The sequence below is a fragment of the Nicotiana tabacum genome, chromosome 11 (assembly GCF_000715075.1).
Source record: "Nicotiana tabacum cultivar K326 chromosome 11, ASM71507v2, whole genome shotgun sequence".
Taxonomy (NCBI): Eukaryota; Viridiplantae; Streptophyta; class Magnoliopsida; order Solanales; family Solanaceae; genus Nicotiana; species Nicotiana tabacum.
The window spans coordinates 35,422,782-35,494,605 of NC_134090.1; the positions used below are offsets into that span (position 1 = coordinate 35,422,782).

Genomic DNA, 71,824 nt, shown 5'->3' on the forward strand with positions numbered 1-71,824 from the left:
TATTTTCCAAGTGCAAGGGCTCAAAGTCAAGAGTTCTATCCCAGAACCTTTTACCCTCTAATGCCATCACCCATTCTGCCAGTTCTTCTCTATTTACCTCATATAAGTTCATCAGACATGCAGCAAGAGGGTCCTCAATAGTCAGCATCTGATCATCAGTCTCTACGATTACATCCACGGCATCAATAAGAGAGCAACTGGAGAATTCACTTGGCCGCCTCATAGATTTCTGCACATTGAATGTTATCTCTTCGTCGTTCAATCTCATCTTGAGTTTCCCAGTCTCACAATCAATGAGAGCTCTCCCAGTGGCCAAGAATGGTCTTCCCAAATTATGGGAATCTCTTCATCTAACTTGCAGTCTAATATCACAAAATCTGCAGGGAACACAAATTTCCCTACCTGAATAAACACATCATCCAGGATACCTGAGGGTTGCTTTACAGTCCTGTCAGCTAGTTGCAACAACATAGAGGCGAGTCTAGCTCTTCCAATACCTAGCCTCTTATAAATCGCCCGGGGCATAAGATTAATGATGGCCCCTCGATCACACAGTGCCTTAGCAAAAGCAAAATTACCAATAATGCATGGAATTGTAAAGCTCCCTGGGTCAGACAGCTTTTTCGCAATTGGTCTAGTCACCACTGCACTACAGGTCTGAGTAAGAGTAATTGTGGCAAAGTCTTGGAAATCAAATTTTCGGGACATTAAGTCCTTCATCATTTTTGCATACCCAAGCATCTCTTTCAAAACATCAATCAATGGAATATTTACCTGGATTTGTTTCAGCATCTCCAAGAACTTCTTGTATTGCTCCTTCTTTTGGTACTTAGCCAGCCTCTGAGGGAAGGGTGCAGGAGGTCTCTTCTTCCCAATCATTTGGGATTGATCTTTATCAGCTACCACCTCAACTACTAGTTCCTGGGCTGTCTCAGCTTCCTTCTCAGTCTCAATCTGAATGTTATTTTCTTCCTGGGCGGGCTGGACTATCACCTCTGTCAGTTTCGTTGACTCATCCAGCTCGATGGGCACTGGTATGAGTGTCTCCGCTTGTCTAGTTTCTCAAGCCCTCTCTTGCTCTACATCAAAATCTCTACCATTATGTAGACTCACCGCCATCAGCTACTTCGGGACTTGATCTTTTGGATTTATCTAGGTGTCTTCAGGTAGTGTCCCATAAGGACGATTGTTCAGAGACATCGAAATTTGGCCCATCTGCATTTCAATATTCTTGATCGCTGAATCATGTGCATCTACTCTCTTACTAATCTTTGCATTAGACCCAATAACCTGCTGCATCATTGCTTCAAGTCTAGCAAGCCCATCTTCTTGCCTTCCACCATGTTGCTGCTGATAAGGAGGGTGATATCCCTGCTGCTGATTCTGATTATTATATCCCTGTGGCCTTGGTTAAGGTGCCATATTGTTAGGGAGTCTCATACCTCCCATGTTCGCATCGTTGAGCTGTGGCTGGGCTGGCCTGTACTACTGATTCTGCTGGCCCCAATTCTGACCACCCAGTCTCTGGCCTCCATAATTCGACACATAGTTCATGTCTTCAGGGTAGTGATGATGATCATGTTCTACATTCCACTAGTTACCAATTGGCTGACTAATGCACGATGTTCACAAGCCCCCATTGGTAGTATCTACAATGTGTACCTGCTGCTTCTGCCCTAACTCTTCCACCTTTTGGTGAGTATGCTCATCTGTGTCAGTAAGGTGGCCATATTTTCAGGCATAGAGTTGGATGGATCTAAGGGTACTAAGTACACCACTGGAGTGATAGGTGCATTCCTGGTTATCTATCCTGAATTCTGTGCCATCTTGTCAAGCAGACCCTGACCTTCTCTCCATGTTTCGCTCAAAAATTCTCTGCCAACTGAAGCATCAACAATGTTCTTCACGCTATCTGACAATCCCATGTAAAACCGCTGCCCCAACATCAGATCTGGAATACCATGGTGCAGACATATAACCAGCATCCCCTTGAATCGTTCCCATGTTTCATGCAGTGTCTCCATTGGTCTCTGTTTAAAACTCAAAATTTCATCAATTTGTTGAGCGATTTTGTTGGGTGTGTAGAACTTGTTCACGAATTGCTTGACTAACTCCTCCCAAGTTGTTATGGAATTTATGGTGAGTGAGTTTAGTCAGGTCTGGGCAGCTCCTATCACTGAGAAAGGAAACAATAACACCTTGATTGCTTCGGGAGTTACGTTGGTCTGCCTTTGGGTTTTGCAGATTGACAGGAAATTCTTCAAGTGCTATTGAGGATCTTCGACTTGTGACCCCGAAAATAGTCCCTTGTTCTGCAACAAGTGCAACATGTTATTCGTGATTTGGAATGATTCAGCCTGTATTTGCGGGACTAAAATTGAGGTGGCCAGATTTTCAGTTGTGGGTTGTGCCTAGTCATAGAGAGTTGCCTCTGGCACAAGAGGTGTCACTGGCGCTATTGGTACAGCTAGGTTCGTTTCGTGATCTCCCATTTCTGTCTCAAAGTGTTTAATTGTTTGTTCTTGTTTATTTTTCCGGTTGGCCCGGTTCAAGGCCTTGAAAACTTTCTCGGGATCTGATAATACTTCAAATACTTCACCAGTTCTTGATGAGTTTATAGGCATGCACCTGTGTAACCAAGTCAACAAACGTTAAAATTTCAATGTAAAGATTGGGTATAGAGAAAATTGACTACACTAAGAATTTTTTTGTACTTCTTTCAATTGTAATTGATAACAACGTTAAATTCCCCGGCAACGGCGCCAAAATTTGATCATGCCCAACTATGCCTTATAAAATGGACACGCGGACGTTGCAAATATAATCTGATTATTTAGCCCAGAGTCGAACCCATAAGGAATTAACATATCTATCACTTTCGTTAAACGTACTAAACTCTACGGAATCAACTTCCCAAACGTTGTCAATAACAATTGATAGTATCTCTACTAACTAAGAATGAATGTAATTAAACAGCTTAAAACTAACTATGATTTAGTTGTAACAATTAAAAGAAGGTTCTAAGGCTATGATTTCCCCTATTGATGGAATCCCTTCGCTTATGCTTCACATAGAATCACCAAATCATCTCTATCAATCATGAGCACTCCTCTTACCGTAAATCTCTCCCGAGTAATCATGATAATTTACTAGACGCACTCTCCCAAGATACGCTAGCTGTCTTTGTTTATTATAGCTCACTTTAGATTGCACTCATGGCTTCGTTATTCCTAATCCCGCCTTTAAACCCGTAATTATTGATCCCTCATATATTTTGGGAGTGGTGTTGTTCAACAATTACCTAAATATGCACTCTCCCGAGTTATACACATTAAATAGGCACAACTAATTGAGGATCCTGTCAATTAACTACAACAAGCATGTAGTTGAACAAATAGAGATTAAAATGGCAAACTATATTAACATAATCAAGAAGTTCATACTTCAATAGGTTCCATCAAACCTTAGAATAAATATTTAGCTACTCATACTAGTGTTCATCACTACAATAATCAAATTCATCACAAATCATAAAAACAAAAGGAAGAAATGAAGAACTTGATGTTGAATCCTCCTCCTTGCCTCTTGCCTCTCCTTTTCTTGCACTAAGCTATCAAAAGCTGCATAATACCTCATTGGGCGAGCTTGACCTTCTATAGGTTAAGTGAATTTCCCCCCAGACTTCCAAGTTTACCCCTGAAAATTAATATTCAAGGAACTGGGCTAGCGCGGCCGCGCTAATGGCTGCGCTAATACCCTAACATTCTGCCTCGACCATCTGGTCTAGTGTGGTCGCAATAGTGGGCGCGCTGTCACACCTCCTTTTTCGCCCGCGCCAGCAGGGGCGCAGAGGAAGTTTTTCCAATTAAAGGACAATCGAAACGGGATTTATTTATTTAATTCAGAGTCGCCACTTGGGAGATTTATGGTGTCCCAAGTCACCAGTTGAATCCCCAATCGAGGAAAAGAATGACTCTGTATTACAGTCCGCGCACTAGAAATCCGAGTAAGGAATTCTGTTAAGCCGGGAGAAGGTGTTAGGCATTCCCGAGTTCCGTGGTTCTAGCACGGTCGCTCAATTGTTATCTTTGGCGTAAATTACCTGATTTTAACAATTATGAGTCTATGTGCAAATTTTAACTTTTAGCCATTTTAATTATTGTTATTTTAAAAGAGAATTGCAACGTCGTGAAAACACGTCTCGAATCACGTCACATAAATGCACTCGTGGTTGTTGACACATTTCAACTTCATTGGGATTTGTATTTGAGTCACATAAATGTGCACTCGAGTTTAGGAAGGTAATGTTATTAAAATATGCGCCTAAAGAGACTAATGCGTTATTATTTTGGGGAAGGCCGTGAAATTCACTAAAACGGCCCATCCCGAAGTCTAAAAATTAGTACAATACTTATTGAGGGCCCCGCAATTTATAGTTTATTCGGCGAGGCTCATCTCATTTTTATTTTAAAAGGGCAAACCTAAAATGACTATGATTTTCTATTTTTATTTGTCTCTAAAAATAAGGAAAATCTTACTTGGTTAATATCATTGATCTAATGCAAGCTAAATGATGGTCTAAACTAAACATGTCATTAGGCCCCAAGGGGAACCCAAAGAGTAAGAATCACTAGCCAATCTATAACCAAAATCAATCGTATGTAGGCTTTGGCCCAGGCCCAAACGAGAAGGAATTCAGCACAAGACCCGGGCCCGCGCTAAATTACTAAGGCCCCAAATCAGCAAAACGAGGCTGTATGGCCTGGAATTTCAGCAGACTTATACCAACGACATTTTAAAATTGCTATGGCCCAAACTTGATCTAAAGTGTTCCCAAATTCACTTATTGCTTTTGTGATAGAATAGACATTGTTCAAATTGATAACATGCTAATCGCTTGAATTTCAATTCCCTACTTATATCATTTTCTATTATGGTTCCTGATGAGTTATTGAATGTCACTAAGATGAACACAGACTGGGGGGTGATTGAACTTAACAGTATTGATCCTAAACGTCAGCCTCACATGAATAAGCTAATCAATTGGACTAGGTAATTTTTATTTACATTACATGCGAACTACTCAATAGCCTGAACTTAAAATACCCTATTGATTTTAAGACAGTTCAATCTAGCATTACTGAATTATTATTCCAGCAGTTCATGATTAAAAAAATGGATCACTGAAAGTAGCACATCAAAACCAAACCATTTGACTTGTTTTTCTTGCAATTAATGAGAAACAAATCAAGTTACCTCTCATTATACTACACTACACCAGCATATGTCTAAGTCAAATTAACGTTGCCAATTATGAAGTTCATAAGCTTATCAGCAAGAGTTCAACGGTCCATAAACTTAAATAGTCCAAAGCTAATACAGTCTATGAGCGAACTAACAAACGATATAATTCTATCTAAACATGATAAAGCTACTAAAATCGCAAGGCAACAGCAGAGGTCCAGGCTCAATTTCATTTTTTCATTTCCAGCAAGAGATCTACATAGAATCAGGCTCAAATGTGTACCTGGAGATGTGAAATGTAAGAAGAAGAAGAAGAAGAGGAGGTCAGTGGAGCAGTGATGATCAACAGCACTTTGAGATAACCAAACAGCAACAATACACAGCCCAGAAAATCAAAACATAGCCCAAAAGAAAATTTGCAACCACACAAAAGAAAGATCGACTTAAATCAATTTCGAAACAGGCCAAATGACCTTGACAATTACCCAGAAAATACTCAACACTTCCAGTCAAACCCATACTCAATTGAAATCTAGCTCAATTGGACCTAAAGCCATTCGAAATCAGTATATATGTCTCTGAAACCAGAACTTAGGAAAAACTGGAAATTAAACTGAAAATTCCAGTGGAATAGTAACTATTTTTGGTTTTTCTCTTAGATTTTTATTGTATTTGGTTTTTGGAGTTTTTAATTTTGAACTCTAGATCTGAAAATTAATAAATGTTTTTTTTACTCTCCACTCTTACTGATTCTTTTAAGAGTTAAAAAAACAGTCTTTTCTTTTGCTTTTAGCTCTGAATTTTTTCTCTCCCTTCTGAATTGTCCCCTATTCCCTTTTTATACAACCTTCCCCCCTTTCAAACTTAGTGCCCGACCCCTTTTCCTTATTCAAATCAGAATTTTTCACTAAAAATCTGATTTTTCACTTTAAATTCCACTAAGGAAGTTTTTCCTTATTATCAGCCCCCCATTCCCTTTTGTTCCCCATTAGTGTATTATTTAATACCCCACTAACAAAGTACTAACACTAAAATATAATCCTAACTATTTCATTCCTAAATCAACCCTGAAAACCCCTTGATATTACTGACTTCCTAATACAATTATTCAACTGTATTAAAACTTTTAATTCTAAAATCTGTTCAAACTAACAGTTATCTAAAACTAATTCTGACTAACAGCTATAACCAATTCTTCTAACAACTGAATGACTGAGGTTGAGTTCCCATTGAAGCAAAAATAAACTGAATTTAAGTCATAGCACAGAACCCAACGAAATCATTAAAACTAAACTTGAAACTACATCAGAATCAATCACAAATGCAGGGATTCTAGGTCCACCCTAACAAGCATGCAGGATCAATGACAATGCCTTGAAGCTAAGTGTCTACAGATCAGAATACATAATACGACATTAAACCATTTGATGGACTTACTGGTTTACAAACAAGAATGGACTAATCGACGAAACTATTTATAACCTATGTTATTAATCGACAGAACATAAACTGATGGAGAATGGGGAAAATAACGGACAAAAAAACGAATTACAACAAACCTAATTTATGTAAACGAGGAATTGATCCAACTACTTAAACAAACATTGAAATATTTAATCCAACCAAAATCCGAAAAAGAAACAGAATATATATATTGGATTAACTTAAACTAAAAATCCTAAAAAAAATGACTAATCACGCAGACAAACAAACACATAGAAAAGAAAAAGGAAAAAGAAGAAGTTGAAAAGAACTCACTATTTTTCTTGGATTTCAACCATACGCCCTTTCGAACTTGAGTTCCAGTTAGTATTATACGTCTATTTCATTAGAAGTAGACTTATAATACTAACCAGAAACTGTTCGACCCTGACAGCTTTGAAACAAACTCGAACTGTTGAGTCCTAGATCCGCCATTCGGTGAGTTTTACTCGAATTTGAGCCAATCTGATTAGGGATTAGCAACGAGGAGGTCAAGGTGATTATTGGGTGTGAGTTTGGGACTTATTGGGGTAGGTTAGGGTTTCTTGGTCGATTTCTTTGATCGAATATTCGAACCATTCTATGAGGATTCGAAGACAATGGAGTGGGGATTCAGAGAGGGGAGGGTCAGGGGAACCTAGGGTGTGATTTTCACGGCGACCGGCATAAGGGCCGTCGGGTTTCAAGCGAAAGAGTGGGGTGGCAGCTCTAGGGTTCGGGGAGGGATTGGGATCTCTTGTTCTTCAGAGACGAAGAGGGGTGGGGGATTTGGTTTGGGAGGGGGGTCTGATGGGATTTGATATATTAAAATGATTGAATTAATCAGTGTCGTTGGATGCGTGAGATCAACGGCCTCGATCAACCCTTTTAATTGAATACGGGGTCGTTTGGTGGGGAGAACGGGTATGGAAACGGGTAGGATAAGATTATACAGGTAATGGATTTATGATCCTGACCGTTGGATGCGTGAGATCAATGGCCCAGAAGCTTTGACCCAAAAACGGCGTCGTTTGGTTGGATTCTGAGACTGGTCGGTTGGGCCTGGGTTGGGTGTGATATTGGGCCTGACTTCTCTTTTTAAAAAACTAGCCCAGTCCGAATTTCTTCATATTTTTGAACTCTTTTCCCTTTTCCTTCTTTAATTTTCTAATTTAAACACAATTCCTAATTGATTTGTAAAATCAAAAATAAAACTAACACAAATATTAATTAACACTTACAATAATTAACACACAAATTAAAACCTTAAAATAAAATCACACAATGACAACAAATAGAATAACACGCATATTTTTATGATTTTCCTTTTAGAGCCAAATAATGGTTTAATTAATTCTTAAATGCATAATTAAATCCTAGATATACATGCAACATGTATTTTTTATTTTATTTTTCAATTTACTATAACAAGGTAAACATATACGGACAAAAGACAAATAATTATCCAAAAATTCCATAAATCCTAAAAATTGCACACCAAGAGAATTTTGTTTTATCTTTGATTTCTTTTGGAGTAGTTTTCGTAAAGCAAAAATCACGTGCTCACAGCTGTCCCTCTTTGTCCGAAAACACGAAGGGTTTTCGTGCAAAGATAAAGTGAGTAGATACGAGCGATTTTTGCCCGTTGGAATACTCCGTATGAAGCATTTTTTGAAAATGATTTAACCGAACCTTTGCTTCAAAGGTTTCCTACATATTCCTGGCTAGAAGAGAATCAGGTTAATGTAGTTTGGAAAGTTTTGGTAGCTGGGACTACCATGGGACTGCTTTTTGTTGTTACTGCTATTGCATGTTGTTACTACTGCTTACCGATCTCCTTGTTACATTGTGCTCAAAAGAAAACTAGAGGCTAGACTAAAGTAGGAATTACAAAATCTTATCTATCTTCCACACGCTCTGGTTGCTTTTGCTTTCTTGTCGGCTTGTGTTTCCTCTGGTGCCTTTCTTTCGAAAACTGCTGGGGATGACACTGGCCTTTTGCTTTTCTTGAACACAAGTTTTATTATTCCGTTCTGTCTGCTGGGGACACTGCTTCCTACATTAAAGCTTGTTATGCTGGGGATTTTTGTTGTACCCCTCCTTATTACTGACTTCTGTTTGATCTTGAAATGTATTCCTCTGTTCTGCAGGCGGGGATGCTCCCGACACCAACTTGACTTTTGAAAGGTGACACAACCTCCATTCTCCAGGCGGGGTCCTGACTTCTTCAACTTAAAAATATAACAACCTCCGTTCTACAGGCGGGCTCCTGACTTCTCCAACTTAACATTTAACAACCTCCATTCTACAGGCGGGCTCCTGACTTCAACAACTTAAAAATATAACAACCTCTGTTCTACAGGCGGGCTCCTGACTTCTCCAACTTAAAATAACAACCTCCGTTCTCCAGGCGGGCTCCTGACTTCAACAACTTAAAAATATAACAACCTCCGTTCTACAGGCGGGCTTCTGACTTCTCCAACTTAAAATAACAACCTCCGTTCTCCAGGCGGGCTCCTGACTTCAACAACTTCTTCAAGATAATTCAGCCTCCATTCTCCAGGCGGGCTCCTGACTTCAACAACTTCTTCAAGATAATTCAGCCTCCATTTTACAGCCGGGCTCCTGACTTCAACCACTTTGAAAATGTAACACCTCCATTCTCCAGGCGGCCTCCTGACTTCTCCAATCTTAACATTTAACAACCTCCATTCTACAGGCGGGTTTCTGACTTCCATAGCAACTTTGAAAATAAATCAGCCTCCATTCTCCAGGCGGGCTCCTGACTTTATCAGCAATTTTGAAAATAAATCAGCCTCCATTCTCCAGGCGGGCTCCTGACTTCAACAATAACTTAAAAATAATTCGGCCTCCATTCTCCAGGCGGGCTCCTGACTTCAACAACAACTTAAATGTAACACCTCCATTCTCCAGGCGGGCTCCTGACTTCAACAACTTTGAAAATGTAACACCTCCATTCTCCAGGCGGGCTCCTGACTTCTTCAACTGCTTCCTTCCAAACTGGTGTTTTGTTCCTCTTAAAACTGCTGGGAATAACATCGATATTTTATTTCACAAATATGTCATTTTCCTTCTTCAAAGACTATTTCCTTTAAAGCTTAGTGCTTCCACTTCCCTGAAACCTGCCGGGAATAACACTGTTGGGGAATTATCTTCCTTCTTTTAACAATGGTAGGGATGATATTGATTCAAAGGTCATTGCTTTTACAACTTTGGGTTATCTTGCTTCTTCCAAGATTGCTCTCCTTTTAAAACTTGTACCTCCCTTCTTGTATACTGTTGGGGATTTTATTTTCTTCAAAACTTGTGTTATCTTCTCTCTTTCCCAAATGGCTATCTGATTTCAAGAAAATTTTCGTAATGAGAGAAAGTTTTCTGCCCCAGTTTGATAATCTTCTTTGTGACTCTGTCTTCCTGCTGTCAATAATATTTCTTTTCCCTGCTTAAAATCAAAGAAAAATTTGTTAGTTTAAAACGGGGCGAGTGGTCATGCCACTTCTGCTGGGGATGGTTTTTTCCTTTTCTTTTCCTTGCTTTGCTATAAAACTTGCTGGGGAGGATATTGTTTGCTGAGGATGATACTCCTGCTGGGGATGGTTTTTCTTTTCTCTTTCTTCCCCGCTCTGTGTTGTCCGACCATTATGAAGCTTGGTCGAGAACCTGTCGGAGTTGTTCCTGTATCTCGCAAATCTGCTGGGGATCCTCTTGGAATTTGATCCATAACTTTTTTAACCTGTCATTTTTCTGTTTTTCTCCAACTTCCCCTGGAATTTTGGTCCTCTTGGGATCTAGACCCCTTCATTATTTGGTCTTCCGACCAACTTCTTTTCGCTTTGTCGCCTTATCCTTGGCCTGTCCTATTCGCATTTTGCTTTGCACCATTTTAGCAACTGGTAGTAAGCTCTGAAAATCCTTTTCAAAAACAAACTTGGGGAGGTAAAGTCTTTAAAATGAAAAAGTGATCATTTAAAAAAAATAGAAAAAGAAGAAGTCTTTCTGAATAAATGCTGGGGAAAAAGAAAGAAAAGAACTTATCTGAGATATAACCGATCTCAATGATCATGTCGTGCATTCCGGATTAATCAACCCAGTCTATTCATATCAATCAATCTTTCGGACAGCTTCATCTTGCTGGGGATAAATAAAACACTCAACTCTTTGCCAACCGCGGATCCTTCCCGCCAATCTTGCCTTGTCGCCTCATAGTGCCCTTCGAGGGATTTTCACTAATAAGACTCTCTCATTTCTCTCAACTCCCGTCGCCTTATGGTGCCTGTGAAGGTTTTTACCGATAATACCCTCTCATTTTATTTCTCTCAACTTCCATCACCTTATGGTGCCTGTGAAGGTTTTCACCGATAAGACTCTCTCATTTTATTTTATTTTTCAGCTGGGATAGGAGTGCTGCCGATATGACTCTCTTTGCTGGGGATTCTTTCGGCTATCAATTCATTTCTAGTTTATGATCCTCTTCTCTGCTGGGGATCAGAGTGTTATTACCAACTTCCATTTGCATGACTTTGCACTTTTCGGATACTGATCGGGAGGTCTTTTTGGACATCAATATGGGTTTTCGTGTCTGGCTGAAAGGAAAAGGGGTATCAAAAAGGCTCGAAATACTTTTGATGGGTAAAATATTACAACTCTTGGAATCAAACTTTCTTTTCAAAATTACAAACACAACTTGTGCCCCAGTTTTTCTTGCTTGGGGATTTTTACTTTTTTTGTTACGCTATGACCGAGCCGTGAGGCGCCTATGTATCCTTATTTGAAGAATTAGTTCAAACGTAGTTCCCAATTCCTTTGTTTTTCTTGTGACTTTTCTTTTGTCTTTATTATCATTATTTTTCTCCCCTTTTTTCATTTTAATTTACTGATTCCAAAAGAGGGATATGAAAGAATAAATAAGGCTCAAAAAGGGAAGCAAAGGATAAAGTGTTTGGATATAAGAAAGAATTGCCTCCGTCATTTCATTCTCTGATAAATGCCAACCACAAACAAACAACAATTACAATCAAAAGAAATCATACATAATATATCTTAACTGCGTCAGAATTGATAGCCATGTCGACGCATTTCCCGTCGATATCTGTTAAACATAAAGCGCCATTGGACAATACTCTGGTTATAATGAACGGTCCTTGCCAATTCGGGGCGAACTTGCCTTTTGCTTCGGCCTGATGTGGCAGGATTCATTTCAACACCTGCTGTCCTACCTCAAATTTTCTGGGGCGCACCTTCTTGTTGTAGGCTCTCGCCATTCTCCTTTGATATAACTGTCCATGACACACAGCTGCCAATCTTTTTTCATCAATCAGGTTCAAATGCTCCAATCGGGTTATGATCCACTCGTCATCATCAATCTCAGCCTCAGCGACAATCCGAAGGGATGAAATTTAAACTTCCGCAGGTATTACTGCTTCGGTTCCATATACCAACAAATAAGGGGTTGCACCTACTGAAGTCCAGACGGTAGTGCGATAACCCAACAACGCAAATGGTAATTTTTCATGCCATTGTCTGGATCCTTCTACCATCTTCCTCAGTATCTTCTTGATGTTCTTGTTGGTTGCTTCAACTGCTCCATTCACCTTAGGACGATATGGTGTGGAATTACGGTGTGTAATCTTAAACTATTTACATACTTCTTTCATCAAATTGTTGTTAAGATTAGCACCATTATCCGTGATGATCACTTTTGGGACCCCAAATCTACAGATAATATGGGAGTGAACAAAATCCACCACTGCCTTCTTGGTTACTGATTTGAAACTTTTAGCTTCAACCCACTTAGTAAAATAGTCGATGGCCACCAGAATGAACCTGTGATCGTTGGTAGTTGCTGGCTCAATAGGTCCAATGACATCCATGCCCCATGCAACAAATGGCCATGGCGCTGACATTGTATGTAATTCTGTCAGCGGAGAATGAATCAAATCTCCGTGTATCTGACATTGATGGCATTTCCGCACGAAATTGATACAATCACGCTCCATAGTGAGCCAATAATACCCTGCTTGAAGAATCTTCTTCGCCAATACATATCCACTCATATGTGGCCCACAAACTCCAGCATGTACCTCTGTCATAACTGTCGTGGCTTGACTGGCGTCTATACATCTCAGCAATCCCAAATCCGGGGTTCTTTTGTACAACACTCCTCCACTGAGGAAGAAACCACTTGACAATCGCCGAATGGCTCTTTTTTGATCTCCGGTGTCCTGCTCCGGGTATATCCCCATCTTGAGGTACTCCTTGACGTCATAAAACCATGTCTCACCATCCACTTCTTCTTCTATCATGTAGCAATAGGCATGTTGATCACGAACCTGGATGTGCAACGGGTCAACATGAATTTTGTCTGGGTGGTGCAACATCGATGCTAAAGTGGCCAATGCATCGGCAACCTCATTGTGAACTCTTGGTATGTGTCTGAACTCCACCGATCAAAATCGCTTGCTCAGATCGTGCAAACATTGTCGATATGGTATGAGTTTCAAATCCCGTGTTTCCCATTCACCCTGAATCTGATGCACCAGGAGGTCCGAGTCTCCCAAGACCAAAACGTCCTGGACATCCATATCTGTAGCTAGTCGCAGACCCAAAATGCATGCCTCATACTCAGCCATGTTATTGGTACAATAGAAACGCAGCTGAGCTGTAACAGGATAATGACGTCCTGTTTCAGAAATAAGTACCGCTCCTATTCCAACACCCTTCGCATTTGCGGCTCCATCAAATAAAAGCTTCCAACCTGGTTCCTCAGGTAATTCCAACTCATCTATATGCATTACTTCCTCGTCAGGAAAATACGTCCTCAACGGCTCGTATTCTTCATCAATAGGATTCTCAGCCAAGTGATTTGCCAATGCTTGGGCCTTCATGGATGTCCTCGTCACATAGACGATGTCAAACTCCATGAGTAATATTTGCCATTTCGCTAACCTTCCTGTGGGCATAGGCTTCTGAAAAATATACTTTAGCGGATCCAAGCGGGAAATGAGATAAGTAGTATATGAGGACAAATAAGGCTTCAATTTCTGGGCCACCCAAGTTAGGGCGCAACATGTCTTCTCGAGTTGAGTGTACTTAACCTCATATACTGTAAACTTCTTACTGAGATAATAGATGGCTTGCTCCTTCCTTCCTGTAATGTCGTGTTGCCCCAACACGCAGCCAAACGAATTCTCCAAGACCGTTAGATAAAGAATTAACGGTCTCTCTGGCTCAGGTGGAACCAATACAGGTGGATTTGATAAATATCCTTTGATCTGGTCAAATGCCTCCTGGAATTCCACCGTCCATTCTACCGCGGCATCCTTCTTCAATAGCCGAAAGATGGGTTCACAGGTTGCTGTGAGTTGTGCAATAAATCTGCTGATGTAATTCAACCTTCCCAACAGACTCATTACTTCTGTCTTGTTCTTCGGCGGTGGAAAATCTTGGATAGATTTGATCTTTGACGGGTCCAGTTCAATACCTGGTCGACTGACGATGAATCCCAACAGCTTTCCAGATGGAACACCAAAGGCACATTTGGCCGGGTTGAGCTTAATATCATACCTTCGAAGTCTTTGGAAAAACTTCCTTAAGTCTGCTACGTGGTCTTCCTGATGCTTGGACTTTATGATCACATCGTCCACGTACACCTCAATCTCTTTGTGGATCATGTCATGAAACACAGTGGTCATTGCTCTCATGTACGTTGCCCCAGCATTCTTCAAACCAAATGGCATTACCCGGTAGCAATAAGTCCCCCATGGCGTGATGAATGCCGTCTTTTTTGCATCTTCTTCATCCATTAGAATCTGATGATACCCAGCATAGCAATCTACAAAAGATCCAATCTCATGTCCGGCACAATTGTCGATCAAGATATGGATGTTGGGTAAAGGAAAGTTGTCCTTTGGGCTTGCCCTGTTCAGATTGCGGTAATCGACACACACCCTGATCTTCCCATCTTTCTTTGGCACCGGCACCACATTAGCCAACCAATCAGGATATCAAGTGACACGAATAACCTTTGCTTGCAGCTGCTTGGTTACTTCCTCTTTAATCTTCACACTTATATCCGTTTTGAACTTCCTCAATTTCTGCTTGACAGGAGGGCATGTCGGGTCAGTGGGCAATTTATGAACCACTAAATCTGTGCTTAACCCCGGCATGTCATCATATGACCATGCAAAAACATCTTTGAACTCAATAAGTGTTTTGATCAATTCTTCCCTGATATTTGGCGCAATGTGGATGCTTATTTTAGTTTCTCTGATATCACCGGCATCCCCTAAATTGATGGCCTCTGTGTCATTTAAGTTGGGCCTAGATTTTTCTTCAAACTGGATTAACTCCCTGTTTATCTCATCGAAGGCTTCATCCTCATCGTATTTCGATTCATTATCATAATCGACCTCTTGTATAGTTAGTTCGAAATCAGATTGATCTTTTAGACTAGGTTGAAGATCCTTGTGCATGCCATGTCGTTAAGACCAGTATGAAAAGAATTGTTCAGGAAAAAAGAAAAGAAAGAAACAAGAATTAAAAAATAAAAATAAAAATAAAATAAGTAATGAAGAAGAAACTTTTCATTTTACTAAATTATGGGATAACAAGGTTTCACACTTTGTTGAGCAATAATAGAAATAAAAAGGAATTTGGATTACAACCCTGGAATAATCCAGAAAACAAAAAGGAAAATCAGAGCCAACTACCAGGACTCCCTCCAAGTAGGAAGAGGAGTAGCTGTCCAATTGTTAACATTGGCCCTAGGCCCCACAAACTGTATGTCTGCCTTACTGGAACCCTCTCCAGCTTCTATCATGTTGACATCTGCGAACTTTCTTTCAAAGCCCTCATTCAAATCTCCATCTGGCCCGATCAAGGGTCCAAGAACTTCCGGGACTGGCAACTTTCTGCACCCTGCTTTGACAAATGATCTGGACAGGCGTGGGATTGGCTTAGGAAGGACCCAGACTCTTTTCTTCAACTTGCGGGCCCGCTTTACATCCGCTGCGGTGGGCTTGAATCCCAGCCCAAAAGTATCCAGGTTCTTGGGCAAAGAAACTGGCTGGACCATTCCCTGCAGATCAATCCCCAGACCTTTTCCTGGTACAAACCCGTTGTTCAACATCTCTGAGGCTATCATCAAGGTTGCAGCTTTGATTCTGGTAAGTGGAAGGCCCCCACCCTCAGGAATTTTGTCTACTGAGACTGCGTCAAAAACCTGATAAACCCATGGGCCCTTGTCATCGTCGGTTTCTATGAAGGGTACAATAGCATCACTGACGGCAAGTGTGCCATCATCCCCGTGTACCACAATCTCTTGTCTATACCATTCAAATTTGACCATTTGATGCAGTGTAGAAGGAACTGCTTTAGCTGCGTGGATCCAGGGTCGTCCCAACAAAAGATTGTACGACACTGCCACATCTATCACTTGAAATTCCATGGTGAACTCGACTAGACCAATGGTTAATTCCAGTACGATATCACCCACTATGTCAGTACCGCCCCCATCAAAACCTCGGATACAGACATTGTTCTTGTGGATCCTATCATCAACAACCTTTAGTTTGTTCAGAGTGGCCAAAGGACAGATATTGGCACTTGACCCATTATCAATTAGTACTCGAGTGACCACCGAGTCTTCGCATTTCACGGTCAGGTAGAGTGCTCTGTTGTGTTCTGTACTCTCTACCGGTAACTCATCATCAGAGAATGTCACTCGGTTTACCTCGAAGATCTTGTGTACTATTTTCTCCAGATGGTTCACTGAGTGCTTGTCCGGGATATGGGCTTCGTTCAGAATCTTCATTAAGGCCTGACAATGATCGCTTGAATGGATCAACAAGGATAGCAACGAAATCTGGGGTGGAGTCTTTCTCAACTGCTCTATAATTGAGTAGTCATGTGCCTTAATCTTCTTCAAAAACTCTTCTACTTCTTCCTCCGTCACTGGCTTCTTGATTGTTACAGGATTGGTCCTTCTCAATTCTGCGGGAACAAAACACCTTCCCGAATGAGTTAACCCCTGAGCCTCGCATACTTCTTCCATAACCTCCTTCCCCTTATGCATCACTGTCACTTGACTGTAACTTCACGGCACAGCTTTCTCACTTGTTATTGGCAACTGCATGACTGGCCTGATAACAATTGGTTCTACGTGAACCCCCTTCACCACTAACACTGGTGTGCTTGATACTCCTTGCAGCACTGTCCTGGCTGACTCTGGCTTCTTCGCAGCAACAGACGAACCTTTCCCCATTACCACAAATGGCTTATCATTTGTCTTTCCCAACTGTACCACTGCCTTTCCACTGGTCGAATTTTCGTTCGGACTGGCACGAATCATCATTACCGTTTGTGAGGGTGTTTTAAGTTTCCCTCCTTCGTACACTAGTTCGATCATGTGGGCCTCATGGTGCATTGGTAACGGGTTTTCATTGATGTTGGGTGCCTCTGGTGCCTGAACCTCGATCCTATTTGTGTCAATAAGATCTTGTATGGCAGTCTTCAACTTCCAACACTTCTCAGTATCATGCCCGGGAGCCCCCGAACAATATTCACAGCTTACTGAGTGGTCCAGAATTCTGGGAAGGGGATTTGGCAATTTGGGTTCAACAGGACTTAATAGGCCTATCTGTCTCAACTTGTGGAACAGAGTAGTATAGGTTTCTCCTAACGGAGTGAATGTTCTCGGCTTCTGCATCTTTTCATTCCTGAAAGCCTGATTTCCGCAGAAGCTTGGCCCTGAAGGATTCCTGTATGCCCTCGATGGTGGATATATGTTTTGTGGAGGTGGATATGTGTTTTGTGGAGGTGGATATGTATGTTGGGGAGTCGGCGCATTCCATTGCAGACGAGCCGGAGGCTGGGTGTAAGTTTGGGCATGATGGACGGAGAAATGGGGCTCTTGTGGTAGATAATAGAGTTGTGGAGGGTTGTATGGATTGTGTGGATAATTTGGGTAATGGGGTCTGGTTTGATAGCGAGGGGATGGACCTCTTGATCTGGACCAAGTACCTGCTTCGACTGTTGCGACCTCCTCTCTCTTCTTTTTCCCGAGCGCACCTCTCATGCCGCTTTGGATAGCCTGAGTTGTGGCTTTGATCGCCGAATAACTCATTATCTTGTTGGACCTGAGTCCCTCTTCAACCATGCCGCCCATTTTTACTACTTTATTGAAAGATTTACCAACTGACATCACCAAGTGACCAAAGTAAGTTGGCTTCAAAGTTTGTAAGAAGTAGTCCACCATTTCACCTTCCCTTATTGGTGGATCGACTCTTGCTGCTTGTTCTCTCCAACGGAATCCGAATTCCCTAAAGCTCTCTCCGGGCTTTTTCTCAAGTTTTAATAGTGTGAGACGGTCGGGGATGATCTCAAGGTTATACTGGAAATGACCTGCAAATGCTTGTGCTAGATCATCCTAGGTATACCACCTGCTAGGATCCTACCTCGTGTACCATTCTAATGCGAACCTGCTTAAACTTTGACCGAAATAAGCAATCATCAACTCATCCTTTCCACCTGCCCCTCTCATCTTACTGCAGAAACCTCGTAGTTGTGCCATGGGATCACCATGTCCCTCATATAGGTCAAACTTTGGCATCTTAAAACCTGCAGGCAATTGAACATCGGGGAAGGGACACAGATCTTTGTAGGCCACACTAACTTGGTTGCCCAATCCATGCATATTCCTTCGGCTTTTCACTTTATGGAGAACTTCATCCTACTCCGGGTTCTTAGCTGGCCTCTCAGTTTCTGTTGGGAACTGAAGGTTAGGGGTGTAAGTGTATGGCTCGGGTGCTTTGAAGGTGAGTTCAGGAGGATAGTATTGGTTGTCGTGAACCTGAAACACTAGTTCATCGGGTGATTTTTGCAATGTGGCGGTGCCACGAAAATAGGAACAGCTGGTGGAGGAGGGTTTTGTTTAGGTGGTGAAGCTTGGGGGTTATAGGAAGTTTCCCCTTGATAGTATTGGGCAATGGGGAAGCTCGCTGATGGACCAGTGGAAGGGTATTCCGGAGTCCGAGCTGGTGAAAGGGCAGGAGTAGGGGGAAGTTTTGGTGATGTTTGTCCCTTAGCCCAGGATAGGTGCATCCCAGCTATCTCTTGTCTCAACCTGTCTACTTCCTCCTTCATCATTTGCATTTCCGTCTTTTCCTCCTCAACACTTTTGTCCGAACCAGACATACTTTCCGGAATGGGCCCTTTTGATCTTGTGTGGTAATGGTAATCTGCCAGACCGTTCTAACGAGCTAACTGTTTTGAAATCTCTTTCTCTGGTATAAACAACAAACTTGTTAGCATTAGAGTTTAACACATATTGCAATTTCACATTGGGGAATGCAATGTTCCTAGGCAATTAACCATTTCTAACATGTTTTTGCTTTGACTGCATGCGTCATTCCGACTTATGTCCTTTCACTTTGCCTTTTCTTTTTATCTTTTAGTGGTGGTCGAATCTTATGTAGATTGTCTGCGTATCATGTCCCCGCATGAATCAGACCGGGTGTAGTTCTGCCATAAGTAAAGATAAAGACACAATTTTGCATTTTATTACCAAAATATGCTATTACAAGCTACCATTTAAAAAAACAAACGAAATACAGACTCCACACTATTAACATTATTTTATATGAAAAGAGAACAGAGGGGTAGACAACAGACTCTTAAAAACAAACAAGTGCAGAGTTGAACTAGGGATACATTAAAGCCTTGAATTTTGGTGCCCGCGAGGCATCGTTCGGCCTTTCCGCGGGCTTTGGTGCCAGGCCTCCTTGCAAGCTTTTTAATTCCTCCATGATCCAGTGGACATAACCCATGACTGAGGCAAAAAGGGTGTCGCTGGGCATTTCCTCACATGCTAAGCACTTCGTGGTGATGTAGTGCCCAATCTCATCGATCCTACCCCTGATTCTATCCCTTTGCATACACAGCTGTTCTATTCGTTGATTCTTTAATCCCAATACTTGAGTGTTGTCAACGAGCTGATCTTGGAACCTCTCCATTTGTTCTTCCATTCGGGCTATTGAATCATAGCAGCGCTCCCTGTCCGTCCTAGCATCTCGGGCTTGTTTAAAGACCCGATCTCTGAGAGTGGAATTTGTTTCTCTTAATATTGCAATGCTCCCTTCATAATCCCTTCTCACTTGCCATAGGTGCTTTTTCCGCGCTGCTGCACCTTTTGCCCATCTGGCCCGCATTCTTACTATGCTAGCCTCGGATTTTTCCAAGTCTTTTTGGCTTTTAACGACTTGATTCCTTAACCCTGCTATCAGCCTTTTATCGGACCGGCTTCTCCGTTGGGTGTCGGCATCCATTTTCATTTTCCGGATTTGAGCTTTAAGAATCTCGCTTTCCCGGGATAATTTGTTCTTTTCTCCTTCATCGGCAGCAACCTGCACCTTGTTCTCAAATTTCAGATCCTTAATTTGTTGTTTCAGCTTGCCTATTTCGGCCTGGTATTTCCGCTCTTTGGCCAACCAATATCACGGTTCTTGCAATGCCTCAATGAACTCTTGAATGTGGGCTTTTTTGGCTAGTCGTTCTGGCTCATCTCTTACAACATCTCTCTCCATGTACCAGGCGATATAAGCCGGTGAGACTTCACCTTGGGATAAGTCGCACACTCGAGTGTTTACCGTTAAATATTGGCATTCATTCCATATAGAATGAACGGCTTCTTCATGAAATTGGCCATGGATACCAACCTCGACTGCATAAATACTAAGATCTTCATGTGGGTGTACCACCTGGCACCTCCTTAACTGTCTCATCACCCGGTAAGGCACATAAGGCTGAATGCCTCAAAGTCCCATTAAGAGGAAGTAATGACCCGTGACGGGCATGTATACAATTTCTTCAACAGGAAGCCAACCCAATGTCCACCCTATTTGTGCTGCTGTGGTGGTGCGAAGGCAAGATACCCAGTCTTCAGACCCTTCTGGCAGTTTGAGCCCTGAAACCCTCGTGTTATATCCTTCAATGCAACCTTCGTTTATAGATCTACAACTCATATACTGAGGATGATGACACAAGTGCTCGATCATCCACATTTGCAATAACAAGTTGCACCCTTCGAAAAAATCTGCCTCGGCTTTACAGGCTGTGAGAGCTCGGTATATCTCGGACACTATCATAGGGGCCAACGTGCTTTTGTTGTTAGTAATTAGGACCTTGAAGACTCCAGCCACCTTTAAATCAATATTTCTGTCTTTCCGAGGAAACACCACAATGCCCAAGAATGCTACCATGAAGGCAAATCGCTTATGTTCATCCCATTTTGTCTGATTCCCTCTACTGCAAACCCTGCTTTCCAAATCGTCGAACCCTCTTATATGTCCATACCTCTGGAATATGAACTGCAAAGTAGAAAAACCCCTATCCAATTCAGAGTACGAGACTCCCTTGCTTATCTTCAGCAGATCCATGAACTTGTGCGAATTGACGGTTCTTGGTGCAATCAGATATTTAGGCCTTAGCCCCTCAGTAATGTCCATATATCCTGCTACCTCTTCCAAGGTTGGGGTGAGTTCAAAATTCAAGAAGTGGAATACGTTGTGGGCCGGGTCCCAAAATGTAACCAAAGCTTTTATGATGTCACATCTGGGTCTGACGTTCAACAAACTGGTGAGGTCTCCCAGATGTGATTTGATCTTATCTCGCTCTGACTTTTCCAAATCCTTCCACCACAAGCGCAACTCCAAAGGGATCTTGCTCCTAACTGTTACCGGCAAACTTGGACCCGTGCTCATTCTGCATGTTTGTTTGGGGTGATTAAGACTCATTGGACTCAAAGGAAGAATTGACACTCATTTAAAACTCTGGTCTTGTCAATACAGCCCTTCAGCACTTTGAAGAAGATTTAAAGGCTGTGTTTTACCAACCGGACAAAACCTTAAAAATGACCAACAGTGGTTTTTCTCGCAAAAACAGCCTTCCGGCGTCTTTTTAGGGACATTCGGCTATTTTTACAAGAATGGAATCACCCGACTTATTTACGACGAAAAATTAAAATTTTTGACATTTTTTTTTGGCTATTTTTGCAAAAGGGGAGGTTGGACCCGATGAGGGTTGCCTACCTATCTCACATCCTGTGAGAATCAAACCTACGTAGTTCGGACCACGACCAATAAACTAATTCTGACAACAAGACTTGTTTAAATAAATTACCCTAAAAAACATTTTTTTTTTCACAAAATTTTAGTAGAGTTTGCCGGTAACTCGGAATTATCTCTCTATACTGCTATTTTCTCTTCTTCTTTTTTTTGAAGCCGGTCAGCATGCAAGTTTGCGGCAAATAAATGCATAAAACACACCGGATGCAGCAGGATGGTCTTTTCATTTCAGGTTGCTTGTCCTAGACGGACCCAACCCCTGTGTTGAGTCCCCTAAGTCAAATGCACATGATGCAAATAAGCGTTCCTACTAGGGATCCGGCATGAGGTTTTGTTATACTAGGTTTATCCTGGGTGTTTGTTCTAGACCTGGTTTACCCGAGCGGACAACTCGAGCCGAGGATGGGAACTGCGTACCGGTAACCAAAAGATCATCCGGTTTTGCAACTCCTCCGAATCCTCGTTCTATTTTGGGATAGGACACTAACAGAAAGAAGTAACGACCAGCGTGCACTCCTCAAGAGAAAGAAGAGAGGGATTTTTGTAGCAGTTTATATATACAGTTCAAATAATATCAAAGCGCTAAAAGCAACATTTAGCACATTAAGCCCAAACATGTAATAAAATCAGATAATAAACAAAGCCAGATACAACAATTATTATAAGCTCAAATTCTGAACCCTGAACCAGAGATTCTGGGTTCGAGTCCCCAGCAGAGTCGCCAGAGCTGTCACACCTCTTTTTTCGCCCGCGCCAGTAGGGGCGTAGAGGAAGTTTTTCCAATTAAAGAACAATCGAAACGGAATTTATTTATTTAATTCAGAGTCGCCACTTGGGAGATTTATGGTGTTCCAAGTCACCGGTTGAATCCTGAATCGAGGAAAAGAATGACTCTGTATTACAGTCCGCGCACCAGAAATTCGAGTAAGGAATTCTGTTAAGCCGGGAGAAGGTGTTAGACATTCCCGAGTTCCGTGGTTCTAGTACAGTCGCTCAACTGTTATCTTTGGCGTAAATTATCTGATTTTAATAATTATGAGTCTATGTGCAAATTTTAACTTTTAGCCGCATTTATTATTGTTATTTTAAAAAAGAATTGCAACGTCGTGAAAACACGTCTCGAATCACGTCACATAAATGCACCCATGGTTGTTGACACATTTCGACTTCATTGGGATTTGTATTTGAGTCACATAAATGTGCACTCGAGTTTAGGAATGTAATGTTACTAAAATGCACGCCTAAAGAGACTAATGCGTTATTATTTTGGGGAAGGCCGTGAAATTCACTAAAACGGCCCATCCCGAAGTCTAAAAATTAGTACAATACTTATTGAGGGCCCCGCAATTTATAGTTTATTCGGCGAGGCTCATCTTATTTTTATTTTAAAAGGGCAAACCTAAAGTGACTATGATTTTCTATTTTTATTTGTCTCTAAAAATAAGGAAAATCCTACTTGGTTAATATCATTGATCTAATGCAAGCTAAATGATGGTCTAAACTAAACATGTCATTAGGCCCCAAGGGAAACCCAAAGAGTAAGAATCACTAGCCAATCTATAACCAAAATCAACCGTATGTAGGCTTTGGCCCAGGCCCAAACGAGAAGGAATTCAGCACAAGACCCAGGCCCGCGCTAAATCACTAAGGCCCCAAATCAGCAAAACGAGGTTGTATGGCCTGGAATTTCAGTAGACTTATACCAACGACATTTTAAAATTGCTATGGCTTAAACTTGATCTAAAGTGTTCCCAAATTCACTTATTGCTTTTGTGATAGAATAGACACTGTTCAAATTGACAACATGCTAATCGCTTGAATTTCAATTCCCTACTTATATCATTTTCTATTATGGTTCCTGATGAGTTATTGAATGTCACTAAGATGAACACAGACTGGGGGTGATTGAACTTAACAGTATTGATCTTAAACATCAGCCTCACATGAATAAGCTAATCAATTGGACTAGGTAATTTTTATTTACATTACATGCGAACTACTCAATAGCCTGAACTTAAAATACCCTATTGATTTTAGGACAGTTCAATCTAGCATTACTGAATTATTATTCAAGCAGTTCATGATAAAAAAAATGGATCACTGAAAGTAGCACATCAAAACCAAACCATTTGACTTGTTTTTCTTGCAATTAATGAGAAACAAATCAAGTTACCTCACATTATACTACACTACACCAGCATATGTCTAAGTCAAATTAATGTTGCCAATTATGAAGTTCGTAAGCTTATCAGCAAGAGTTCAACGGTCCATAAACTTAAACAGTCCAAAGCTAATACAGTCTATGAGCGAACTAACAAACGATATAATTCTATCTAAACATGATAAAGCCACTAAAATCGCAAGGCAACAGCAGAGGTCCAGCCTCAATTTCATTTTTTCATTTCCAGCAAGAGATCTACATAGAATCAAGCTCAAATGTGTACCTGGAGATGTGAAATGAAGAAGAAGAAGAAGAAGAAGAAGAAGAAGAAGAAGAAGAAGAAGAAGAAGAAGAAGAAGAAGAAGAAGAAGAAGAAGAAGAAGAAGAAGAAGAAGAAGAAGAAGAAGAGGAGGAGGAGGTTAGTGGAGCAGTGATGATCAACAGCACTTTGAGATAACCAAACAGCAACAATACACAGCCCAAAAATCAAAACATAGCCCAGAAGAAAATTTGCAACCAGACAAAAGAAAGATCAACTTGAATCAATTTCGAAACAGGCCAAATGACCTTGACAATTACCCAGCAAATACTCAACACTTTCAGTCAAACCCAAAATCAATTGAAATCTAGCTCAATTGGACCTAAAGCCATTCGAAATCAGTATATATGTCTCTGAAACCAGAACTTAGGAAAAACTGGAAATTAAACTGAAAATTCCAGTGGAATAGTAACTATTTTTGGTTTTTCTCTTAGATTTTTATTGTTTTTGGTTTTTGGAGTTTTTAATTTTGAACTCTAGATCTGAAAATTAATAAATGCTTTTTTTTTACTCTCCACTCTTACTGATTCTCTTAAGAGTTAAAAAAACAGTCTTTTCTTTTGCTTTTAGCTCTGAATTTTTTCTCTCCCTTCTGAATTGTCCCCTCTTCCATTTTTATACAACCTGCCCCCCTTTCAAACTTAGTGCCCGACCCCTTTTCCTTATTCAAATCAGAATTTTCCACTAAAAATCTGATTTTTCACTTTAAATTCCACTAAGGAAGCTTTTCCTTATTATCAGCCCCCTATTCCCTTTTGTTCCCCATTAGTGTATTATTTAATACCCCACTAACAAAGTACTAATACTAAAATATAATCCTAACTATTTCATTCCTAAATCAACCCTGAAAACCCCTTGATATTACTGACTTCCTAATACAATTATTCAACTGTATTAAAACTTTTAATTCTAAAATTTGTTCAAACTAACAGTTATCTAAAACTAATTCTGACTAACAGCTATAACCAATTCTTCTAACAACTGAATGATTGAGGTTGAGTTCCCATTGAAGCAAAAATGAACTGAATTTAAATCATAGCACAGAACTCAACGAAATCATTAAAACTAAACTTGAAACTGGATCAGAATCAATCACAAATGCGGGGATTCTAGGTCCACCCTAACAAGCATGCAGGATCAATGACAATGCCTTGAAGTTAAGTGTCTACAGATCAGAATACATAACACGACATTAAACCATTTGATGGACTTACTGGTTTACAAACAAGAATGGACTAATCGACGAAACTATTTATAACCTATGTTATTAATCGACAGAACATAAACTGATGGAGAATGGGGAAAATAACGGACAAAAAACGAATTACAATGAACCTAATTTATGTAAACGAGGAATTGATCCAACTACTTAAACAAACATTGAAATATTTAATCCAACCAAAATCCGAAAAAGAAACAGAATATATATATTGGATTAACTTAAAATAAAAATCCTAAAAAAAATGACTAATCACGCAGACAAACAAACACATAGAAAAGAAAAAGGAAAAAGAAGAAGTTGAAAAGAACTCACTATTTTTCTTGGATTTCAACCATACGCCCTTTCGAACTTGAGTTCCAGTTAGTATTATACGTCTATTTCATCAGAAGTAGACTTATAATACTAACCAGAAACCGTTCGACCTTGACAGCTTTGAAACAAACTCGAACTGTTGAGTCCTAGCTCTGCCATTCGGTGAGTTTTACTCGGATTTGATCCAATCTGGTTAGGGATTAGCAACGATGACGTCAAGGTGATTATTGGGTGTGAGTTTGGGACTGATTGGGGTAGGTTAGGGTTTCTTGGTAGATTTCTTTGATCGAAGATTCGAACCATTCTACGAGGATTCGAAGACAATGGAGTGGGGATTCAGAGAGGGGAGGGTCAGGGGAACCTAGGGTGTGATTTTCACGGCGACCGGTGTAAGGGCCGCCGGGTTTCAAGCGAAAGAATGGGGTGGCGGCTCTAGGGTTCGGGGAGGGATTGGGATCTCTTGTTCTTCAGAGACGAAGAGGGGTGAGGGATTTGGTTTGGGAGGGGGGTCTGATGGGATTTGATATATTAAAATGATTGAATTAATCGGGGTCGTTGGATGCGTGAGATCAACGGCCTCGATCAACCCTTTTAATTGAATACGGGGTCGTTTGGTGGGGAGAACGGGTATGGAAACGGGTCGGATAAGATTATACGGGTAATGGATTGATGATCCTGACCGTTGGATGCGTGAGATCAACGGCCTAGAAGCTTTGACCCAAAAACGGCGTCGTTTGGTTGGATTCTGAGACTGGTCGGTTGGCCTGGGTTGGGTGTGATATTGGGCCTGACTTCTCTTTTTAAAAAACTGGCCCTGGCCGAATTTCTTCATATTTTTGAACTTTTTTCCCTTTTCCTTCTTTAATTTTCTAATTTAAACACAATTCTGAATTAATTTGTAAAATCAAAAATAAACTAACACAAATATTAATTAACACTTACAATAATTAACACACAAATTAAAACCTTAAAATAAAATCACACAATGACAACAAATAGAATAACACGCATATTTTTATGATTTTTCTTTTAGAGCCAAATAATGGTTTAATTAATTCTTAAATGCATAATTAAATTCTAGATATGCATGCAACATGTATTTTTTATTTTATTTTTCAATTTACTATAACAAGGTAAATATTTACGGACAAAACACAAATAATTATCCAAAAATGCCACATAAATCCTAAAATTTGCACACCAAGAGAATTTTGTTTTATCTTTGATTTCTTTTGGAGTAGTTTTCGTAAAGCAAAAATCACGTGCTCACACGCGCTAATGGTCGCGCTAGTCCAGGCCTTCATTTTAATTATTCTTTTTTTCGTCTTCTTGCGTACTCAGCTCCTAGGGGTTTGTTTTTTTGCTTCAATGTAGCTCCAATCACAGCCTTAAGGCCTCATATAAGCTCCTCACTCCTGCAACGTGTGACATTCACAATTAGAGCCTGTTTTTCATCATTTAATTATATTATAACATTGAAACATAATTAAGCTGGGGCATAAAAATCGCCAAATTACATAAATCTAGCCTATTATCAGTTATCAAGATCAAAATGATCATCATGGTGTAGATTTTATGGATGCTCCAGTTGATGAAGTTGTGGTTGATCAGCAACCAATTCCTGCACAGGTAACTACTTCGAATGCTCCTGATGAGTATGTACTTTTGACTGACATGGGAGAACCTGAGAATTATGATGAAGCCATGCAAGATACTCACAAAGATCAGTGGATCGAAGCGATGGAAGATGAGATGAAGTTACTCCATGAGAATGGAACATATGAGTTAGTGAAATTGCCGAAAGGTAAGAGAGATTTATCTAACAAATGGATATTCAGAATAAAGCAAGATAACCATACCTCTGCGTCTAGATACAAGGCGAGGTTAGTTGTTAAAGGTTTGGCCAGAAGAAGGGAGTTGACTTTGATGAAATTTTCTCCCCTGTTGTGAAGATGTCTTCTATTCGTGTGATTCTAGGCTTAGCTGCAAGTCTAGATTTAGAGGTTGAGCAGATGGATGTCAAGACTGCTTTTCTTCATGGTGATTTAGATGAGGAGATTTATATGGAGCAACTTGAGGGTTTTGTAACTAAGGGAAAAGAAAATTATGTCTGCAAATTGAAAAAGAGCATGTATCGATTGAAACAAACTCCAAGGCAATGGTATTTGAAGTTTGAATCTGTCATAGAAGAACAAGGGTACAAGAACTTCTTCAGACCACTGTGTATTCTTCCAGAAGTTCTCTGATGATGATTTTATTATTTTATTGCTTTATGTGGATGACATGCTTATTGTTGGCAAGAATAAATCCAGAATTGCAGTCTTTAAAAAGTAGTTGAGCAAATCGTTTGCGATGAAGGACTTGGGGCCAGCAAAGAAAATCTTGGGCATTCAAATCCACCGACACAGAGATAGAAAGGAGTTATTTTTGTCCCAAAAGCAATACATTGAGAAGGTACTCAAGAGGTTCAATATGACAGATGCAAAAGTGGTTAGTACTCCTCTTGCTAAACACTTCAAATTGAGTATTAGTCAGAGTCCATCTACTGATGAAGAGAAAAGGGAGATGTCTCGTATTCCTTACTCTTCTGTCGTTGGTAGCTTGATGTATGCTATGATTTGCACCAGACCAGATATTGCACATGTCATTGGTACTGTTAGTAGATTCCTTTCTAATCCTGGAAAAGAACATTGGGATGCAGTAAAATTAAAATTTCGATTGAGTGTTCTTAACATCTTGGTGTTGGATTGGAACGGTGGAGATCGAATTTGGTGGCTCATAGCATCTGATTTCGAGCCTCGAACAGCAGCTTCGTTTTTGTGGATTCTCCTCTTTTTTCAGTTGATTAGTTGTTGCTCTTATTACAGTTGTTGCTCCGTATTTGGCACTTGTTGTGTATCCAATTTGGCACTTGTTGTTATAGTGGGATTTTTTGGATCTTTGTGATCCCGTGGTTTTTACCTTCGATTTGAAGGGTTTTCTACGTTAAAATTTAGTGTTCTTTATCTTCTTTATTTTCGGGTTTGCCTCTTCCTGGTCATATCACATGAAACATTGTCCTCAAGAGATATAATTCGAATTATAGTGTTACTTATTTCAAACCCCAACAGTTCGGGAAAAGTTTAGTTGTATATGGTGTTTACACCAAACAATAATACAAGATATTTTTCGGTAATGCACACATTTATTACTTAGTCATGGTTAAGTCATATAGATTTTACTTTATTTTTAACGCCTAAAGTTAAATTATTCGATTAGATGTATCGTGCGCGAGTAAGCAGAAATAACAAGCTACTAAAGCTTGACTTTGTGATCTATTACTTGGTTCCTAAGACAATAAAAATACAAAAATTAAGCAACATTCTTGGGCTTGTTTAAAAAATAAATGCAGTGGTTTGAACATGCTATTGTTAGGTTCAATTCAATGATGCTCATTGAAACCCCAATCCATATTATAGGGAGTATAATATATAAAGGTAATGGTCCCAAACTCTATTTGATACTATTTAATACTCGTTTGGTATATTGATATTCGGATTTGGGATGCTTATCTTTGAAAAGCACATGAAAAGTCAGTAAATGGATTTTATTTAGCTTTTGATTTTCTTCTATAAAGATAACCAAAATGTGCTCAGCCTGTCTGAAAGAATGGCTACCCACTGATTTGCCAACTGGAAACACTCACGTTTACCCCTACTTTTATTACTGTCAATTAAGTATTAAAGTAAAAAAAGAGAGGAAAAGGCATTGAACATGTACAGCTGTTATCTTTTATTAGTAGTATTAATCAGAACCTTTTATTTTACTTAATTAAATAATACCTTTTGTTTAAAAAGATTGCAACATCTCCACATGATCACCTACCAAGAGATAAATATATTATGATTACGCGTCTTCCGGAATATTCCATGTCGAAATAATTACGCACAATATTTGAGCTGAAGTTAAGAAAAAAATTATTTGAATTAAAATCAAAAGTTAAAAAGGAAGTGTGGAAGTTAAAGTTATGTTTAAAATAAACTTTGCTTGAAAAGTGTTGAATATGTGTGAAAAGAAATTAACATTTTACTTCAAGTACACCTTAAAATTAATATGCCATTTGAAATGCAAATGATGAGATTCAGTATTTGTAGAGACTGATGCCCTACAACTATATGCAAATACTGTTCAATATTTTCACGTACTTACGTATTAATGCCCCAACTAATGCACTCAAGCATAGTTTTTATGGAACGTGTTTGTAGCGCAATACTTATTTTTATTCTTTGACAAGTGTTTTATAGCGTTTGGTGTACAAAATTTTGCCAGGTTTCATCTAAATTCATGGGAATTAATTGAGTTTGGCTTTTTCCCATGAAATCAGATGAAACCACATATAATGGCAAAACTTTGTACACCAAACGTAAGGTCAAGGCGTTTTGCTTTTTTATAGCCTCAAAACGTTTGCTGAAAACACCACGAGGAATAGGACATTGGTTGCAACAAAAGAATACATAACAACGATGAAAACAACGCCTCACCAAAAATGATCCACAGAAATGTCAATTCCCACATCCACAGAGAATGCTAGTAATATCCGAAAACTGAAAATACTACCAAAAATTCTCATTCAATAAATAAATAGTGACATATGTTCCCAAGAAAAGTACCATAGAATAACAAAACACGAAAACTGAGAAAATGAAAGAAAAGATTCAAAGAAAAACATCACAATCTCTCCCCAACTACAAACAACAACCCACTAGAAAAGCGTACAGAAATTCAAGAAGGGATATTTCCAGACAAAAGAGGGTTGCCCTCTCAATGTGTTCAGAATATAATCCACATTGCACTGTAAACATGAAACAATATCAGCAGTACAATGTTGTCTTATCGCCCTTCTTTCACAGCCCCACCTTCAAAGACTGTCTACGACAGCAAACCTGAGTTCACTGTCGACATAATAGCAAAAGCAGGAAAACAAAAAAGGAAGATCTCGACCAAAGTAAAAATAGCAGCAGCAGCACCTTAGAAGCACTTCCTGTGGACAATGGATGGACCAGACTCATCGTACTCACCCTTTGAAATCCACATCTGATTAAGCACAGAACAAGTCAAGTTTAGTACCACAATTCAATGCAGTTTATTAAAATGGCAAAACAATATTCAAGTGAAGATAAAAATATAAGGCTTGCCTGCTGGAATGTGCTAAGGGATGCGAGGATGGATCCTCCAATCCAGACACTGTACTTTCTCTCCGGTGGAGCAACAACCTTAATCTTCATGCTGCTAGGAGCCAAAGCCGTGATTTCCTTGCTCATACGATCAGCAATACCGGGGAACATGGTTGAGCCACCACTGAGCACAATGTTACCGTAGAGGTCCTTCCTGATATCAACATCACACTTCATAATGGAGTTGTAGGTAGTCTCATGGATACCTGCAGCTTCCATTCCGATCATGGATGGCTGGAAGAGGACTTCTGGGCAACGGAACCTCTCAGCACCAATGGTAATAACTTGTCCATCAGGCAATTCATAGTTCTTCTCGACGGAGGAGCTGCTCTTGGCAGTGTCAAGCTCCTGCTCGTAGTCAAGAGCCACATAAGCAAGCTTCTCCTTCATGTCACGGACAATTTCCCGTTCAGCAGTGGTGGTGAACATGTAACCTCTCTCAGTGAGGATCTTCATCAGGTTATCAGTTAGGTCACGGCCAGCAAGGTCCAAACGAAGAATGGCATGGGGCAAAGCATAACCCTCGTAGATGGGGACAGTGTGACTCACACCATCACCAGAATCCAACACAATACCTGTCATAAGATACTCATAATTTCAGATTCATAACACATTGCCGATCAAGGAGAAGATTTGGATATGAAAAGACTGATACTTACCAGTTGTACGACCACTAGCATACAAGGAAAGGACAGCCTGAATAGCAACATACATAGCCGGAACGTTGAATGTCTCAAACATAATCTGGGTCATTTTCTCTCTGTTGGCCTTTGGGTTGAGAGGTGCTTCAGTGAGAAGAACAGGGTGCTCCTCGGGGGCAACACGAAGCTCGTTGTAGAAGGTATGATGCCATATCTTCTCCATGTCATCCCAGTTGCTGACAATACCGTGCTCAATTGGGTACTTCAGGGTCAAGATACCCCTCTTGGATTGAGCTTCGTCACCCACATAGGCATCTTTCTGTCCCATTCCAACCATAACACCAGTGTGGCGAGGACGACCCACAATACTAGGAAAGACAGCTCTAGGAGCATCATCCCCAGCAAATCCAGCCTACATTTCGTAAGTGTAAACCAAAAAATTAAAAACAACTGAGAATATGACAAGGTAAATTTTACATAAAGTGTTTAACTATCATAACTCCATCTTTGCAAAACATAAAAACTAAAAGAATAACTGACCTTCACCATTCCAGTTCCATTGTCACAAACAAGGGGCTGAATATCCTCACCGTCAGCCATTTTCTATTCAACTGCCAATTAAAAAAGAGCATTAATAAGCATTCCTACTTCTAGAAATGGTAATAAACCAATAGCAAAATAAATACATGTAGGTATTGGAGAAGAAGATAACATCCCAATACAGATGAGGGGAATCCAAAGTGAATATCTTAAAAATCGGGCAAACATAATAGCAAATCTAAATGACACAAAATTCTTCTCACTCTACAACTTAACATCTCCTTGAATCCAACCAGAGATTTAAAAAGAGAGTAGCAAAGCTACGAATCATAATTTGCTCATGCTCCACGCTCATTTTCAGCTAACATATAGTTCATATACAGACACACATATATACATACATAGAGGTATCCTATAAATCCAAGGACAAAAACAAAGGAGAGAATCAATCTAAATTCAAACAAAAAACAACGTTTTTTTCTTCTTAAGATTTCTTTTTCGCTTTTCGAGATTGTTATCGAAAAGCCACCACAAGAGAGCTATTTTGCACTATTCAAAACCATTTGAAATGGAATCAAACAGTAGATCAAGGAGAATCCATAGCAGATCAATTTCATAAGGGATCCAATTCATCAGATCCCGAATCATATTAATCTAGAACCATTCAAAATTCAACCATCCAGGATTTAGAAAATACCCATTTATCATCAAGAAATCCTATCTCTTTTACCACTTTTTCTATAGATCTCAAAACTGCACCCCACATATATATCACAATTTTCCTGCTTTTTCACGTAGCTCAATCCCATAAAGATCTACAAGAAACAGAAAAAATATATAAGTTTAAGAGAGACCAGATCTTGGCTTACCGGGAACTGAGAGGAGATCGGAAAGAGGTCACTGGAAAGTAGCAAAGCAACCGGAGATGATGGCCTGCGGCTTTCTCGAGAGTATTTGGAAAATGGAGAATACAAATGAGGAATCTAAATACAATAGGGAGGCATATTTATATACCAAGAGACAAAAGAGGGCTCTCAATTTAAGTTTTTAAATTATTTTTTCTTCTTCTTTTATTTTATATTTTATTACTGCAGTAAATGTTTAGTTGTAGGAATTTGAATTTGAAATTTAAAAAGACAACACCACCAAATGACAAATTTGCCTTCAACGTTAAGATGCTAAAGGACAAGCTTTTCAATCAATTTTCAAGGTCCATATTTATAATCATTAATTTACGAAATTTTTAAGCATCGTTGAACTTTCTTTCTCTTTGTCATTATTTTCCTTTAATTGTGTTTCAAAATAATGCAAAATTTTGAAGTTAATACTTATTTATCTCAATATATGAGGTATTTACAACTTATTTATCTCAATATATGAGGTATTTACAACACATCATAATGCATTGTATTAAAATGTATGTAAATTATGACTAAATATTAAATGTAACAAAAGATTTGAGACAAATGCATTGACACGAATCTTTTTGTCATCAAAATAACAAGTTAACAAAATAAAAGACGGAATGGTGAAACCTTTTATAAAAGAATGATAATGAATTTATTTGTACTCAATGTTTATATTTGATCATATTATTTTATTATAAACTCATGTTTAACTGAGAAATTGGGGTGTAATTTGTGAAAAAAGTATATGTAAAGATACATCATACATACATAATGTAAAAAGGGGGACATATTGTTGTAGTCTTCCTTTTGTGATTGGCTTGCAGAATTTTGATGACCTAGAGTCCTAGACCTTGTGGGATCAAATTTTTAAATATTTAAATTTTGGGTTTTGTTCCCCAAAAATATTAGAATCTTTCTATATCATTAGTAGTAGACACCTAAAAGTTGTCATCATTTATCATTTAGGTATATTAACTAATCCTTGTTTCGGTTGAACATATGTAATATGTCCAAAATGTACCAATTAGTTATTTCACACTAGTTTAGAAATAGATCAAGCTCATATCTCTAACTGTTTCTTACGTAGAATAATTAGCCAATTTAATCACTTTGGCGTGAAAGATGAATCTAGGAAGAAGTACGCAAAGCTGTCCAATGTGTGAAAATAATTTGTTCCAAATGTAATCAACAATTCAATTGGCCAATTATTTCACGTATGGAGCGTTTGCTATAGGTGTTCAATCGGAACAATACCTAGTTGAATTATCTAAATAAAAAAATCGTGACAACTTTAAGTGTTTACGTATGTAATTGTCAAAAATCTGCCATTAGAGAGAGAGCTTTAGCGTGAAGAAGAAGAAGAAGACAGTGTTTGGGAATTTTTCCAACTGTTTTATTACTATAGTAACTAACTGATACATACAACAACACGACATAATCTCTGTGACCTCTCTAAGTTCTAATATTCACACTTTAGTCCTAACTAATTAGATTAACTAACTAATTAGTCTAAGTCTAATTACTAGTAACTAACTGATTTCCAATACTTCCAATCCTCCCCCTCAAACGGGTGGATGAAGAATGTTCAAGACACCCAACTTGCCTAGTAAAAAATGATGTTGCCCTGAAGGTAAGCCTTTGGTGAGAAGATCAGCATGTTGATCCTTAGACGAGACATACTGAGTAGTAAACAGTCCTTTTTTATGTGCTCTCGAATGAAATGGCAATCGATCTCAATGTGTTTAGTGCGTTTGTGGAAGCTAAGATTGGCAGCTATTTGCATTGCTCCCTTGATGTCACAAAACAATGAGATTGGTCGAACAATGAAAACTCCTAATTCTGAGAACAAACCCAGTAGCCATATAATTTCAGAAATTGTTGATGTCATACTACGATATTCTGCCTCTGCACTACTTCTTGACACAGTGTGCTGCTTTTTTGACTTCCATGATATTAAGGAATCACCAAACTTGACTGCATAACCACTAACAGATCTTCTTGTCATTGGATATGCTGCCCAGTTAGAGTCGCAAAAAGCAGTCAAAGTATCTACCTCCTCTCTCTTCAACAAAATACCCTAGTGCAGATTTGAGATATCTCATTACCCTAAGAGCAGCATCCATATGGGACTTCTTAGGTAGTTTCATAAACTGACTTAAATTTTGCACTGCATAGCTGATATCAGGCCTAGTGACAGTAAGATAGAGAAGTTTCCCTATCAATCTTTGATAGCTAGTGACATCTGTCAAGGGGTCCGCTTCCTTAAGTCCAACAGCTTAATCATATTCAACTGTTGTGAGTTTCTGATTAATCTCAAGAGGTGTCACAACTGGTTTGGCACCACTCAATCCCAGCTCAGAGATAAGTTCCAAAGAGTATTTTCTTTGGTTAAGTAAAATCCCATGTTTGGACCTCAGAACTTCAATGCCCAAAAATATCGCAATTCTCCCAAGTCTTTAAGTTTGAACTGCTGGTGTAGAGTTGCCTTAGCTTCATCAATCAACTCTTTATTGTTCCCAGTCAATAATAGATCATCCACATAGATAAAAATGATCACAATATTTGTTCCTGACTTCTTTGTGAACATAGAGTAATCAAAAGTACTCTGTACAAAACCTACACTCACTAAGGCTTCTGTGAGTTTCAGATTCCATTGTCTGGAGGCCTGTTTGAGACCATATAGGGACTTTAGCAGTTTGCATACCTTCTACTCCCCCTGCCTTTGAAATCCCTATGGCAAGTCCATATACACTTCTTCTAATAAGTCACCTTGAAGAAAAGCATTAAACACATTCATCTGGTATAAAGTCCAATCTTTTGAAGCTGCCAAAGCAATCACAGACCTAACTGTCACCATTTTTGCTACTGGTGAAAACGTCTCATCATAGTCTAATCCCTCCTGTTGATTGTACCCTTTAGCCACCAGTCGAGTTTTGAACCTCTCTATTTCCCCATCAACTTTAAACTTTATTTTGTAAACCCACTTAGAGCCAATAGAAGTTTTTCCAAGAGGCAAATCTACTACTTCCCATGTTCTGTTGTCCTCTAGAGCTTGCACCTCATGTTGCATAGCAGTAATCCACCTCTCATCTTTAAAAGCTTCCTTGAAGGTATAAGATTCTCTTAACACTGAGAAGATAGAGACATAACTCTTGTACTTAGGAGACATTTTTTCATATGACAAAAAATTAGATATTGGATAACTGCATTGTGATGATTTTTAAAGTTGCACCACATAATCCTTTTGCCATATAGGAAGATGTTTCACTCTTTGAGATTGTCTTCCAGGCACAGACTGTCTATCAGATATATTGGAGCTTGATTCAGCATTTGGAGCAACAACATCTGCAACATCAATGTCCTCTAACTGGACATGATCATTGTGTACTTCTGCATCTTGAATATTTCATCTGCATCAAGTTCATCTGCAGCAGATTCATCTATCTCCTCCATGTTTAAGGCATGTCCAATATCTGCATCATGATGATCTATGACTGGTTCAGGAGGAATAGAACCTCTTGATCCTTCATGTGAGACTGGACTTTCCTCTGAATGCCTAACTGTTGGTCCAATTGATTTAGAAGTTGGTAAATCAAGCTGCAAAAAACTGGCCTCTAGATTGTCCTGTGAGTTAGAATATAAGTGCATTTTCCTGAATGGAAATTCAGACTCCCTAAAGGATACATCCCTGCTAACAAAGAAATATTTAGTGGTTAAATCATATAACCTATATCCTTTTTGGGTGGTGGAATATCCCATGTGTACAGCTTTTCTAGCTCTAACAGCAAATTTGTCCTCTATCACCAAGTTAGTTGCATAACATAAACACCCAAAGACTCTTAGATGAACTATAGAGGGTTCTTTACCATGCAACATAGCAAAAGGACTCTTTCCATCTAAGATCTTAGAAGGTAGTCTGTTTATGATGTATACTGTTGTTTGTACACATTCCCCCAAAAAGAGACTTGGAACATTACTCTGAAATCTTAAAGCTCTAGCAGTGTTAAGTATGTATCTATGTTTTCTCTCAACTACCCCATTCTGTTAAGGGGTATAGACACAGCTACTTTGATGAATAACACCTTGTGATCTCAAAAGATCACTCCACTGTTTATTAAAGAACTATGTCCCATTATCAGTTCTTAAAATCTTAACACAAGTATCAAACTATGTTTTAATCATGCACAAATTGCTTCAAGAAAATGATAGTTTCATTCTTAAACTGCATCAAAAAAATCCAAGTAGCCCTTGAGAAGTCACCAACAACTGTAAGGAAATAGTGTTTCCTGTCATGAGTTGCCTTCTTGTATGGTCCCCAAACATCCATGTGAACAAGTTCAAAAGGTCTATTACTCCTTTTTTTCACTATCTGGAAAGCTTAACCTACACTGTTTTGCCAAGGGGCAAACATAACATTTATTTTGTATCTCACTATCTACTTTATCTGCAAGAAAAGAACATGCTACATTACAGGAATAGAGGCATGGCCAAGCCGTATATGCCATAGATCCTCTGTATCTCCAGTTGAGACCTTCATACCAACATGAGCTGCTAGTTGTCTGATTCCTTTTCCCTTCAGCACATATAATCCTTCATCTTCTTTACCAATTCCCTTCATCCTGCCATTGTAAAGATCCTGAAACACACACAGTTCAAGTAAAAATATGGCAGCACAACTTAGATCTCTGGTTAGTTTGGACACTGACATTAGGTTGAACTTAAAATCAGGCACATGAAGCACATTTTTCAGTTTATCAATAGCTGACAAAAAAGAGCTCCCAATATGTTCTATTTTTGCACAACCTCCATTTGGCAGTGTAACTTTTTCTCTTCCCTTATCAGTTATTTTGCTCACATCACTCATCAAGTCTAATGTAGAGGATATGTGGTGTGTGGCTCCTGAATCCACAATCCATCAAACTTTCAGCTCATTCAAAGCTTCTACATTAGAGGATAGTGTAGTAACGTTACCTACATTATTAGCCTGAGTTGTAACTTCACTTGGTGAGTCTTTGTTGTTGAGCAATCCCAAAATTTGTTGATATTGAGCTTCTGTGAAGAAGTAGTCTCCCTTAGACTGTGTTGCTGCTTGTGAAGGTTGAGTTATTGATCCCTCTACATAGTTAGCTGCAGTAAGTGTTCCTCTAGGTTGAAAAGGTTTTCTTCCCTTAAAGTCTTCCGGATAGACAATGATTTTAAAACAATTTTCTTTTGTGTGGCCTTTCATACGACAATGGTCACATTGTGGGAATTGTTTCTTTCCTCTGTACCCATGTCCTCTACCAGCTTGCATAGCTAATGGATCTCCTTTATCAGCCATAGAAACACTTCCCATCGATTGCTGACTTTCATCTTGAATGATTAGTGCATATGCTTGATTAAGAGTTGGTTCAGTAGTTTTCATTAAAATTTGTCGACGAGCTTGCTCATATATATTATTTAGCCCATCTAGAAATTGCATCACCCTTTGTTGATGCAAATGAGTCATGTATTCCTTAGATCTAGGACAACCAAAGTCTTGAAATGGCACTAGAACATCATATTCAGCCCATAACTCCTTCAACTTAGTAAAATAGACAGATACAGAGTCGATCCTTGCGATAATCTTGAGATCGATCTGTGCAATTGAAAAATACGTACTCGATTCACCTTATCAAAACACTCCTTGAGGTCCTCCCAGACTACATGTGCATCCGATGCGTAGATGATTCCACTGAGCAGGTCCTTCGAAATAGAGTTCATTATCCAGGAATGTACTATCGCATTACAAGTCTCCCACTCCTCCAGAAGAGCATCCTTGTACATCTCGTTAGCACATTTTCCTGTTACAAACCCTAGCTTCCTTTTGGTCTTAAGAGCAGGTCGCATCGATATACTCCACAGTCCATAGTTCTCTGAACCTATGAGCTGAATTGGAATTAGAATCAATCCAGGTATATCAGAAGGTTGAAGGAAAAGAGGAGGCGTATGGTCGATATTCTCAGTCGCCATTGACGCACAAGTTTCAGAGATCGATCTTCACGATTAAGCACAGAATTGTTGAAATTAACACTGCTCAATTCAATTGAGTAGGAAATTGGTCATATGACGGTAAAAAGCTTCACGAATCAGTCTCCATGGCTCTGATACCATGTCAAAAATCTGCCATTAGAGAGAGCTTTAGCGTGAAGAAGAAGAAGAAGAAGAAGAAGACAGTGTTTGGGAATTTTTCCAACTGCTTTATTACTGTAGTAACTAACTGATATATACAACAACACGACATAATAACTATGACCTTTCTAAGTTCTAATATTCACACTTTAGTCCTAACTAATTAGATTAACTAACTAATTAGTCTACGTCTAACTACTAATAACTAACTGATTTCCAATACTTCCAATAGTAGTAAACCTAGTGTCTATTCAATAGAGTTCAAATTGCCTTAGCTTATGCATTGTGACAATGGGATATTTTCATGTGAAAATTTCTATTTTCAACTGCAGATTACAATTAGTTTCTGAACCAGCTTTTGCCTCCCGAAAATAAAACGACAACTTTTTATAAGCAGACTAATCAATTCAAGAATTCAACATTCTTTCATACAAATGAAATATCGAACTATCAAAAATAAAATCCTATAATGAGATATCAAGAAAGGTAACTTGGTAAAATAAATGCGAGTTATTAGCAAAAAGAAATGTACAAGTGAGAAAGCAAGTAAACTCATTACTGAATGCCAACCATAATTCCGGCCAAGAATATTTTGTCAATTTTCTGAAAGCTTAAAGTAGAAACTTTTTTGTATTTCTTTTGTCAAATTATTTAAATGCCAGATTGGTGTGGGAATAATTTCAACCATTACAGGAAAAGAGAGGAGTGTGCATAACCTGTCATTGACAACCTTTCAAGCACGTACTCCCCTCTTTATCTTTTGACGTGTTCGATTTAATCTCAGCCGTTCGTTCCCTTAGCCCATTTCTCATAGACTTTTTCCCATTCTTATTTGGGTTTAATTGAAGATTTTGTCACAATTGTCATGGAAGGGCAAGTTACACATTTGTCGTCCGCCAAAAATAATTATATATGCTAGCCAAATATATAAAATATAAATATATATTAATATACAAAAAATATATTGTATAATTTATCGGATATTATTTTTGGAAGCGATTATACTATATACTTTTTTCGTGATTTATCCATTAATGAATGGATAGCTTATATATTAAATTATAATCCTTTAGTAACTACTTCCTCCGTTCACTTTTACTTGGCATGTATATTAAAAATAGATTTTCATTTTTACTTGTCACTTTACGCATATCAAGAGAATATAATTTTTTTTTCATGTTATACCCACAATATTTATTACTTATTTCAAGTCATTTTCTCAAATCTAATAAAATATGCATCAATTAATATGGGTATCATAGTAAATTATGCATTTTATTTATTATTTCTTAAAAGGCGTAAAAAGTAAAGGTGACAAGTAAAGGTGCCAAGTAAACGAACAAACTAGTGTTTCCCCGCATGTTGGGTGCAACGCCGTGAACGGCTTATTCAGACCAGACATATCCGTTTGTCCCTTTTTCACTCTTTTATTTTTTTTCTTTACCTGTTTTTCTGTTTCATTTTCTTTGGTTTCTGTTTTTGTTTTTAGTATGTTTCACTGAGATGGTATTTGCTCGAGTCAAGAAGTACATTTTTTCGTTAACTACTAATGAAACAGTAATTACAAGGTGGAACTGGGAAAGTGCAGCAAGGGTTATAAGTTCAGCATCAAGGCAGCTTATTTGTCTTTTCAGCCACAATATCAAAAAGTTCACTGAAAACAGTAACTGTCTACAAATAGTAAATGTAGATGCAAAACTATTAGAGCTTTCTTGTTAGTAAATGTCAATATTATTATTTGAGATTCAAATATTTTTAAGATCTTTTTAACTATATTTATAGTTGTTTTGAAATTTATAATATATTATTTAAATAAATAATATAGTAATTGCAATAAGACAATAATATTAGAATATTATTGGAATTTATCAGGAAAAATAATTGCAATAATATTTCTTAGAATTGTCAACGTCTTTTAAGATGAAAGGAGTAACATATAGTAACAGTCAGATTTGTTCATGTACTATTTGAAATTGAACAATTTTTTGTTGTTAGACTTTAGTCTAATATTACCCTTGCAATTAGGAAAAATCTCGTTTTTGCTTTTGACACCTGTTGGTGTCAAACTTGGAGGGGTAAACTTGGATATATATTTTTCTCGAAAAATTTGGAGAAGTGAAGTCCACCTATTTCACGTTGGAGCTTTGAACGATTTGCTGGCAATAACGATACCTGTGAACCAAAAATGTAATAAAGGACAAAATTGAGTAATATTGACAGTACATAAACAAATTTAGCCCTTTTATAGTGAAACTAGGAGGAAACTTTTTAGATGAAACGTTTTTTGTTTGTCTAATTTGATATTGTTTCCCATGTTTTCACTATATAATATATAATTTATCATTTTACATCTTAATTGACTCCTTCACAAAAGTTGCCGGCGGCTTGCTCCTTCGGAAGATGGATCAATACTTTAAGAAATCAATTAGACAAAGAAATAAAATTTAAAAAGATATGAAACAAAGTACTTAATTAATAACGTCGTGCAACACGGCTTTCGACCTCAGCATATTTACATTTATCATAATGTTCAAAGACTTTAGTTGTATGGCTTACAAATAGAAAATTATATCTCCACAATGTAGACTTTGACTTTGATACTTAGGAAACTATTAGGTTGATTAATTAAGAACGTTTCTCATTAGAACTAAAGAAATCGTGCACAATTCTCTTGCTCCCTTCCTTTTAATTTGTTTGAACCTTTGTAAAGTACAAGGGTCAAATTGACTAATTTTTTGTGTGAATTTTGATATAGATTCTCTAAGCTTATTGAAATAAAATTTACATATTGAGAAACTATATAAAAAGTACTATAAGTCACAATAATTAATAATTCAGAATATTCAATAACTATTTGCGAAAAAAATATGATTAAAATAATCTTGTTTAACTCTTTAAATAGTAAAAAGTCCATTCTTTTTTAAAACAGAGGAAGTATCAGTTTATTGTGATAACATATCTATAAGTGGGATTATTTCTTCTATATATGTATGAAGGGTGTATTGGAATTTACATTATAAATAAGGGAAAAAAGGGCAGGAGAATTAGGTTAATGTAAATCATGAATTCTCAAAGTTTATCCTCCTGTGATCTCTCCAAAACAAAAATGTTGCCCTTGTCATCTCTGCCTATCCTCAAATTCTCATCAACATATCTGCATTTTTTCAGATTAAGGATAATAGATTTTTCCTCTACCTACCATTTTAAGTTAGTGATGTAAAATACATAATAGAAAATGAAAAAGAAAATGAATTATAATAAGAGCTTAAAGTTAGCGAATAAAGGATACGTAATCTCAAGCCAGCCCTCAGGGTTGAAGATGCCAAGAAGAAGATCGTAGTTCTTCTGAAACACGTTCATCAACTGTTCCAATTGCAAGCATAAAAATTAAATAGTAGTAGTAGTTTTTTTTGATATGTCGAGGAAGAGGTAAACCCAAAAATAAAGAAGATAAAGAACACCAAATTTTAACGTGGAAAACTCTTCAAATCTAAGGTAAAAACCACGGGATCACAAAGATCCAAAAAACTCCACTATAACAATAAGAGGACTACAAAAGTTCTCCAAATTGGTTACACAACAAGTGTCAAACATGGAGCAACAATAGCAACACGAGCAACAACTAATCAATTGAAGAAAGAGGAGAATCCACAAAATAAAGCTGATGTTCGAGGCTCGAAGTCCAGATGCTACGAGCCTCCAAATCCGATCTCCACCGTACAAATCTAAGAACAAGATGTTACGAACACTCAGTCAATATTTCAGCCCGATCCAACGATTAACGAATCTGTTAATGTAATTTGAAATTGGCTGGTCGGAATAAAAATCTGCAGCAAAACAAATACTTTTCTTCTCTCTTCTCTCTTGATGAAAGCTCTCTCAAAAATCACTCTTATGTGCTTAAGTCTTTCAAAGACTTGTATCAATGAGCATAGAATAATTCTCCAAGGTTGTCCTATTTATAGATCATGAGTGGTGCTTTCTCTTAAAGCCAAAACTCACTCAAAATAGAAATAAACGCCGAATCCAATTTCGAATAGGAATGAAAACCAAAAGAGAATAGGATTAGGCCATTGGACCTTTGGCTGGACAATATGGGCATGTGCCCAACAAACTCCCCCTCCAGCCAAGGGGCCAAAGGTGTCTTTAAGTAGAGGAACTATTGACAGGCTTCATGCCTGCCAATTTTCTACAAAATTCATGTTTATCTGCAACCACCGCCTTTGTCAGCATATTCGAAGGATTTTCATCATATTGTTAGATATTTGCCATAATTTTCTTACCATATTTGGTTTCCGATTTGTTAAAGGAAGGGCAATATAATTACCTTAATTGAGTTTTTCTTTTTGTAGAAGAAAATTATAATTCTCCTATACTTGGCTAGTCGTTTTTCTTGTAGGAAAAAGTTTGGACTTTTATAAATTGAGGATCTTTCCTTCTCATTCAGCAGCATCCACAATGTAGCCATATAGGGTTTGAGAGTAGTGTTTAGGGGGGAGAACTTTACAGGAAAAGTATTAGTGTGTCACTTGTGTTTGCCTCTTCGTGAGGTTATTCTCTCGATATTTTGTACTCTCTTTTTTATATAGTGGATTGATTAGGTCAGTTGACCGAACCACGTTATATGTTTGTGTCTCTTTTGGTAGATTTCTCTTTTGTTGGCTTATTTATCGTCGTTGAAGGTTTGCTTTGCTAGCTTCTGCATGACACCTGATTTTTCGGTCCTAACAAGTGGTATCAGAGCGAGGTTCAAGATAGGTTCATCTTGACGGGTTCAGTTCTAGCTGCAACATATTTGACGATAATCGTAATTTTTTTTCCGAGAAATTTGACCGGTGTGCTACGCATGTTGAGACAAACTTTGTGGTGGAGATTTGGAGATGCGACCTGTTGAAAGCTATGTGAAAAAGGTGGATCAAGTTTATTTTGTCAGAAAATTCCGGCCAAGAGGGGAGAATTGTTAGGTGTTTGCCATAATTTTCTTACCATATTTGGTTTTCCTATTTGTTGAAGGAAAGGACAATATAATTACCTTAATTGGATTTTCCTTTTTGTAGAAGGAAATTATAATTCTCCTATACTTGGCTAGTCTTTTTTCTTGTAGGAAAAGGTTTGGACTTCTATAAATTGAGGATCCTTCCTTCTCATTCAGCAGCATCCACAATGTAGCCATATGGGGTTTGAGAGTAGTGTTTAGGGGGAGAAATTTACGGGACAAGTGTTAGTGTGTCACTTGTGTTTGCCTCTTCGTGAGGTTGTTCTCTCGATATTTTGTACTCTCTTTTTTATATAGTAGATTGTTCATCTCCGCCGTGGATGTAGGTCAGTTGACCGAACCACGTTATATGTTTGTGTCTCTTTTGGTAAATTTCTCTTTTGTTATCTTATTTATCGTTGTTGAAAGTTTGTTTTGCTAGCTTCTGCATGACACCTGATTTTTCGGTCCTAACATTTTTCTCTCTCTTTGTTTCTGGAAAAAATATTTTTAAACTAATTTAATGTATAATTCCTCCGTCCAAAAAATCATGGTTTTCCTTTTTTTGAAAGGATAATTGCACTATTTTTTGTTTGAAGGATGATATAAGACACGACAATTGAGTTTATGAGAATAGTTTTATAACTTAAAACTAACACAAAAAATTAACAAATTCCGAGCATTTCAATTTACAAATGCTTGTTCTTGCTTTTTGTGGAAGATAATCCGCACATAGCGTTTACATCATATATATAGCAATTAATTATAAGAGTCATATATTAAAGTGGAAAATACATTATTACTTAACTTTATAACACACATGTCGCGCATTCATTTATTTGCTACAAACACAATGTGCATATAACATTTTTATCCCCTGACTCTACTCTGATAACTTAAGTTTCCAAAAATAATCAAACTTTTTTGAAACCAAACCAATCATCCCCGTAAATCACAAAACATTAAAATAAAAAAATAAAAAAGTGAGAAGCATCAAAAAGGGGACGTGGCTCTAATACTCAAAATAACCGATCGGATCATTACATCTGCTATTTGTGCACATCGCCCGTCTACTAGAAGCAAAATACTACTACCACTTTTGTAGGCAAGTAGTTTTTTCATCTGATTTTCAATTTTAAAAGAAAATTCTGTGTAGTTATTTTGGACAATGATAGTTCTAATTTTGCCCCTAGAAAACTAATTAGAATTACCTTTTCGCAATGAAGGAAACATTGTTAATTCATACCTGGTCTGGTGTTATTGCAGAACCGTTGTAGAAAATGGCAACTCTCTACAGTGAAAAAAATCAAATCAAAAACCAGAAAGAGGAAATAAACAAAAAATGAGTATCTGAAAAAAGGTAGAGAAATCTCAACTGATTTGGATGCAATCTTGAATCTGGCTTCGATCCTTAGCTCTCCACTCAATAAACTTAATCCTCTGGCATTAAACTTTATCACATTCACAGCTTTTCCCTCCATTTATCATCATTAAAATGTTTTGAATTAGTCCAAAATGACAAAATAACAAATAAACAGTAATAATCTGTAATATATCATGTTGCAGAAATACAAATTTCTTAACTATATACTCCATTTGTTCCTAAGAATTCCCAATTTTCATTTTATAGTTATACCGAAAGTGTAAAATTTCTCAAACATGAGATTTTTTTTTTTAGATTTTAATTTCTCATGTTGCTATGTAGCAATAAAGAGTTAAGATGGGAAAAAACCTAAATACTTTTTATAGTACAGTTTTTAGAAGGGTGGGAATAAATTGTTTTTATTTATTAAATTAAAAAAAAGAATAAATAACTCATTTTATCTTTTTATGACCCAATAACAAATTGCTCTAATAAGTCCCCAAAAAGTGAAGTTTTGCCCAAATATAACCATAAGACAAACAATTAAAAAAAAACAGAAGTCCATAGCATCTTATGAAAAACATACCTCAGAAGTATTAATATTCTGATACAAATCCCCAAGTGTGATAAAATCTCTTAATCCTAATTTTGTTCTTCTTGATCCTAGAATGCTTATAGTACTGTATATAAGCTTCCAACTTCCAGCTACCTATTCAATTCCAAGAGTTCCAAATCATTTATTATTTCACTCATAAATGTACAGCAATTCAATTCAACTGGATTTGTATAGAAAAAAGATTTTTAAAAAATTATTATTATGGTATGGCACACTACCACATCACCTTATCTAGAGATGAGGTTGGTTCAGGAGTTGGATTTTGAGACTCCAGTTGCTTGACCAACTCCTCAATTTCAGATTTTTTGTCAGATGAGGCTCCAAATATTCCTCTATTAATTCCTAAAGAATATTTTCAAAAAAACAAATATAAATAAAAATGAATATATTGATAAAACTAATATAAACACAATATATTATTGTGATATCGTTAATTTCTTTCATAGTCTAGAAATTTTCATCTTGAAAAATGATATGATGGCAGACTTGAGAATTTTGAGCGTATGGGTTCTGAAGTGTAGGACAAGATAAATTACTAGGTTCGAGATAGATTATTTACACACATTCCTTGATACAAAATACTGGGTCAGCACAAGGGTGGGGTGGGGTGGGGTGGGGTGGGGGGTTAAAAAGTAGAAAGAAGTCAATGAAGCAATTACCTTGAAGTGCATCATAAAGTTCAATCTTGATTTGGGAAGCATCAGCTCTGAAATCTGATTCTGAGACTTGAACATTCTGTTGTTCTGCAGCTTTGTTTAGAGAAATGGTCCTTTGTGCAAATGACCAATCCCCAAATCTTGAAAACTTCTTATTATTATTATTAGTGGCTGAGACAGTACTTCTTTGAGTTCTCAGCATTTCAATGGAGTTTGGTAATGGAGGAGACAGGTGTGAAACTGTGATTTGAGGCTTTACTACAAGCTTTGTGGCCATTGGACTAATAAGATGAGCTCAAATTAATGGAGTATAAGGTTCTGGTCTTTTTTATTTAGGCCTTTTGAGAAGAAGACGAAGTAAAGACTGGTTTTGCCAAAAGATATCTATCTTGTCCTTGTGGTAATGTTTGGCATAGCTCTACTTGGATTTGTTGTTTTCAATTTAATATTTGTATTTGTGAAAACTGTGGTGTCTGCTCATTTTGCGAAATATCATAATTATTTTATCAAATAATCGTTATTTTTTGTGTTCCTTATTTTTAAATCGATATTATTACATCATGTTTTCTTTGCTTCGATTTTATTTTTCTAGTTGTTGTAACTATTTCGTTTTATGTGGTTTGTGATTTTGCTTTATTGAGTTGCGGGTTTTTCGGAAACAACTTCTTTATCTTCCCTAGATATGGTCACATACTACCCTCCCCGAACCCTACTTATGAGAATATACTGGGTATGTTGTGGTTGAACTGTTATCTTTTATCATCAAAGTTGTCAAGTAATTTTGTCACTAAGTATTAGATAAATGAGAAAAAATAGTACTATCTAAGTTAATAATTAAATTATAGTTTTTATAATTTTTATGCACTTTATTGATGGATAATTTACGAACTTATATGTATAGCAACTTTGTACTTAATTTTTCATTCTTGTGAGTTTTGTATTTCCAAGTACTCCACTAAACAACATACAGGGGTACACACATTATTATTTAATTGTAACCTGTAATTTTATATAGTTTGTTGTAGTTTCCTTTTTTGACCAGCAGCAGCTGTATAAAAAGTGCTGGCTACATGATTCATTTATTTATAGAATCTCTTTTCATTTACAGATCTATGGCCTCATAGCCTTGCGTTTTTATTCTTATTTAAGATACAACAACAATAACAACAACAACCCAGGAAAATCTCACAAGTGGGGTCTGGGGAAGGTAATATGTACGCAAACCTTACCCTTACCCCAAAGGGGTAGAGAGGTTGTTTCCGAAAGACCCTCGGCTCAAGATAATAAGAAAAACAAGAAAAACAAAAAAATAAAAGGGGAGAATATTAGTTTCACCATAGAGATTATAGGAAAAATAGGATCCTAAAATGCATAAGAAAAATACAAGGCAGAAAAGATGACTAGTAAATAGATCTAGCACCGTAAAGAGAAAATATTAAGACACGACAATGCCCCTAGTAATTTTCGATTAAAACCTTACCAGACTAGGCTCACAATGGAACAAAGTAATGCAAGACTCAACTAGCTCCGAGCCTACAACTGTAATACTCGACCTCCACAAATTTCTATCAAGTGTCATGTCCTCGGAAATCTGAAGTCTCGCCATATCCTACCTGATCACTTCTCCCCAATACTTCTTAGGCCGCCCTCTACCTCTTCTCGTGCCCTCCACAACCAGTCGCTCACACCTCCTCACTGGAGCATCTGGGCTTCTCCTCATTACATGCCCGAACCATCTGAGCCGCGCTTCTCGCATCTTGTCATCAATGGGAGCCACGTGCACCTTCTCCCGAATATCATCATTTCTAATCTTGTCCATCCTGGTGTGCCCGCACATCCACCTCAACAGTCTCATTTCAGTTACTTTCATCTTTTGGATATGTGAGATCTTAACAGGCCAACACTCCGCCCCATACATCATGGCCGGTCTAACCACCGCTTTATAGAACTTACCTTTGAGTATTGTTGGCACTCTTTTGTCACACAAAACTCCGGATGCTAACCTCCACTTCATCCATCTTACCCCAATACGGTGTGCGACATCTTCATCAATCTCCCCTCCCCCATAGATAACTGACCCAAGGTACTTGAAGCTTCCTCTACTTGGGATAACCTGTGATTCAAGCCTCACATCCACGCCCACTTCCCCCGGCTCAGTGCTGAAAATACACTCCAAGTATTCCGTCTTCGTTCTACTCAGCTTGAAACCTTTAGACTCAAGAGTATGTCTCTAAACTTCCAGTCTCTCGTTAACACCGGTTCGTGACTCATCGATCAGAACTATGTCATTGGCAAATAGCATGCACCATGACACCTCCCCCTGTATATGATTTGTTAACGCATCCATCACCTGGGCGAATAAGAATGGACTGAGCGCAGAGCCTTGGTGTAACCCCATTTCAACCGGAAAGTGCTCAGAGTCGCCTCCTACCGTCTGTCACACCTCCTTTTTTGCCCGCGCCGCCGCGAAGGGGCGCGGAAGGGAGTTTTTCCAATTAAGGGACAATCGAAACAGGATTTTATTTAAAGATTCAGAGTCGCCACTTGGGAGATTTATGGTGTCCCAAGTCACCGGTTGAATCCCGAATCGAGGAAAATATTGACTTTGTTTAACAGTCCGCGCGCCAGAAATCCGGATAAGGAATATTGTTAACCCGGGAGAAGGTGTTAGGCATTCCCGAGTTCCGTGGTTCTAGCACGGTCGCTCAACTGTCATATTCGGCTTGATTATCTGATATAATACATGTTGAACATATGTGCGAATTTTAACTTTTAACCGCTTTTATCATTATTATTATTTTAACAGAGAATTGCAACATCGTGAAAATATATCTCGAACCACGTCACATCAATGTACCCGTGGTTATCGACATATTTCGACTCTATTGAGATTTGGATTTGGGTCACATAAATGTGCACCCGAGTTTAAGAAAATAAATTGTTAAAGGCGCGCCTAAAGTGATTAGTGTATCATTATTTTGGGTAAGGCCGTGAAATTTGCTAAACGACCGATCCCGAAGTCTATACAATTATTAACCATTTATTGAGGGCCCCGCAACTTGTGCGTTTTATTGGGTGAGGCTCATCTCATTTATTTTAAAAGGATAATCTTAAATTGCCTACATTTTTTCTATTAAATTTGTCTCTAAAAAATGAAAGAGAAAATGTCCTAATTTATTTACATGCTTACGAGTTGTTATAGTCGGGTTCCGAACGCAATTTGTTAAATCAGAATGTAAGCACAATATGGACAGCCCGTTGGCCAACGTGGACCCAGGCCCAACGTGTATGGCACAAAACTGGACCTGGGTCATCTCATTCACATGTTACTACCTAGTTACATTATATTAGGCATGCTCACAATTTGTCAAATTAAAAAAAAAAATTGGCAATCTAATTTTAATCCTAAACCATTTACATGCTGAAATTAACCAATAGTATCTAGCTAAACAATATTCCTACAAGTTCCGAAACGGTCTATTCGTTTAATGAGCTAACTGTTGAATGTTTAAGAATAGTCTAAATCAGCTAACATGCTTTTTGAGACATGATAATCATCCAACAATAACGAACTAACTAGACAGAGTTACTACACCATTTATTTATTTTTTAGGCAATACATAGACAGTTCGTCCACTAAGCTACTGTCAGATGTTCCATTATATATATTAAACAACTACATGATTCCGATTTAGAGGAAGCTAAATAATGTATATATACAAATAAAATTCAGAATATAACTAAGATAATTCAGAACTTCCACTCTTCATTTCATATTCATGCTTCATGTTCAGTTTACAACAACCAGCGTGTTAGTTGAATACCTGATATTGGAAGCAAAAGAAAAGGAAGATCAGCAGGAATGCAATAGCATACAACAACAACAACAACACCCAGCAACAAATTTAAAAAACCGAGCAGAAATCCAGCAACAACCAGTGAAGTAGTAGCAAATAACCAACCAAACTCAAAGAACAAACCAAATGAAAATCCAGAAACACCAACAATAATCAACGGGCAGAAACAAAGTGAATCTTTTTCAGATTGAAAGACCAGTTAATGTTTAACCCTTAATTTCTGAATCCGTATATCCAGTGTATTCAGATTGTATATCGGGTGTATACTACTCTCTCTTTAAATTTCTAGAATGTTTTTTCTGTTCCGAAAAATCCTCAAATCTCTCTTAATATTCAGAAAATCTCCTATTCTCTCTCGATATTTTCGGAATTCTCCCCTACTTCTGTCAAGCTCTCCCTTTTAATTGTGTCTAGCCCTCTTATTTATAGCCAAACTTCAAGCATTTAAAATTAAAATCCCACCATCTTCCACCCATCCCCCTTTAACTTCCACTACTTAATGTTTTGTCCCCCACTATATTAAACAAATATATTAGTTCCCACTAACACATATATTTTCTTTATTTAATTCCCTTATTCCCCACTACCGCATGCTTTGTCCCCCACTATATTAAACAATGTATTAATTCCGCACCATTATGTCTTGTCCCCCACTACGTATTATTTTATGTATTATTTTAATATTATTGGTACCTAGTGGACGGAGTACTCAAATTAAATAATTGTTTAAATTTTTAATTCCAAAAATACCCTTCTGAAATTACTGAAATTATCATTTTACCCCTGAAAACACTGCAATTTACTATTCTACCCACATCAGCTATAACCAATTCACCTAATCAATTAACCAAAATACAGCAGTTATAACCAATCAAACCTGACAATTGACAACTAATAATCAAACTCTGCATAACAAACTTGCCAAACAAACTCCTAATCGACAACGTTCATGAATTAACAACAGAGTCAGATTCATATCAACAAACTTAACAGGACAAACAAGTAGATTTAAATCACCAAACTCAACATCAGTTGAACTCAAACTAAATCAAACAACATCATAACAAAGATGAAAGATTCAATGATTTAGAAATATTTGTATTGAACTAATAAGGTCAAAAATTTGATTCACATAGATACAGAGGAATAAGCTAACTGTATTCACAATTCTCCATTAAACTTCAGACAAAGTGAATGAATGCTACTGAATCGACAAACAAAATGAACTCATATGCAAAAAAAATGGCAAACAACAAAGTGAAAGGAACCAAACATCACACAAAATGAAATCATATGAACCAACTCAATATTAGCAAAAATACTATAGGCTCTACAACTAATACTAATCTACAAGAAACTTACGGAAAACAAGCAATCCCAGAAACAATTTCTCATTTATCACCACCATTGATAAGCACAATAAAGAGAAAGGAGAGATGTCAGAACCTTAATTGGCTCCAAAACTTGAGCGAAGAAACAATGATGGACAGAACCCCGGACGGGATTCGAATCGGCATACCAAACTCAATTCAGTTGAAATCCATCTTTGTTTGTATTTTCGAACTTGATAAATATCGATTTATACTGGCCTCTCTCTTGCTATTGTTGTTGTGATTTTCTGAAGAGGAGATCGATAAAGGTGGGCGTTGTAGAAGCGATGGTGGTCGCTCATGGCTAGACGTAAGGTTTTTCCGACGAAGGAGATGAAGTTGGTTGTTTGGACGAGCTGGTGGCGGCGAGGGGGAAGGCAGTTGAAGACGAAGCAGCAACCATGGTGGCTGGCTGGAGCTCGATGGACTGTGAGGTTTCCTGGAGGTCGACGAGGCAGCGGAGATGAAGAAGAAGAAGCAACAACCATGAGAGTTGGTCGTTGGAGCTGGACGTGAGGGATGATAGGGACGACGGGGAGGCTGTTGAAGACGACTGTGTGTGTTATGGGTGAGCTGCGACGAAGAAGAAAGAGCAACAACGCAGCAGCCATGCTGCTCGTTAATGGCGGACGGGGGAGGGCAGCGACAATGGTGGTTTGGGTGGTGTTCATGGCTGGTGGTTGCTCAGAAACGATGGGGCTGGCTGGCTGCGTCGCTGGTCCGCTGTTCATGAGGGACGATGGGGACGGGGTGGTCGTTTGGACGCAGACGAAGGAGGAGGCAGCCATGGGAGCTTGAGGGGTTGTTTGGAGAAGAAGAAGATGGGGGGATGGTTTTTTAGGGCAATGAAAAATGAAAATGGGGGTTGGGATTAGTTTGGGTTATGGGGCGGACTGGGTCGGGTCGACCCAGTGGGGTTATTTGATTTGGGCGAGGGTTGATATAAATTAGAAGGTGGCCCAATCCGATTTTCCTTATATTTTTTGCTCTCTTTTTATTTTCTAATTAATAAAACTAAAATTATAAATTAAGTTATAAACTAAATTAACTTAAAAATACTAATTAATTCCTAGCAACAATTATCATATAAAATGAAATGACAATTTAAAATACAATCACGCAATTTGGACATTAAAGACTAAAAATGCTAAGATGCCTATTTTTGTAATTTTCATTCTTGTAAAACAAACTTAATTACTCATAATTGTAAACTTAAATCCTGAACGCAAATGCAATGTATTTTTGTATTTTTTATTTGTTTTAGCAAATAAACATGCACAAACAAAATGCAAACAATACAAGAAAAATAACACAAAATTGCAAACAAACAAAAAATTGTTTTATTTTTGGAATTTTTTGGGAGTAATTCTCATATAGGGCAAAAATCACGTGCTCACAGCTGCCCCTCTTTGTCCGAAAACACGAAAGGTTTTCGTGCAAAGATAAAGTGAGCGATTTTTTGCCCATCCGAGTACTCCGTGTGAAGCATTTTTTTGAAAAAGATTTAACCGAACCTTTGTTTCAAAGGTTTCCTACATATCCCTGGCTAGAAGGGAATCAGGTTAATGTAGTTCGGGAAGTTTTGGTAGCTGGGACTACCATGGAACTGCAATTTTGTCGTTACTGTTGCTGCATGTTGTTGCTACTGCTTTTCGATCTCCTTATTACACCGTGCCAAAAGAAAACAAGAAGCTAGACTAAACTATAATCTATGAATTACAAAATATTATCTATCTTCCACGCGCTCTGGTTGCTTTGCTTTCTTGTCGGCTTGTGTTTCCTCTGGTGCCTTTCTTTCGAAAACTGCTGGGGATGACACTAGCCTTTTGCTTTTACAAGTGTCGTCATTTTGTTCGGTCTGCTGGGGATACTGCTCCCTTCATTAAAGCTTGTTATGCTGGAGATTTTTTGTTGTAACCCTCCTCATTACTGACTTCTGAAAGATGACACAACCTCCATTCTTCAGGCGGGATCCTGACTTCTTCAACTTAAAAATATAACAACCTCCGTTCTACATGTGGGCTCTTGACTTCAACAACAACTTAACAATAATTCAGCCTCCATTCTCCAAGCGGGCTCCTGACTTCTTCAGCAACTTTGAAAAATAAATCATTTGGCAATGATTTATGGAAATATATATTTTGGCAATATTTATACAAGCAGGACCACTCGGGCCGAGACCAATTAAATGTCCTTTTGAGGAAGGATTAAATTCAATATCCTATTCGAGGGCGGATAGACCCATCATATCCTATTCGAGGGCGGATGAACCCAAAATATCCTATTCGAGGGCGGATAGACCCATCATATCCTATTCGAGGGCGGATGAACCCAAAATATCCTATTCGAGGGCGGATGAACCCAAAATATCCTATTCAGGGGCGGATGAACCCAAAATATCCTATTCGAGGGCGGATGAACCCAAAATATCCTATTCGAGGGCGGATGAACCCAAAATATCCTATTCGAGGGCGGATGATCCCAAAATATCATATTTGAGGGCGGATGAACCCAAAATATCCTATTCGAGGGCGGATGAACCCAAAATATCCTATTCGAGGGCGGATAGACCCATCTTCAAAACTTGAAATTGTCTTACCTCCGACTGTTTTTCTTAAAATCGTGTTGTCTTGCTATCCCTTAAAACTTGAATTGATTTCCTCGTTCCTCCGAGAAAATTTTCGACAATGGCAGAAAATTTTCTGCCCCAGTTTTGGTGCTTTTCCTTGTGGCATGTTTTTCTCCATTAATAAGATTTCTTTTTCCTGCTTCAAATCAAAGAAAATTTGTTAGTTTTAAAACATGGTGAGTGGTCGTGCCACTCCTGCTGGGGATGGTTTTTCCCTTTCTCCCTTCCCCGCTCTGTGTTTCATTACGCTATCAAAACTTGCTGGGGATGAATTTTCCTTTTCTTCCTTCCCCACTCTGTGTTGTCCGACCCTCTTGGAACTTGGTCAAAAATCTGTCGAGGATGCTCCTACATCTCGATGATCTGCTGGGGGGCCCTCTTGGAATTAGGTCCACAATTTCCTCAACTGTTGTTTTCCTGTTTTTCTCCAACTTCCCCTGGAAATTTGGTCCTCTTGGGATCTAGACCCATTCATCATTTGGTCTTGCGACCAACTTCTTTTCGCTTTATCGCCTTATCTTTGGCCTGTCTTATTCGCATTTTGCTTTGTATCATTTTGGCAACTGGTAGTAAGCTCTGAAAATCCTTTTCAAAAACAAACTGCTGGGGAGGTAAAGTCTTTAAACCAAGAAATGAAAAAGTGATGATCTCAAAAAAAAAATAGAAAAAGAAGAAGTCTTTCTGAACAAATGCTGGGGAAAAGGAAAGAAAAGAACTTATCTGAATGATATAACCGATCCCAATGATCATGTCGCGCATTCAGATTAATCAACCCAGTCTATTTGTATCAATCAACCTTTCGGACGACCTCATGTTGCCGGGGATAAACAGGCACTCAACTATTTGCCAAATGCGGATCCTTTTCGCCAATCTTGTCTTGTCGCCTCATAGTGCCCTTCGAGCGGTTTTCACTAATAAGACTCTCTCGTCTCTCTCAGCTCCCATCGTCTTATGGTGCCTATGAAGGTTTTCACCGATAAGATTCTCTCGTTTTATTTCTCTCATCTTTCGTCGCCTTACGGTGCCTGTGAAGGTTTTCACCGATAAGACTCTCTTATTTTATTTTATTTTTCAGTTGGGAATTGGAGTGCTGCCGATATGACTCTCTCTGCTGGGGATTCTTTCGGCTATCAATTCATTTCCAGCTTATGATCTTCTTCTTTGCTGGGGATCAAAGTGTTATTCCCGACTTCTATTTGCATTGATTTAGCACTTCTCGGATACTGATCGGGAGGTCTTTTTTGGACATCAATATGGGTTTTTGTGTATGGTTAAAAGAAAAAGGGTATCACGAGGGTTCAAAATCATTTTGATGGGTAAAACATTAAAACTCTTGGAATCAACTTTCTTTCCCAAAATTATAAACACAAACTTCTGCCCTAGTTTTTCTTGCTTGGGGGATTTTTATTTTTTGTTACACTATGACCGAGCCGTGAGGCGCCTACGGATCCTTCTTTGAGGAATCAGGTCAAACGTAGTTCCCAATTCCTTTGTTTTTTTTTCTTGTGACTTTTCTTCTATCTTTATTATCATTATTTTTTTTCTTTTTCTTTCATTTTCATTACTGATTCCAAAAAGAGGGGTATGAAAGAATAAATAAGGCTCAAAAGGGGAAGCAAAGGTTAAAGTGTTTGGATAGAAGAAAGAATTGCCTCCATCATTTCATTCTCCGATAAATGCTAAGTACAAACAAACAACAATTACAATTACAAGAAATCATACATAATATCTCTTAACTGCGTCAGAATTGATAGCCATGTCGATGCATTTCCCTTCGATATCTGTTAAACATAAAGCGCCATTAGGCTTGCTTTGTTCAGATTGCGATAATCAACACACACCCTGATTTTTCCATCTTTTTTGGCCCTGACACCACATTAGCCAACCAATCAGGATATGGAGCGACCCGAATAACCTTAGCATTCAGCTATTTGGTTACTTCTTATTTAATCTTCACACTCATGTCGGTTTTGAACTTCCTCAATTTTGCTCGACGGGAGGAAATGCCGGGTCAGTGGGCAATTTGTGAACCACTAGATTGGTGCTTAAACCCGACATGTCGTCGTATGACTATGCAAAATGTTTTTGAATTCAATAAGTGCTTTGATTAGTTCTTCCCTGATGTTTGGTTCAATGTAGACGTTTATCTTAGCTTCCCTGATATCATCCGCATTCCCTAGATTGACGACTTCCGTGTCATTTGAGTTGGTTTTTTTTTTAAATTGGCTCAACTCTCTGTTAATTTCTTCGAAGGCTTCATCCTCATCGTATTCTGACTCATCATCACAATCTTGTACTATAAGTTCGAAATCAGATTGATTTTTTTAGACTAGGTTGAAGATCCGTCGCGCATGTCATGTCATTAGAACCAGTATAAAGAGAACTATTCAGAAGAGAAAAAGAAGAAGAAAAATTAAAACAAAATAAGGAATGAAGAAAAAAAAACTTTCACTTTATTAAAATAGGGGATAGCAAGGTTTCACACTTTGGCGAGCACAAAAAGAAATCTGGATTACAACCCTGGAATAATCTAGACAACAAGAAAGAAAATCAGAGCCCACTACCAAGACTCCCTTCGGATAGGAAGAGGAGTAGCCATTCAGTTGTTGATTTTTGCTTTCAGCCCCACAAACTGTACATCTGCCCCAACGGACCCTTTTCCCAATACCATAATTGGCTTGTCATCTACCTTTTCCAACTATGCGACCGCTTTTCCACTGGTCAACTTTTCTTTTGAACCGATACGGATCATCATCACTGTTTGTGAGGGTTTCTTTAGCTCCCCTCCTTCGTGCACTAGCTCGATCATGTGGGTTTCATGGTGTGCCGACAACGGGTTCTGATTGATGTTGGGTGCCTCTGGTGTCTGAACCTCAATCTTGTTGGTGTCAATAAGATTTTGCACTGCATGTTTCAACTTCCAACATTTCTCGGTATCATGTCTGGGAGCCCCCAAACAATACTCACAGCTTACCCAGTGGTCCATATTTTTGGGAAAAGGATTTGGCAATCTGGGCTCAACAGGACTCAACAAGCCTAACTGCCTCAATTTGTGGAACACGACAGTATAGGTTTCTCCCAACTTAGTGAATGTTCTCTGTATTCTTTCATTTCTGAAAGCCTCATTTCCCCGGAAACCTGCCCATGGAGGGTTCCTGTAGGCCCTTGGCGGCGGATAGGTGTTTTGTAGAGGTGGGTATGTATTTTGTGGAACCGGCGCGCGCCATTGTGGGCGAGCCGGAGGCTGAGTGTATGTATGGGCTTGGTGTACGGAGACGTGTGGTTCTTGTGGAGGGTAGTAGGGTTGTGGAGGGTAATTTGGAGTGTGAGGGTAGCTTGGGTGATGGGTGTCACATCTCCTTTTTCCGCACCCGCGAGGGTACAAGGGAGTTTTTTCCAATTAAAGGACAATCGAAACGGGATTTGTTTATTTATTTCAGAGTCGCAACTTGGGAGATTTAGGGTGTCCCAAGTCACCAATTTTAATCCCGAATCGAGGAAAAGAATGACTCCGTATTACAGTCTGTGCACCAGAAATCCGGATAAGGAATTCTATTAACCCGGGAGAAGGTGTTAGGCACTCCCGAGTTCCGTCCACCAATTTATTTCTGATTTTATACAAATATGAACTTATGTGCTAATTTTATCTTTTAACCGCTTTTACCATTTAACGTTATTTTTATCAAGAATTGCAACATCGTGGAAACACACCTCGAACCGCGTTACAATCAATGTACCCGTGGTTAGAGCTACGTTTCAGCTCTGTTGAGATTGGGATTTGGGTCACATAAATGTGCACCCGAGTTTAGGAAGATAACATTATTAAAGGCGTGCCTAACACAACTAGCGTATTGTTATTTTGGGTAGGGCCGTGAAATTTGCTAAACGGCCCGTCCCGAAGTCTAAGCATTTAAAATAACCATCTATTGAGGGCCCTACGATTTGTATTTTTATTTGGCGAGGCTCGTCTCATTTATTATTTACAAAGGCAGACCTAAGGCAGCTACATTTTTCTACTTTGCGAGGGCTACGGAAAATCCAACCAATAGCACACCTCGATTTCTAAAGAGTTGAAATTTAATTAAGGGCCATGAGTTATGGAAAATTTTTATAGAGGGAATGTACGACTTAACTGTTAAAACCAAAAGACATAACGTAAATAAAAATCTTTCAAAATTTTCTTCCCTACAAGTTACTTTACAAATCACAACGAAACAGAAACGGAAATTAATTTATTCGAATCATCATTCCATACCCAAAATGCATGCCTTAAGCAGATTATTTACCAAAAATATAACTATAATATGAGTGATTTTTCTTGCCTGCACCAACAATTCTTAATACTTGACTATCCTAATAGTTAAGAATTAAACCATATTGAACATCCATCACAACAAACTACAAGTAAGATGCATTTGAATACAGTAACAACATTTATAAGAAAATAACTTTATTCAACTACCATTCATCAATTTTAGGAGAATAAGATGATAAGAGAAGGATTAGAAGCGGACCTTACTTTGTCCTCAACGTAACGGACCTCGACGACCTCAACGGAAACGACGACTCGAACCAAGATTGTCAACGACCTCGACGCTCACCTTCTCTCTCTCGACGACCTTGACGGGCTGTGGGTTATTTGGGCGATGACTGACGTGAGGTTGAGCCGGAGGTTTGGTGGACTGGTTGTCGACTGGTGGTATTTGACGACGGGGGAGTTGGGGAAGCTGGACGAGAACTACTGTGTGCTGGGCGTGGAGATGGGGAAGGATACCATGCTTCTGTTGGTGAAGCAGAAGAAACGCAGCAGCAGCTGGGCTTGGGAAGGAGAAGAAACGCAGCCGCAACTGCTCAACAACGCAACAACGCAACAACTGGGCATGCGAGTGGCGACGGGATAGTCGCCTGATATGGCGTTACTGCTAGTTCGTTGCTGGGGCGAGGAGGCGGCCTGGGGTTATGGTCGCCGGACTGTTTGGATCAGCTGGGCGCGAGGGAGAAGCTATGGCGGGTCGTTTGGGCAAGATGGTGCAGCAGCCATGACTGTCTTGGTGGAGCTGAAGCTCGCGAGCTGGGGGATAGGGTGGTTGACGGATTGTTTGGTTGACGGCGTTGCTGCTGGTTCGTAGGGTTGAGGGGTGCGTCTGGTTTTTTGGGTTAAGACGGGAAGGTGACGGAGAGGTTTGGGAGGGGTGACGATGGTTTGCTAGTAGCGGGCAGGAATGGTGGTTTTGGGGGTAGGGTTTTTTCGTTAGGGTTTTTTTTGGTGTGCAAGAAGAAGAATCCCCAGTCCTCTTTTTCTCCAAAATTTTTAAGTCTGTCCGTGTATTTGATACCCAATGCCAAGAAAAAAGAGCCCCACGCGTGGTGGGGTTCAAGACTTGTGTCCCCCACGCGTGGTGGGGTTCCCCGTGTGTCGTGTTCCGTCCGTGTTCCCCACGCGTGTCCCCTATGTATGGTGGACTCGGATTATTATGGGCTAGGTCCGAAAATTAGGCCAAAAACCGGGTAGTTTGAACCCGAATATTATTCTTTTGCCCGGACCCGAGAATAAGAACACGACGTTGTTCGACTAATCCTATGTAAGCAAAATAACTACCAAAATAAGACTAATATTTAAAACAAAACTATATCTTTTTTAAATATTTTTTTCAAGATTTAAAATAGCTACAAAATATTAATAAAACTATTTTTTTGTAATTTTCATTTTTATATAAAGATAAAATATAAAGTAATATTTTTGTATTTTTCAAAAATTAAAATGACTACAAAACATTAATAGAACTATATTTTTTGGTAATTTTCGAAATTATGTAAAGTACAAAATAAGGTACTATTTTTTGTATTTTTCAAGTTTATGAGAAATACATAAACTAAAAGTTTATATATATATTTTTGTAATTTTTCTTTTTGCAACGAAATAAAGCAAAAATAGCCAAAATAGGTATATTAGACCTAGATTACATATTTATGCTAAAAATGTGAAAATTCTCGGGGAGGGTCAAAAATCAGGTGTCTACAGCTGCCCCTCTTTGACTGGAAACACGAAGAGTTTTCCGACAAAGAACGACTAGACATGTTTTTGACCCGACCATTATTTGGAGGGACTACACTAAGGAAAGGAAGGGATTGTGACCGAGTCCTGGTATCTGAGCTGCCTACATATCCTTGGTTATACAGGAATCAGGCCACGTGTAGTTCGGAAATGAGAGAGATGGTAAAGTGTAAGGTGAAGAGCCTATCGAGGTGCCGTTCCGTTGAGGTTCCGGTCCGTGGTCCTGTCATTACATCAAAATGAAAACTGAAAAAGATTAACTAAGCCTATCAGCTACTAGTTACAAGGATTCCTATCTTTAAGTCTTCTGAAACTTGATCTTGAGTCTTGAATGGTGCTTCATACAGACTTTGGATTTGAACCTTGATACTTGCTAGTTGTAGGTGCTAGTTCTTGAGCAGACCACATCTGTTCTCCACTTCCGTGCTTTGGTTTCGTTTTTTTTCTCTTTTTTTCTTTTCTTGTTTTTTTGTTTTTGTGACCAGCTTTTGTTGACCATCTCAGCCTGTTGACTCGCATTCTTGAGGCGATCTTCTGCTATTTATAACTTGGTTGAATGCTGGGGATTTTTGTTGTAGCCTTCTGCTTCCCGGTGCTGGGGATTGTTTCCTGCTGGGGATTCCTGTTGTAACCTTCTACCTTCCGGTGGAGTTACTGATTTCCAAAATCTACAGTATAAGACTAAAAAGTATTCCTCTTGTTATACAGGTGGGCGCCTGAAACATGAAATGTAAAGACTGAAATGTATTCCTCTCGTTATACAGGTGGGCGCCTGACATGAAATGTAAAGACTGAAAAGTATTCCTCTCGTTATACAGGTGGGCGCCTGGCATGAAATGTAAAGACTGAAATGTATGCCTCTGTTCTATGGGCGGGCTCCCAACTTCAACACTTGAAATGAAAAGACTGAAATGTATTCCTCTCGTTATACAAGTGGGCGCTTGGCTTTAAGAAAACTAAACATTGATAATCTTAAGAAAACTAAAAATGACTCTTCGGAGAAAATTCAAACGTTTTTTTTCTTCAAATTATCCTAGGAGAAAATTCGTCAGATTAGGATTTTTTTTTGGTATCTTAGGAGAAAGATTCATCAGACTAAGATTTTGATCCTAGGAGAAGGTTCGTCAGACTAGGTCTCTATCTTAGGAGAAAAATTCATCGGACTAAGATTTTGATCCTAGGAGAAGGTTCATCAGACTAGGTCTTGTTTTTTTTGGTATCTTAGGAGAAAGATTCATCAGACTAAGATTTTGATCCTAGGAGAAGGTTCGTCAGACTAGGTCTCTATCTTAGGAGAAAAATTCATCAGACTAAGATTTTGATCCTAGGAGAAGGTTCGTCAGACTAGGTCTCTATCTTTTGGTATCTTAGGAGAAAGATTCGTCAGACTAAGATTTGGATCCTAGGAGAAGGTTCATCAGACTAGGTCTTTTTTTTTTGGTATCTTAGGAGAAAGATTCATCAGACTAAGATTTTGATCCTAGGAGAAGGTTCGTCAGACTAGGTCTCTATCTTAGGAGAAAAATTCATCAGACTAAGATTTTGATCCTATGAGAAGGTTCGTCAGACTATGTCTCTATCTTAGGAGAAAAATTCATCAGACTAAGATTTTGATCCTAGGAGAAGGTTCATCAGACTAGGTCTTTTTTTTGTTTTTTGGTTATCTTAGGAGAAAGATTCATCAGTCTAAGATTTTGATCACAACATAGGAGGAATTGCATCTCCTATGGGTGAAACTAAAACAAACTTAGGAGGAAATACGTCTCCTATGGGTAAAACTTAAACTTAGGAGGAAATGCATCTCTTATGGGTGAAACTAAAACAAACTTAGGAGGAAATGCGTCTCCTATGGGTAAAACTTAAACTTAGGAGGAAATGCGTCTCCTACGGGTAAAAGTAAACTTAGGAGGGAATGCATCTCCTATGGGTGAAACTAAAACAAACTTAGGAGGAAATGCGTCTCCTACGGGTAAAAGTAAACTTAGGAGGAAATGCATCTCCTATGGGTGAAACTAAAACAAACTTAGGAGGAAATGCGTCTCCTATGGGTAAAACTTAAACTTAGGAGGAAATGCATCTCCTATGGGTGAAACTAAAACAAACTTAGGAGGAAATGCATCTCCTATGGGTAGAACTCTAATGATTTCAAACTAGGAAATGCGTCTCCTATTAATGAAACCTTCGCTTAGGAAGTGCGTCTCCTATGCGTGAACCATTTCCTTTCTTTTTTTTTTGAATTATTTACTTACCTGTGTTGTCTTCCCTCGAAACTGTTGGGGATTATTTAGATGGGGATGACTTTTCCCTCTTTTCTTTTTTTTTAATACTTTTTATTCTTTTTTTTTTTTGCATAGCTTCTTCCTTCGAAGATTGCTTCCCTTGAGATTCGTTTTGCCTTTCCCCGAAAGGAACCGCTGAGGATACCGACTTTCCAACCTTGTGTTGGACTCCTCGAAACTGCTAGGGATAACACTGTTGGGGAATTATTTACTTACCTGTTGGGGGGTAAAATGTTATCAGCTGGGGATAACGCTGTTGAGGATAACACTGCCGGGGGATTTTGATTCCTTCAGAACTAGTGCTTCACTCTTCGGAAGGCTGTTAGGAATGATGTTGGCCTCTTGCTTTTTCTGAGCTCAAGTTTCATCCCTTTGCTGGGGAACAACTTCCTCCATTGAAACTTATTATGTTGGGGGCAACACTGGTTCTAAGACCACTTCCCTCGAGACTGGCGTTATCTTTTATTCTTCCCCGAATGGGTACCTGACTTCCAGAAAATTTTCTAAATGGAAGGAAAATTTTCTGCCCCAGTTTGATAATATCCATGTGCATGCATTTCTGGCATCAATGCCGTTTCCTTTACCTGTTTCAAATCAAACAAAATTTGTTAGTTTAAAACGCGGTGGTTGGTTGTGATACTCCTACTGGGATGACTTTTCACTTTCTCCTTCCTTGCTCTGCGTTCCACAGCTTGTTGGGGATGATATTATGTGCTGGGGATAATCCCTTCCTGCTGGGGATATCCCTCTTCTTTTGTGACATAGCTCGGAAACTGGCATTTCCCCGACCTTTTAGTCTAGTATGAATTTCCCAAATCATGCTCATTGCTCTACTTGATTTGCCCACGGGCTTTGGCCTTGAGGTTTATAACCTTTGATTTTGGCAAGGGTATCCCTCTTGACACTTGTCAATCTTTTTGTCAATTCCCTTTTGCTGGGGATATCTTTTTTGACACTGGCCCCGCGCTTGTTCCTTGCTGACTATACCACTTGGATGTACTAGTCAGATCTCATCTTGCATATTTGGAAAGCTGATGGCATATTTTGAAGTCAATTCACACTTGTTCTGACCAAACAGACTCTATTGGGGATTTTTCTATGAAAGGAAAAAGATAAAAGGGGACAGAATAAAAAGACAAAGGAAGAGGATGACTCTTTAACAAAAGAAACTATAAATAAAAACCTATCAAATGCAGATACCGACTCTAATGGTCATGACATGCATATGTGGTCTATCCTCTACCGCCAATCATCTTTCAAGATCTTCAATTGGCAATTCCCCATCTGATTCTCAATCTTATTCGACTTGTAGTGCCCGAAGGTTTTCACTATCAAGTCTCTCTCATTTTGGTTTTTCTCTCAGCTTTCGTCGCCTTATGGTGTCCGTAAAGATTTTCACCGATAAGACTCTCTCATTTGTATCACTTTTCAGCTAGGGATTTGGAGTGTTGCCGGTATGACTCTTTCTGCTGGGGCTTAGAGTCCTTTCTGCTGTGGAACAGAGTGTTATGTTCACCGGTAAGACTCTTCATTTGTCTGACTTGGCATCTTTTGAAGACTGATCAGAAGGTCTTTCTTTGGACCGTAATGTGGGTTTTGGATAGGGCTAGAAAAAAGGTATTAAAGGCTCAAAAAATGCATTAATTTTGGGTTATTAGTTACAACCTTCGGAATTAGATTTATTTACAACAAACTCAACCTTTGCCCCAGTTTCTTGCTTGGGGATATTTTAATTGATTTTTTTTTTCATTTTTCAAAACTATGACCGAGCCGTGAAGCGCCTACGTATCCTCTTTGAGGAATCAGGTCAAACGTAGTTCCCAATTCCTCTATTTTCTTCTGACTTTCTTCTTTTTCTTTGTTATCATTTTTTTTTTCATCTCTCCTTTCTTTTCGACGTTTTTTTTTTTCTTTTCTTTCTCTCTCTTTTTTTTTCTTTTATTCTTCTTTTTTTTCGTTTTGTTGTTTTTTTTCTTTTTATCTTCCATGTTTTGTGTTTCTAATCTGTTGTTACCGATTCCGAATGAGGGGTATGAAAGGAAAATAAATAAGGCTCAAAAGGGATTAACGAAGGATAAAGTGTTTAGGTAGCAGAACAAAATGCCTTCATCATTCCAGTCTTCAAAACATGCCAAATGCACACAACACAATTTTAACAAGGATTTGTAGCCTCTTCCGATGGTGCTGGACTTGACAATTTTTATTCAACATTTGCTTTTTCATTGGTCCTTTCTAAAGCACCGTTGGGCGACACTCTCATTATCATGAACGACCCTCATGTCAATTTGGCGAATCTTGCTTTTAACGGTTTTCTTCATATTTTACTTGCCCCAGTTCCATATGACTCGAGCTCTGAATAATCTCAACCGTCCTTATTTCCTTTAAATGCTTTGATCACCTTCCTAGGGTTTTATGATTAACTTTTAAAGACTAGGCCCAAAGTGTATGCGCATGTCATGTCACTAGAATCGGCACTGAACAAAATGACAAAAGGACTAAACAAAAGATGACTGGATATAATAAAAGACCGGATTTTGCATTAGACCGGTGAAATGGTTTGAATAACAAAACAAACAAAACAAACCAGAACAAAATCCTGAAACAAACTGGACAAAATTTAAACAACCGCTATGACAAAATGGAAAGATAAGAAAGTTTGACACAGGAAAAAATCCGAATTATAACCCTAATAATCCGAACATCAGAAATGACCACAAAATAAGCCACCACAAGCTTCTCTCTTGCTGACCAAGGAACGAAGCGTCCTCCCACTTTATCAAAAACTGGCATCTTAGCCACTAAGCTTTGCATCAATACTGCCAAGACCATTACCCGCTTCAACATCATCACCCTCTGTCAACAAGTTCTCGATAGGGTTCGAGTGCTCCATGTCACTGTTATTGATCACAATCCGCCCTTCTTGGATCATTCTTTCTATTTCTCTTTTCAAATCCCGACAGCTTTCAACATTGTGCCCCTGGGCATTGGAATGGTATTCACACCTTTTAGAAGGGTCAAAGCTTCTTGCACGTGGGTCCACACGATTTGGAGGAATAGGTGCAATCATGTCATGATTCTTTAACTTCTCAAATAAGCTTTCATAGGACTCTCCTATTAGTGTAAAATTATCTTTCAACCTTTGTTCCCCTTTATACCACTGGCTTGGCTGTGGGTTATAGGGCACCTGAAAATTTTGTGGAGACTTCTGGAGATTTTGTGATGCTCGTGCTCGCCTCCTGGGGTGTTTTGGTGGCTGGACAACATACTGAGGTGGAGCGACAGAGTATTGAGCGTCCTGAGGTGGATAATACTGCTCAGGGGAGCCATAGAAAACCTGAGGAGGCTGCTCATACCTTCGAGATGTTCTCCTGGGACCTCTTCTCGACCCTGATGTCATCATGATTTCTTCAATTTTCTCATTTGTGTCGCTAAAATTATCAGACTCAACCCGGACAGCCTGAGTTGCGGCTTTAAAAACTGCTTGACTTATAATTTTGCCTGTCTTAAGACCATCCTCTACCATTTCTCCAATTTTGATTGCTTCCGAGAAGGTTTTGCCAACTGCGGACACCATGTTATGAAAGTAATCTGGCTCTTGCGCTTGAAGGAAGACAGTAATTAGCTCGTGGTCATCCATGGGTGGCTTAACTCGAGCTGCTTGCTCTCTCCATTTGATGGCATATTCCCTGAAACTTTCACTTGGTTTCTTCTTCAGGTTTGAAAGGGAAATGCGGTCCGGGGCAATGTCGATGCTGTATTGAAACTGTCTGACGAAGGCCTGTGCCATGTCATCCCAGACATACCAGCGAGACGTGTCTTGATCCATAAATCATTCGGAGGCTACTCCCGTAAGGCTTTCCACAAAATAAGCCATCAACAACTCTTCATTTCTTCCTGCACCTCTCAATTGATTGCAATACCTTTTCAGGTGGGCTATGGGATCTCCATGTCCATCGTACTTTTCAAATTTGGGAGTCGTGAAACCAGGCGACAAGTGGACATCGGGGAACATACATAGGTCTTTGAAGGCAACACTCTTTTGACGTGCCAACCCTTGCATGTTTTTCAACCATTGTTCTAAGCTTTTCACTCTTTGGGTCATTTCTTCCTGTACCATCTTTTGGGTAGGCTTCTCAATCTTTGCAGGAAGATCAAACGAGTACGAGTGGTACTCAGGAGAGTGGTACTGCTCTTGTTGTGTTGCAAATTGTGACTCATGACGAGGCTGTCCTTGACCACTGGCCCATGCTTGACACATTTCGGTCATTTGCTGTTTCAATATTCTATTTTCCTCAGCCATAGTAGACTCTTGTTGAACCCTCCGACCCTGAGTCTCTGGAGCACTTGTAACAGCTTCGACGTCAGCTGTCATTTTTCCTTGGACCTTGTGTTGGCCGCTTACCACAAACCGACCACCTCAACTTTCTTCACAATTTAAAACAGAACATGTTAGAATGGACTCAGTCGGTCCTTATTATTATCAATATATATATATTTTTTTCATCATTTTTTCGATATTTTTTTCATTTTCTTCTTTTTTTTTTCATTTTTCTTTTCTTTTTCCATTTTTTTGTGGTCGAATCTTATGGAGATTGCCTACGTATCATGACCCCGCATGAATCAGACCGAGCGTAGTTCGTGCCAATAGAAGATAAACAATAATAAATATTTTTTCAATTTTCATATTAGAACAAACTGGGTTTCAAAGGTTTGAAGATGACCTACAAACTCGAAAATCAAACAACCCACATATTCTAATCAAAAGATTTGCAAACTTCAAAAACAAATGGCCAACTTCCTTCCTCCGTTTGCTAATTTTAACCAAATGATTGTTTTTGCAAACGTGGCCCCTTCCAACTTTCACATGAATTTTGAGGTCGAGGAGGATTATTTTAGGACACTTTACAAACTTGTCCGTTCTTTTACGAAAATAACCTTTCGACAACTGAAAGATACTCTAAGGCTATTTCGGCAAGAACGATTTAAGACGCGGCCGAAGCTGGCTCGGCTTATTATGACAAAATTCAAAACGGTATTCCCCTGACCGCTGACTCTTTGTGTTTTTTTTTTCAAATTACTGTGAAAACCTGGTGTTGCAAACACGGCCCTTCAGCGCCTCGGGGACAAAGATTTATAAGGCTGTGTGGGTCAACTAGACCAAAAATCCTAAACATGACCCAAAAGGTGGCTGTTTATGCAAAGTCAGCCTTCCGGCGTCCCTTTCGGGAACATTCGGCTATTTATGACAAAACAACATCACCTGACTTCTTAGAAATTTGACATATATATTTTTGCTATTTTTTTGTAAAAGGGGAAGTTGGACATCACCCGACTTATTTATGACAAAATTAAAAATCTTGTCATGTTTTTTTTTTTGTTTATTTATTTGTTTTTGGCTTTTTAGCAAAAGGTGGGGTTGGACTCGATGAGGGTTGCCTACGTATCTCACATCCGGTGAGAATCAAACCCGCGTAGTTCGGGCAAATAAACTATTTTTGAGAAGACCATTTTCTATTTTCTGTTTTTTTTTATTATTACTATTTTTTATTACAGCAAATAAACAAACTATTATTTTTCATTCATATTTTCCATTCATAACGAACAAACAAACTAACGTAAAACATAAAACATTCATTCTTTTTTTTTCAAAATTTCGGCAGAGTTTCACCACTTACTTGGACACTGGTTTTTTTTTTAAAAAATAAGTAGTTATATCTCTACACTGTTATTTTCTTCTCTTTTCCACGATTTTCTAATTTGTGGAAAATGATGACAACATACAAAATCTTTTTGAATTTTCAATGCTCTTTTTTATTTATTATTATTTTGTTATTATTTTCAAAAACGTGGCGTGGGTGGACATAGGGAATTCCAAGACTTCTTGGATTCCACAAATGGTCCCCATGTGCTTTTCCCAAAAATGAAGCGTGGGGGACATGTGGAATACCAAGGCTTCTTGAATTCCACAATGTTCCCCATGTGCTTAATTAACATAATAGCATGCTTATCTAAAAAATCGTGCAACTTTCTTATTTAACGTGATCAGCATGATAAGGAGTGCCCTTTGTCCTCAACTATCATTGGTCCGCCAAATGACCCATTCACCCTTGAATAAATACAACATGTAGCACATAGGATGCCAAAAGATGGTCCATTATTTTCAGGTTGCTTGTCCTAGACGGACCCAACCCCTGTGTTGAGTCCCCTAGGTCAAATGCACATGATGCAAATAAACGCTCCTACTAGGGATCCGACATGAAGTTGAGTTATTCTAGGTTCAAACCTGGGTATGTGTTCTAGACAGTGTACCCGAGCAGACAACTCGAATCGATGAGGGGGCTACGTACCGGGGACCCGCGGGGTCGTCCGGCTTTGTAACTTATCCGGCCTCTTTCTTATTTTAGGTATTGACACTAACAGAATAAGGAGTCTCGACCAGCGAGCTTCTCCCTGGAGGTAAGAAGAGAAGGGTTTCGACACAGTTTATATGTACAGTTCAAATAATATCAAAGCGGTAAAAGCAACATTTAGCACATTAGGCTCAAACATGTAAAAATCAGATAAAACCAAATATAACAATTTATCTAAGCTCGAATTTCTAACCCTGAACCAGTGGTTCTGGGTAAATACTTCCCAGCAGAGTCGCCAGAGCTGTCACACCTCCTTTTTCCGCACCCGCGAGGGTACAAGGGAGTTTTTTCCAATTAAAGGACAATCGAAACGGGATTTGTTTATTTATTTCAGCGTCGCCACTTGGGAGATTTAGGGTGTCCCAATTCACCAATTTTAATCCCGAATCGAGGAAAAGAATGACTCCGTATTACAGTCTGTGCACCAGAAATCCGGATAAGGAATTCTATTAACCCGGGAGAAGGTGTTAGGCACTCCCGAGTTCCGTGGTTCTAGCACGGTCGCTCAACTGTTATATTCGGCCTGATTATCTGATTTTATACAAATATGAACTTATGTGTCAATTTTATCTTTTAACCGCTTTTATCATTTAACATTATTTTTATCAAGAATTGCAACATCGTGGAAACACATCTCGAACCGCGTTACAATCAATGTACCCGTGGTTAGAGCTACGTTTCAGCTCTGTTGAGATTGGGATTTGGGTCACATACATGTGCACCCGAGTTTAGGAAGATAACATTATTAAAGGCGTGCCTAACGCAACTAGCGTATTGTTATTTTGGGTAGGGCCGTGAAATTTGCTAAACGGCCCGTCCCGAAGTCTAAGCATTTAAAATAACCATCTATTGAGGGCACTGCGATTTGTATTTTTATTTGGCGAGGCTCGTCTCATTTATTATTTACAAAGGCAGACCTAAGGCAACTACATTTTTCTACTTTGCGAGGGCTACGAAAAATCCAACCAATAGCACACCTCGATTTCAAAAGAGTTGAAATTTAATTAAGGGCCATGAGTTATGGAAAATTTTATAGAGGGAATGTACGACTTAACTGTTAAAACCAAAAGACATAACGTAAATAAAAATCTTTCAAAATTTTCTTCCCTACAAGTTACTTTACAAATCAAAACGAAACAGAAACGGAAATTAATTTATTCGAATCATCATTCCATACCCAAAATGCATGCCTTAAGCAGATTATTTACCAAAAATATAACTATAATATGAGTGATTTTTCTTGCCTGCACCAACAATTCTTAATACTTGACTATCCTAATAGTTAAGAATTAAACCATATTGAACATCCATCACAACAAACTACAAGTAAGATGCATTTGAATACAGTAACAACATTTATAAGAAAATAACTTTATTCAAAGAGAAGGATTAGAAGCGGACCTTACTTTGTCCTCAACGTAACGGACCTCGACGACCTCAACGGAAACGACGACTCGAACCAAGATTGTCAACGACCTCGACGCTCACCTTCTCTCTCTCGACGACCTTGACGGGCTGTGGGTTATTTGGGCGATGACTGACGTGAGGTTGAGCCGGAGGTTTGGTGGACTGGTTGTCGACTGGTGGTATTTGACGACAGAGGAGTTGGGGAAGCTGGATGGGAACTACTGTGTGCTGGGCGTGGAGATGGGGAAGGATACCATGCTTCTGTTGGTGAAGCAGAAGAAACGCAGAAGCAGCTGGGCTTGGGAAGGAGAAGAAACGCAGCCGCAGCTGCTCAACAACGCAACAACGCAGCAACTGGGCATGCGAGTGGCGACGGGATAGTCGCCTGATATGGCGTTACTGCTGGTTCGTTGTTGGGGCGAGGAGGTGGCCTGGGGTTATGGTCGCTGGACTGTTTGGATCTGCTGGGCGCGAGGGAGAAGCTATGGCGGGTCGTTTGGGCAAGATGGTGCAGCAGCCATGGCTGTCTTGGTGGAGCTGAAGCTCACGAGCTGGGGGATAGGGTGGTTGACGGACTGTTTGGTTGACGGCGTTGCTGCTGGTTCGTGGGGTTGAGGGGTGCGTCTGGTTTTTTGGGTTAAGACGGGAAGGTGACGGAGAGGTTTGGGATGGGTGACGATGGTTTGCTAGTAGCAGGCAGCAATGGTGGTTTTGGGGTAGGGTTTTTTCGTTAGGGTTTTTTTTGGTGAGCAAGAAGAAGAATCCCCAGTCCTCTTTTTCTCCAAAATTTTTAAGTCTGTCCGTGTATTTGATATCCAATGCCAAGAAAAAAGAGCCCCACGCGTGGTGGGGTTCAAGACTTGTGTCCCCCACGCATGGTGGGGTTCCCAGTGTAT

The 71,824-nt window shown here is 38.8% G+C and overlaps 4 protein-coding genes and 1 non-coding gene across 8 annotated transcripts; 1 reads left to right on the forward strand and 4 right to left on the reverse strand.

Moving 5' to 3' along the window:
* Positions 1-1,956: 1,956 nt before the first annotated feature.
* Positions 1,957-2,063, forward strand: LOC142166676 (small nucleolar RNA R71). Its single transcript, XR_012697079.1, has one exon. It is a non-coding gene; the product is annotated as a small nucleolar RNA R71 (small nucleolar RNA).
* A 28,371-nt stretch (positions 2,064-30,434) lies between these two features.
* On the reverse strand, positions 30,435-33,441 carry LOC107831145 (actin-7). Its single transcript, XM_016658880.2, has 5 exons — positions 33,123-33,441; positions 32,254-32,324; positions 31,732-32,125; positions 31,034-31,647; positions 30,435-30,932 (listed from the first exon to the last, which is right to left on the reverse strand). The coding sequence occupies exons 2-5, from the start codon at positions 32,311-32,313 to the stop codon at positions 30,867-30,869; spliced, it is 1,134 nt and encodes a 377-aa protein (XP_016514366.1). The 5' UTR covers positions 32,314-32,324; positions 33,123-33,441; the 3' UTR covers positions 30,435-30,866.
* A 1,323-nt stretch (positions 33,442-34,764) lies between these two features.
* On the reverse strand, positions 34,765-36,330 carry LOC142165802 (uncharacterized). Its single transcript, XM_075224176.1, has 2 exons — positions 35,931-36,330; positions 34,765-35,174 (listed from the first exon to the last, which is right to left on the reverse strand). Exons 1-2 carry the CDS (start codon positions 36,328-36,330, stop codon positions 34,765-34,767), a joined length of 810 nt encoding a protein of 269 aa, XP_075080277.1.
* Positions 36,331-38,076: 1,746 nt separating this feature from the next.
* On the reverse strand, positions 38,077-39,152 carry LOC142165803 (uncharacterized). Its single transcript, XM_075224177.1, has 2 exons — positions 38,919-39,152; positions 38,077-38,778 (listed from the first exon to the last, which is right to left on the reverse strand). The coding sequence occupies exons 1-2, from the start codon at positions 39,150-39,152 to the stop codon at positions 38,077-38,079; spliced, it is 936 nt and encodes a 311-aa protein (XP_075080278.1).
* A 3,030-nt stretch (positions 39,153-42,182) lies between these two features.
* LOC107831144 (fibrillin-5, chloroplastic) lies at positions 42,183-47,387 on the reverse strand. Of its 4 annotated transcripts, none has more exons than XM_075224965.1 (7): positions 46,925-47,387; positions 46,492-46,607; positions 46,236-46,358; positions 45,663-45,761; positions 45,533-45,577; positions 42,601-42,674; positions 42,183-42,465 (listed from the first exon to the last, which is right to left on the reverse strand). In XM_075224965.1, exons 1-7 carry the CDS (start codon positions 47,196-47,198, stop codon positions 42,381-42,383), a joined length of 816 nt encoding a protein of 271 aa, XP_075081066.1. In that variant the 5' UTR covers positions 47,199-47,387; the 3' UTR covers positions 42,183-42,380. The 4 variants fall into 4 exon arrangements, 3 of the variants coding, with proteins under 3 accessions (XP_075081066.1, XP_075081067.1, XP_075081068.1); XR_012696490.1 differs by having other exon boundaries at positions 42,412-42,465; positions 45,498-45,577; XM_075224966.1 differs by lacking the exons at positions 42,183-42,465; positions 42,601-42,674 and adding an exon at positions 42,808-43,036.
* Between the last annotated feature and the right edge of the window lie 24,437 nt (positions 47,388-71,824).

What these genes read in the sequence shown, in the direction of transcription:
- LOC107831145 (XM_016658880.2), bottom strand. Translation starts at nt 32,313, where the DNA reads ATGGCTGACGGTGAGGATATTCAGCCCCTTGTTTGTGACAATGGAACT. An exon ending in ATGGAACTGGAATGGTGAAG is followed by an intron (nt 32,126 to 32,253) that starts GTCAGTTATTCT and finishes TACGAAATGTAG; the next exon opens with GCTGGATTTGCTGGGGATGA. An exon ending in CCCTTAGCACATTCCAGCAG is followed by an intron (nt 30,933 to 31,033) that starts GCAAGCCTTATA and finishes GTGCTTAATCAG; the next exon opens with ATGTGGATTTCAAAGGGTGA.
- LOC142165802 (XM_075224176.1), bottom strand. Translation starts at nt 36,330, where the DNA reads ATGTCTCCTAAGTACAAGAGTTATGTCTCTATCTTCTCAGTGTTAAGA. An exon ending in GTTTAATGCTTTTCTTCAAG is followed by an intron (nt 35,175 to 35,930) that starts GTGACTTATTAG and finishes CTAACTGGGCAG; the next exon opens with CATATCCAATGACAAGAAGA.
- LOC142165803 (XM_075224177.1), bottom strand. Translation starts at nt 39,152, where the DNA reads ATGGCGACTGAGAATATCGACCATACGCCTCCTCTTTTCCTTCAACCT. An exon ending in GGGAGACTTGTAATGCGATA is followed by an intron (nt 38,779 to 38,918) that starts GTACATTCCTGG and finishes TCAATTGCACAG; the next exon opens with ATCGATCTCAAGATTATCGC.
- LOC107831144 (XM_075224965.1), bottom strand. Translation starts at nt 47,198, where the DNA reads ATGGCCACAAAGCTTGTAGTAAAGCCTCAAATCACAGTTTCACACCTG. An exon ending in CAACCTCATCTCTAGATAAG is followed by an intron (nt 46,359 to 46,491) that starts GTGATGTGGTAG and finishes GGAATTGAATAG; the next exon opens with GTAGCTGGAAGTTGGAAGCT. An exon ending in CTGCAATAACACCAGACCAG is followed by an intron (nt 42,675 to 45,532) that starts GTATGAATTAAC and finishes CAATTGGAACAG; the next exon opens with TTGATGAACGTGTTTCAGAA.